Raw genomic sequence first — 52049 nt, forward strand, 5'->3', positions numbered from 1 at the left:
GTCCCAAATTACCCTAGCAACATGCATTGATTAAGAGACTGGAATATGAATAGGTGAGAGTCTGAATAGAAGGATCAGTAATAAAAAGTAGCAATAACAATACATTTGTAGCCTTACAGAGCATTTGTTTTTTTAGAAGGGGACAGCGACGCCCATTTGAAAGCTGCAAAGAATCAGAGGAAAAAGACAAATAACTATAAAAAATAAATAATGAAAATTCAATTGAAAAGTTCTATAACATAATAAAAGTTACTTAATAGGTGAATCATCCCTTTGAGTTACCAGAGCTGAAATAGTGTGTAAATTGTGAACGTTTTGAATGTGGTGTATCCTGGGCACTGATTAACCAACTATAAACTCTCTTATCCCTGTAATCTTCAACTACTTGTTTAAAGAAAAACTAAAGAAGTAGCTAGAAATGTTGTACATTATGTTTTGAGCTTCTGTACCAGCCCAAGGCAACCACATCCCTTTAGCAGTAAAGATCGGTGTCTCCAAAGATGCCCCAGTAGCTTCCCATCTTCTTTTCTGCTGATTCACTGCACATGCTCTGTGCTGCTGTCACTGAGCTTAGGGACCCACTCACAATATACAGTACACATAGAATAGAAATGTCACAATATAAGGCTGATTAGTAATTAATACAGATAATTACTACATGGCAGTACAGAAACCAGTGCAACTAGCAACAGAATTTAATAGTCAGCCCTGTAGCATCAGCTTATATTACAGACCAACCTCATTTTCTGCTGGATAATTAGTGACGACCCCTATGTTTAGCTTCTCAACAGCTGCTCAGAGCCTACTACAGACCAAACTCATTTTCTGCTTGATAACCGAACCAAACCGAATCCTAATTTGCATATGCAAATTAGGGGTGGGGAGGGAAATTGCGTGACTTTTTGTCAGAAAACAAGGAAGTAAAAAAAAATTCCCCTTCCCAACCCTAATTTGCATATGCAAATTAGGGTTCAGATTCGGTTTGGTATTCGGCCGAATCTTTTGCAAAGGATTCGGGGGTTCGGCCGAATCCAAAATAGTGGATTTGGTGCATCCCTATTGATAATTAGTGACGACCCCTAAGCTTAGCTTCTCAACAGCTGCTCAGAGCCCACTGAGCATTTGAGTGTCGCAGACACTTTCCAAGATGGTGACTCCCTGTGACAAGTTTGAAGTCCTGGATCATTGCTGCTATTGACAAGCTGAAACTTTAGTCTGGTGCAGTAAGTTCAGTATGTAAAATATGGCATGTTTAACCAAATAAATTTTTAGGGTTTAGTTCTCCTTTAAAAGAGACAAAATCATGTTTATAAGATTTTAATTGGTATAATAATTTGTTAAGCCAATTGTTCTCCTTGTCAAAATGCAGCTCAGCCAAATTTAGTTGTTCTTTCAACCAATGTTGCCACTTATCCGTTGATCTGGTTGTGTTGCACATTTTATCCGGGCTGTCACTGATGAAGGGAAGGTCTTCGTTTATTCTGTTATTGCCACGTCCTGCTTTGCATCAGATAATGTATTTTTATGATTACATGCAGTTTGATCACTTTAAATGTTTTTTGTTAAATTTGAGTTGTTCCACTTGCTACATGGATTAACCCCACAGTTGAGTTTCCTACCAGTCATATACACATTACCGAAAATTCATAAGTTTTTATGAACTTTTTTATTAAAAGAAATTCAATTTAAAACCATTACATATAATCATTACTGGACTGGTTACATCAGACCCTCAGTCCCAGCTGGGCCCTCGCATTTATGTGTGTCAGAAAGGAGACGTGTTGTAAAACTATACTTCTCAGCTACTCAAAACACATTTTTTTGATGCAAAGAGTCCTTAACCAAAATAACAATTTATTAACAGTCACAGGGTACTCACACAGTATACATTTCTCTGAGGTAAGCAGTCAAGGCACATTCAATAACAGAGTAACACAATGAAACCCCTTTGGAGTTAGAGTTGGCAAGAATCCCACTTCACCTCTTGGAACACCTCCAGTGGATCACTCTGGCACAGTTCAGAATATTTTTTAACTACAGTGCAAATGTTTCCAGCTTGTTTAATAAAAGTTGTGATAAATACAACATGCTCCTTATTCATCAAAATAAATACAATCTGAAGCACACAATTGATATAGTAAGCATTAAAAAAATGGCATTTTGCAGGTGCATATTTGAATTTATTTATTTTTTTACAGCACTGTGTCTGCCTATTGGTTATGACCACTTTTGAAACGTATTTTGTTGGAAATTTGATGTTTAATATCTTTGCTTCGTAAGGTGTATATAAAAGGGTTTATTAGTGGTACCAGGGCAGTGTATAAAAAGGAGAATGGTTTTGACAAAGTGGATGAATACTGAGATGTAGGCTGCATATAAGTAATGAGTATGGTGCCATAGAAGACAATGACCACAGTGAGGTGGGAGGTACAAGTAGTGAAAGCTTTCTTCCTTCCTGTAGCAGAATGGATCTTTAGTATAGCTGAAATGATGTAGGTATAAGAGGCTATTATAAGCGCAAAGGCAGGAAGTCCTACCAAGGAGCCCAAAATATATGTCAACAACTCAATAGAAGCAGTGTTTGCACAAGACAGGTTTAATAATATGGAAAGATCACAAAAGAAATGGTCTATGATCCGGGATTTGCAGAAAGGTAAATGTGATATGAGCAAAGTGTGTGACATTGGTTCTACAAAGCTAAATATCCAGCACATAATGAGCAATATAACACAAACCCTTTTGTTCATCACAACCAAATAGCTCAAAGGATTACAAATAGCAACATAGCGGTCATACGCCATGACAGTCAATGAGACAAATTCAGCACAAGTCAAAGTTGTAAAGCAGTACATCTGGATCATGCAGCTACCAAAAGTAATTACACTGTCCCCTCTTAAGAGAATAGAAAGAAGTTTAGGCTGAGAAACAGAAGCGGCACAGAGATCTATAAATGCAAGATTGCATAGGAAGAAGTACATAGGAATGTGCAATGAGGAGGTTTGGTAAATCACTATTAGAATAAGTACATTTCCCTGTAAAGTAAGGAGATAGATCAGGAGAAACAGGCAGAACAATGGAATCTGCATGTCTGGATAATCTGAGAAACCCTGGAGAATGAATCCACTGCTGTTTTGGTTCTCTTGCATAGTTATTGTGGCTCTTGGCCTACATAAGAGAATACATGAGAGATGAAGCAGAAACTAAATTTAGCAAGGCTGCAAGTAAAAAAAAAAATGCAAACTAAGAAACAGAGTAACATTAGTTGTAGTAGAAAGATGAATACAATTATAAATTGCTGTGAAACTTATTGAACTAGCTTGTTGAAACATCCTTTCTGCTGGTGTTGTATAGATAACTGCAATAGAAGATTTAATGCTGATAAAACATCTGCCTATTAACATGTATAAATTAAAAATGTATAATAATAATAAACTAAATGGTCTATGTTGTTAGATGGCAACATTTTGCCTTTGGCCAAATATAGCCGTAGTAATTGTGTTATGATTTTACTAATTTATTTGGATCCACACTTAAACTCTTGATTGGAAACATAACATAACAACATTATTATCTTCGTTAGCCAATGAAAATATCATCCTTACACCACTTGTTTTAGGTTTCATATCAAACATTTAGCCCTATAAACTGTAGGATATCCTATAGGTCTTCTGTTTTTTGAGAAGAAGGACAGTAAAACAGTCACAACTAACATGAGATCCAAAGATATACAATATGTTTTCTAAAATGTTAGATGTCCTTCTCCAGATAATTACTTTTACAGAGCCCTTCTCCAGATAATTTCCACTACTCATGTTTCGAACTGGGCATTTTCTGGATAAGTGATCTTTCTTTAACTACCAAGTTTGCTAAAAATCATCTAAACATTAAATAAATGGATTAATGTATCTTGGTTGCCATCAAGTACATCATACTGTTTTACTACTTCAGAGAGACAGGAAACTTACTTTAAAATAGAATTGTTTATTTAAAAAGGAATCTATGTGAGATGCCCTTCACGTAATTCAGAATTTGCTAGATAAGAGATTATAGATAAGGGACCTCATATCTGTATTTGAAATTCAGGGGCAGAGTTATCGGAGATTAAATTGGGAATAAGCCATGATCTTTGCAGAAAAAAATATAAGCAGACATTTTCCAAATGTATCAGTAGAATCAAACAAAGGAATGTCTGTAGAATATGCTGTTCTTTTTTTATATAAATTAATACCATGATAAATTTTCTTTTCCAAACCAGTTGCAATATATGGAAAGTCCTGTATGCTTATGGGGTCTTGTTTTTGGATCCAGTGCAAGCTTTGCTCTTCCTTAACTGTGTCTGCCAAACAAAAACCCAATAGTAAAGTTAGTGCCCATTCTGTAGCATAATTATTCTGTCTGTAAAAATCTCTTTAAATTCCTTCTATAGCTCAAGATCTGGCTTGATATTACTTATAAGCCTTCACCAATTCTGATATTAATACTAACACACCTTTTAAGAAATGATATACAAAATTATATCAGACACCCCACAAAAAAAACCATTGCAGACAAAAGAGTAAATAATAAACTTACAGTAGTAAAATACAATCAAATAATTCTTAAATTACATGTAATGAAACACAGAGTATCTGTTTTGTTTGATTGGTAGTATTTCAGAAGCCATACAATTTATAGAGGTATGATAGAAAAAAAAAGTAATCTAAAGCAGGTCCCTAATGGTTGAGGAACCTCAAGAGATCCACACAACTGCCATTTTGAGAGCTCCAATCTTACTAAAATGTGAAAATTACAAAAACATTACGTTGGTACAGTCTGGCATTTTAATTAATATATAAATATAATATATAATACATGTAAGATCACTTATGAAAACTTGAATGCACTTTAGTAACACTTATATGTGTATAGATTTGGCATGTATTTATAAAAAGTGTACATAATATAGATATTTGCATAATACTAATTCACCCAGAATTCATCTCTTTTTATTGCTGTACAAAATGCTGACCAGACATCTTTTCCTCCAGCCATTTTGGCGTGGTGATGTATTAGATCTGTTGAAAATGGTTGAACAGCTAAACGCTTTGAATTCTCCAGTTAAATTTACGGTTACACATAACATGCAGAGTATTCAATTTTTGGATGTCGAAATCTTCAAACAGAGTAACGGATTGGGATATAAACTATACCGTAAGCCAACGGATAGAAATACACTTTTGTACTCTACGAGTTTCCATCCACCTAATTCTAAAAAATCAGTTCCTTTCTCGCAATTTTTGCGCACTATGCGCAATAATTCTAACGAAGGCATCCGTGAAAGTCAAATAGTGGACACAGCAAATAGATTCAAACAAAGGGGTTATCGCCAGCATGTTATTGCTAGATCCATTACAAAAGCCCGGGAACATTTAGCACAAACACGGGACGCTCAGCACAATATAGGTCCTAAGAAACAGGATCGCTTTATCCTAACATCTAGCTTTACAACGGGGTCCACTGCGGTTAGAAACATAGTAGAAAATAGTTGGCCAATCCTGAAATGTGACAAAAAATTATCCCAATCACTTACCCAAAAACCAATGTGGGGGTATAAACGGGGACCAAATTTGAGAGACCTACTTATGCAGACAGATCCCACTAAATGCTATGAGACCGGTGGCAACATTTTAAGGAAATTGAATAAAGGTTGCTATAAGTGTGCAGGTTGTATTACATGTCGATACATGCTAGCAGGTAAATCTTTCAAACATCCACATACTGGAAAAGAGATTATGATCAGACACCGTATTTCTTGCACATCCACACATGTCATTTATATCATAACATGCCCGTGTGGTTTGTCATATGTTGGGAAAACGCAAAATACCCTTCGAGAGAGGATGGGCAACCATAGGTCTTCCATCAAAAAAGCCTTTGAAACTGGAAAAACGGATCTACCGCTACCACAACATTTCCTAAAAATGGGGCACAATCTCCCAACATTTAAATTTATGGGCATTGATGTTGTACCTGAACCCGCCAGGGGAGGTGACTGGGGTCGCATGCTACTGCAAAAGGAGGTTTATTGGATTAGAACGCTAAACACTATTGCTCCCAGGGGTCTTAATGAATATTGCTCGTTTTCTTGCTTTTTATAAATAATGAAATATTCCATACTTTCTTGATAGTCAGTTATTAATATATTTATATGCCAACAGCTTATGTCTTATGGTTACATTTGATAATGTTTTTAGAGTTTTTTAGAATTTTTTATGGCACTTTTTACACTATATCTATTGCAATGTCACTTTATTAAGATTAATATTTTCATTATTTCTAACATCATTTTTAAACTGTTGTACAATATGATTAGACATTTCATGTGATATATTGTAATGTTATATACACTTTGTTTTTCAGACCAATTTATATTCATCCATGTTCGCTGGACCTGTGGGTCTTCTAGGGTTAAAACATTCACTTGATATGTGGGCGTGTTTTGGTGATTGTTCACTGGTGGGTGAGTCTATATAATTATGTACACTTGCACTTTATTCTTATCTTGATAAAGGTCCATGTGAGGACCGAAACGTCGATCCAATAAAATATGATTTATTTTTGAGAAATCCCAGTGTGCGTCAGCTTTCTACATACATATGCAAAACAAATTTCTGACTAGCACCTGGGTCTCGACTCCAGTAAGTATGTGCCGCAGCCCTTTCACATCTATATATATATATATATATATATATATACATATATATATATAATCTTCAAAATGAAGTTTACATATTTCTCTGACCGCAGCACCCACAGATAAAACAATGGAAAGAGTGCAGATACTGTCTAGACATTTTATATATATATATATATATATATATATATATATATATATATATATATATATATATATATATATATATATATATGTATGTATATGTGTTTTTTAACCATTTGAAAATCATGCCACATTTGTTTTAGGGTGGGCTCATGTCTAGGATGATAGAGGATCTCTTTTGTCTTTATTTTGCTTCCTTGAACATTTTTAATAATAAGTGGCCACTTCAAGAAATTTCCCCAACGTCTCTAATAAAGACGTATATACGACCTACAGTATGGGGCACATTTACTTTGCTCGAGTGAAGGAATAGAAGAAAAAATACTTTGGATTTCAAACATTTTTTTTTTTTACTTCGACCATCGACTACGACTTTGAATCGACCGATTCGAACTAAAAATCGTTTGACTATTCGACTATTCGATAGTCGAACTACTGTCTCTTTAAAAAAAAACTTAGACCCCCTACTTCGCCAAGTAAAACCTACCAACCTCAATGTTAGCCTATGGGGAAGGTCCCCATTGGCTTTCTTGTTAAATCTCTTTTTATTAAGTTTCCAATATCAAAAAGTATCAGGGGTACAGAAGATGAAGAAGGGGGGGATACAAAGAAAAAGACAAAAAGAAAGAAAAAGTTTTCCACACCTACAAGAAAATGTTTTCAGGGGCGGACTGGGGGGCCCGGGGCCCACCGGGACTCCTGTGCAGGGCCCCTGCTACCTACTTGAAGTGAAGCGCCACTCGGCACGCATGCGCAAACGGCGCTAGGCGCGCATGCCCAGACGGTGCTGCGATGCGCCGAAAAAAAAAAAAAATTGTTATTTTTTTATTAACAAAAAAATGTTTGGGGGAGGGGGTCTGGCCCGGCCAGTCCGACACTGAATGTTTTTCAACAATATTTAACAGGATATTACATAAGCCGTTGTGTTACATGACAGATATGTAAACTGTAAGTTACTCATATAGTTGAACAAGATGTTTTTAATATTATCCAAGAAATAAATAACAATATTGATATACATTCATTTATTTCTTTCCATATAAGAAATCCAGGTGTTCCAATTTTTCAGGTGTTTTTGCAAAACATTATTTTTATATGCTATAGCCTCTTCAGCATGTCTACCCATTGGCTTTCTAAGCTTTTTTTGATCGAAGGAATTTAGTTTGATCGATGGATTAAAATCCTTTGAAACGTTCGAACGAATAACGCTAAATCCTTTGACTTCGATATTCGAAGTCGAAGTATTTAACTTCGACAGACGAATTTATATACTTAGGGTCAATATTCGACCTTAAGTAAATCTGCCCCTATATGTACCCACCCGATTCAAATTGTCCTAAGTGTATTAACAAAGTTTTGTTAGGCAGAAATGAATGTTAGTGAAAGTTCATTATGAAATGCTCGTGAATTTACACTACCAAAACTTCACTAGCGTTCGGCTGCCGAGGCGCAACTTCTCATTTTTAGTGAATTTGCATAGAGCTAGAGAATTTGTGCCTGGTGAAGTGCCTTGAAGTGTAGCAAATTTGCCCCTATGTCTTTCCATTGCCAGTGCCTGGTTTTGTCTGTCTCTACCTTTGTCTGTCTCTTCTATCTGTGGCTTGATGTCCTGCTTATCATTCAGGCATGTCTTTGGTTTCCTTCTCAGCTGTCAGAATTTAACCAAAGCTGTACAATAACCAAAGTACAAAGTTACATGCAAATTACTGTACCATTACACATGTGTTAGAAGACTAGGCCTAAAAGAATTATGCAAATATCATTGAGAGGTAGGTTGTGTATCCTTCCTATTACTTTATGGTTTCCGTCTAAACTTCAAAAGTTACATACAAGAAGGTTAATTTAAACAATAAAACTGACAATATTATGTGTGTAACTGTGATATACTAGATTGTAAACTTGACTAGGACACTGTTTCATATAAATACAGCCTTTTTTATTAAAATTATAATTTCTAATAGTATATGCCATTGAATAATGCCATACTGTTACATTGCCATTTGAGTACTGAGTTCTGTTCATACACAAACCAGGGGCATGCATACATGCAACATTACATCAACCAATAAATTGACAGTGTTGTGCTGTCACAAACTTCTTTCTGTTACAATAACAACCGCTGTTATTTCATGTCAGGTGCCAGTTCCACACAAAACTGTAATACAGTGCTACGCAATACGTTGGCGCTATATAAATATGTTAATAATAATAATAATATGCCCTGCTAGGTTACTAATTAGATAATAAGCTATTTGTTGGTTTCATTCTTTGAGTAGTATTATTTATTACTGTAGCTTGAAGCACCATTACCATGACCAGTATCAAGCTAGGGTAGTTGGACATGGGATCCTTAGAATTCCCCAGAGCTAATAGCACAAAGCACACAAACATTTAAATATTATGATTTTTGTTATCCTAAGAGTTCTAAAATGCTATTTTGTATCGTTCTATCCAGGTTCTTTCTATGAAAGCACCTTGTACTTGATGTAAGCTAATCCTTATTAAAGGCTGAAAGCAATATAAAAAGTAGGGACGGATTTATGATTGCTCTCTCCTTTCAGTCAAAGCAATTGTCTAACAAAGTTTTTTTCCCAAAAACCTTGCATGAAGGAACAATAACACCAAAAAATTATTATTATTTATTAAGCTCCAAATACCCAAAATCCAAAACATTTGGATTTTTTGGACCTTAAAAAAAATTGCAGATGGGATGAAAACTCAGAATCCAAAAACCCGGCATCTCAAAGCTCTCGGGGTCCTGTATTAGTCAATGGGAACTAATTAGTCCCAGTGTCTGCGCTGCTGTCAGTAAAGGCACAGGATAGTAGTAGTAGTAGTCTGTAGTATAAATATAGGATTCTTCTGCACTTATCTGTTATTTACTGTGTATCCTGTGCTTGAATGGCTGCCCCCATGGCTACACAGCAGCTTGTTTAAATAAACTATAGTTGTGTTTCTGAAGCAAACGCACCAGTTTTACCAGTGTAGAGCAACAATACATTCCCTTATAACACTTTCATTTTTTAGTGTCACCATTCCTTTAGCTCACATTGGGTTGCTTTAACTTGGAAAGGAACACATCCCCCCCTTCCATCTCTAAATTACACCAGCATGGACTTACAACCAGTAGGGGATTTCCAAAACATAGTTAACCCTATGGACCCCCTACAAATAGAATCTGCCTTCATAACATCACCTTAATGTCCTTACCATGAAAAACCACCTATGCTGCTTCAAATGAAAGTCATATTCCTCTAGTGTAAAGGATGGCCTCTGGTGTGATCCTTTTTATGGGAAAAAAACATCCCCCATTATCTGTCTATAATGTTCTCTAATGTATTGTAAAGAGTGTTGCCTTGCAGGTGCTTTTTCTCTAGAGGAAACAACTGCAACCTTTCCTCATAGTTTAATTCTTCCATTCCTTTTACCAGTTTAGTTGCACAACTTTGCACTCTCTCATGCTTATTAATATCCTTCTTAAGCACTAGACTTTTTGTTTAAGACATTATTTGATTAAATAACACTTTATGGCTCTGCCTAGAGTTACAAAGTTTGTTATCCACAAAAATATCCCAAACCTTCTCACTGAATTAAGCCCCCAATACACTACCCGTTAGTGTTTACCTTTCAACCCTTGCTTTTTATTAAACATAATCCTTATTTGCCAATATGCTGCCTAGCTCTTCAATTTAGTCAATTATCTCTCCAAGTAGCTGCATTCTGCATGAAACTTTTCGTTTAGTTTAGTATTTTTTAGCGAAAACAGAGACAGTATCTACAGTGGCCATGGTCATTAATAAACAAGTTACAAAGGAAAGGGCCATGGACAGATCCCTGTGGTGCTTCACTTACAATAATTAGAAAAATGTTCCATTTACCACCACTATTTGTAATATAGCCTTCAGCCAGTTCAGCACTGCTGTGAATGCCATTTTACAGGCACATTTGCATCCATTCTTTTCTCCAGCACTGCACCTACCAATTATAATTATGCCTATTAATTTCATAATTTTTCTTGCAATATGTTGTTTAAAATCTTTGTTTCGTAAAGTGTATATAAAAGGGTTGATTAAGGGTATCAGGGCTGTGTAGAGAGGAACATTGCTTTATTATAGTGGATGAATACTGAGATATAGGCATCATATAAGTAATAAGTGTTGTGTCATAAAAGAGAATGACCACAGTAATATGGGAGGTACAAGTAGAGAAAGCTTTTTACCCACAGTGGAACAGATCTTCCCAATAGTGGATATAATGTAAGTATAAGAGGCTACTGTTGTGCAAAAGCAGGAAGTCCAATAACTGAGTCCAGAACTTATGTCAACATCTCAATGAAAAAAGTGCTTGCACAAGACAGGTTTGATAATATGGAAGGATCACAAAAGAAATGGTCTATTGTCCATTATCTGCAGAAAGGTAAATGGGATATGAGCAAAGTGTGTGTCAATGTTGTGGAAAAACTAAATGTCCAGGAAGCGATGACCGATAAAAAACAGACGCTTCTGTTCATCACAATACAATACCTCAAAGGGTAACAAATAGCGACATAGTGGTCAAACGCCATGACAGTCAATGAGACAAATTCAGCGCAAGCCAAAGAGAGAAAGAAGTGTAGCTGGGTCATGCAGGCAACAAAATTAATTGTATTGTCTCCTCTTGAGAGCATAGAAAGAAGTTATGCAAAACAGGAGCTGCAAGGCAACTAAAATCTCCTATTAGTGAAACAAATGTGCTTTTATGAAAAATGTGTATATGTTGTGTCTAGCATTTATAGAGAGGTGTTTGCATCACTTCTGCAGAGAGTTTTCAAAATACCATTCGCTGATTTACTGGGCTTAAGTCTGGTGCTCCAGTTGATGCAACCCGAGTTGGAAACCCTACAGTCCAGGGTGGCAGTAGCTTCAGAATTCCCAATTATCAATAATTCTAGTTGTGCAAAATGCTTTAGAAGAAGCAGATGCATTGGTAACCATGGAAGTGCAGGAGAGTGTTTGGACAAAAGTAACTTGGGTATGTTATCCCTATGGTTTTTATCATTCATCTGCCTTGTACAGCTGCAAACTCAAGAAATAATTTATAGAAAGGCACATACTGTGCACAATATTGGCACAGTTCACCATGTGTTTTATTCATAATGCAAATGTTTCCAGTGTGTGCCACAAAAGTTATGATCAATAGAACTTGCTCTTGATTCATGAATTAGGATAATAAAACAAGAATTCTAGTGAATGACATTTTGCAGGGGCATATTTTATTTAACTTTTATTCACAGCATTGTGGCTGGTGATCCTAATAACTCATTTTGATTTCTATGTAAACTTTATCTGGCTTGTTGTATGGCTACAGAAAGACACATACAGATATTCACTATGCTGATAAAAGTCACCTCTAAGTGCAGAATATTGACATAGTTCAGAATATTTTTTTATCTACAATGCAAATGTTTCCAGCTTGTTTAATAAAAGTTGTGATAAATACAACTTGCTCCTTTTTCATCAATATGAATACAAGCTGAAGCATACAATTGATATAGTAAGTACATTAAAAAAATGGCATTTTGCAGGTGCATATTTGCATTTATTTATTTTTTTACAGCACTGTGTCTGCCTATTGGTAATGGCAACTTTTGAAATGTATTTTGTTGGAAATTTGTTGTTTAATATCTTTGTTTCGTAAGGTGTATATAAAAGGGTTTATTAGTGGTACCAGGGCAGTGTATACCAAGGAGAATGGTTTTGACAAAGTGTATGAATATTGAGATGTAGGTCGCATATAAGTAATGAGTATGGTGCCATAGAAGAGAATGACCACAGTGAGGTGGGAGGTACAAGTAGTGAAAGCTTTCTTCCTTCCTGTAGCAGAATGGATCTTTAGTATAGTTGAAATGATGTAGGTATAAGAGACTACCATAAGCACAAAGGCAGGAAGTCCTACCAAGGAGCCCAAAATATATGTCAACAACTCAATAGAAGCAGTGTTTGCACAAGACAGGTGTAATAATATGGAAAAATCACAAAAGAAATGGTCTATGGTCCGTGATTTGCAGAAAGGTAAATGTGATATGAGCAAAGTGTGTGAAATTGGTTCTGCAAAGCTAAATATCCAGCACATAATGACCAATATAACACAAACCCTTTTGTTCATCACAACCAAATACCTCAAAGGATTACAAATAGCAACATAGCGGTCATACGCCATGATAGTCAGTGAGACAAATTCAGCACATGTAAAAGTTATAAAGCAGTACATCTGGATCATGCAGCTACCAAAATAAATCACACTGTCCCCTCTTAAGAGAATAGAAAGAAGTTTAGGCTGAGAAACAGAAGAGGCACAGAGATCTATAAATGCAAGATTGCATAGGAAGAAGTACATAGGAATGTGCAATGAGGAGGTTTGGTAAATCACTATTAGAATAAGTAAATTTCCCTGTAAAGTAAGGAGATAGATCAGGAGAAACAGGCAGAACAATGGAATCTGCATGTCTGGATAATCTGAGAAACCCTGGAGAATGAATCCACTGCTGTTTTGGTTCTCTTGCATAGTTATTGTGGCTCTTGGCCTACATAAGAGAATACATGAGAGATGAAGCAGAAACTAAATTTAGCAAGGCTGCAGGTAAAATGAATTATGCAAATGAAGAAACAGAGTAACATTGGTTGTAGTATAAAGATTAATACAATTAGAAATTGCTTTGAAACTTATTGAACTAGCTTGTTGCAACACCCTTTCTGCTGGTGTAAAGATAACTACAATAGATGATTTAATGCTGATATAACATCTGCCTAATAACATGTATACAGTACATTAAAAATGTATAATAATAATAAACTAAATGGTCTATGTTGTTAGATGGCAACATTTTGCCTTTGGCCAAATATAGCCGTAGTCAATTTGTTATGATTTTACTAATTTATTTGGATCCACACTAAGGGGCCGATTCACTAAGGGTCGAATTTCGAAGTTAAAAATACTTCGAAATTCGACCCTCGGATTGAAATCCTTCGACTTCGAATATCGAAGTCGAAGGATTTAGCGCTAATCCTGCGATCGATCGATCGAAGGATTTTTCGTTCGATCGAACGATTAAATCCTTCGAATCGAACGATTCGAAGGATTTTAATCCAACGATCGAAGGAAAATCCTTCGATCAAAAAATCACAGGCAAGCCTATGGGGACCTTCCCCATAGGCTAACATTGACTTCGGTAGCTTTTAGCTGCCGAAGTAGGGGGTCGAAGTTTTTTTTAAAGGGGAAGTACTTCGACTATCGAATGGTCGAATAGTCGAACGATTTTTACTTCGAATCGTTCGATTTCGTTCGAATTCGAACGAATTTAACCAATTCGATGGTCGAAGTACCCAAAAAATACTTCGAAATTCGAAGTTTTTTCATTCGAATCCTTCACTCGAGCTTAGTGAATCGGCCCCTTAAACTCTTGATTGGAAACATAACAACATTATTATCTTAGTTAGCCAATGAAGATAACATCCTTACACCACTTGTTTTAGGTTTCATATCAAACTATAAACTCTAGGATATCCTATAGGCCTTCTGTTTTTTGAGTTTATCAGACAATAAAACAGTCACATCTAACATGAGATCCAAAGATATGCAATATATTTTCTAAAATGGAAGATGTCCTTTTCCAGATAATTTCTGGGATCCACTACTCAGAATGTTTGGAACTGGGTATTTTCTGGAAAAGTGATCTTTCTTTTACTACCAAGTTTGCTAAAAATCATCTAAACATTAAATAAATGGATTAATGTAGCTTGGTTACCATCAGTACAACAATACTGTTTTATTACTTCAGAGACACAGGAAACTTTTTTTAAAAATAGAATTGTTTATTTAAAATGGAATCTATGGGAGATGGCCTTCCCATAATTCAGAGCTTGCTGGAAAACAGATTATGGATGTGATCCCATATCCGTATTTGAAATTGAGGGCCAGATTTATCAGGGATTAAATTGTGAATAAGACAAAAGAAGAAACACAAATAAACAATAGACGTTTAACAGACTGATGCACAGCCAACAAGCTGTCTCTCAATGTAGACAAAACAAAGGAGATGGTTGTTGACTTTAGGAAGACTAGGAGTGACCACCTGCCACTGTACATCGACAGCTCTAATATGGAGATCATCAAAAGCACCAAATTTCTTGGTGTCCACCTGGCGGAGAATCTCAGCTGGTCCCACAACACAAGCTACTTAGCCAAGAAAGTCCAACAGCGCCTCTACTTCCTGCGCAAGCTGAGGAAATCCCATCTCCCACCATCCATACTCAAAACCTTCTACAGAGGGACTATTGAGAGTGACTATGTGGCTGATCCAACACACCCCTCACACTCACTGTTCACACTCCTGCCATCTGGAAAAAGGTACCGAAGCATTAGGGCCCTCACTACCAGACTGTGTAACAGTTTCTTCCCCCAAGCCATAAGGCTCCTGAATACCCCATCCCTCTTTTATCAACTCCCAGCATCAGTACAGTATTTGTGAAGTTTAATGTGATAACTTGGGTAGAGACTAGAAGTAGACTTCTGTATAAATGCATATTGATGGAATAATGAACCACTGTGCTGTATGCAATGTTTTAATTTTTTATTTTCTTTGATACCCTTTGCATTTTGTCTCCCCCTCTTCTTTATTCTGTACCCCATATAAAAAATAAAGACTTACAAAAAAAAAAAAAATTGGGAATAAGCCATGTTCTTTGCAGAAATATCAGACACTTTCCAAATGTATCAGTAGAATCAAACAAAGGAATATCTTTAGAATATGCTGTTCTTTTAAATACATTTTTATCATGATAGATTTTCTTTTCCAAACCAGTTGCAATATATGGAAAGTCCTTAATGCCTGTATGCTTAAGTCATCCTATGTACTGTATGCCATCTTATTTTTGGATCCATTGCAAAGTTTGCTCTTCCTTAACTGTGCCAAACAAAAACCCAATGGTAAAGTTACTGCCCATTCTGTAGCATAATTATTCTGTCTGTAAAAATCACGGTCAAGTTCTGGCTTGATATCACTTAGAAGTCTTCACCAATTCTGATATTAAAACTAACACACCTCTTAACAAATGATATCCAGAAATTATATGTATATCAGATACCCCACAAACAAAAAAAACCTTTGCAGACAAAAGAGTTTATAATAAACTTACAGTTTGAAAATTCTTAAATTACATGTTAGGAAACACAGAGTATCTGTTTGAGTATGATTGGTAGTATTTCAGAAGTCTCACAATTTATAGAGGTATGATTAAAAAAAAGGAATCTAAAGCAAGTCCCTAATGGTTGAGGAACCTCAAGAGATCCACATAACTGCCATTTTGAAAACTCCAATCTTACTAAAATGTAAACATTTCAAAATCATTACATTGGTACAGTCTGGCATTTTAACTATATACAGTATATACTATATATTGTATATATACTATATATATAAATAATATATGTAAGTACGCTTGTGTATAGATTTGGCATGTATTTATAAAACATGTACATAATATAGATATTTGCATAATACAAATTTATCCATAATTCATCTCTATTTCTTGCTGTACAAAATGCTGACCAGAAATCTTTTCCTCCAGCCACCATATTTGCTTTTGGTTGTGTTTGCCACAATCTGAAAACAGCCAACCATATTGTAAGGTGCTGATTATTTGCCCCATGTACCCCAGAAGTGGTTTGAGAAGGACATTGAATTTTGTATCCCCCATGTTTGTAGATTTCTGTTTTTTCTCCTCTCTAAAATCTCTTCTCTGGCTATATCAGCAATAATATAAATAAGAGTTGCACAACGCATATGGGTGTTTTCTCACCAAGGTCCATTTGTCACCTTTCTGTGTCTTTTCAATAAGGAAATTGTTATTCACTAATATTTGGAGTAATGACATGAGTGGGCAAAAAATCTCAGTGTGCCAGGGACCTAAGTCTCCATTATTGGCTATGTTAACAGGTGTAGAATACAATTTGGTAGTAAAAGAGACTGTCGCTAGCGCAGTTTTGTGCCCTTTCACCAGGTGCATTTTCGCTCAGGTGAACGATCGTTACTCTGCAAATTTAATAAAGTGCAAATTTTCCATTACGATACCCCTAGTATCTGGTGTTTTTTTTTTTTTTCATATTTTAAAGTGGGATTATTTTTTAAACTGTTAAATATGTTTTTTAGTTTTTAATTTTTTTCAACCATTTGAAGTTCATGCCACATTTGTTTTAGGGTGGGCTCATGTCTAGGATGATAGAGGATCTCTTTTGTCTTTATTTTGCTTCCTTGAACATTTTTAATAATAAGTGGCCACTCCAAGAAATGTCCCCAACGTCTCTAATAAGGAAGTATATATGACCTACAGTATATGTACCCACCCTATTCAAATTGGCCTAAGTGTAATAACAAAGTTTTGCTAGGCAGAAATGAACGTTAGTGAAAGTTCATTATGAAATGCTCGTGAATTTATGCTACCAAAACTCCACTAGCGTTCGGTTGCCGAGGCGCATTTCTAGTCTCATTTTTAGTGAATTTGCATAGAGCTAGAGAATTTGCGCTTGGCCAAGTGGCTTGAAGTATGGTGAATTTGCCCCTATGTCTTTCCATTGCCAGTTCTTGGTCTTTGTCTGTCTCTACCTTTCAATGTTTTTTTTCTCTGCATCTTGAAAAGTCTGCCTTTGTCTCGTCTATCTGTGGCTTGATGTCCTCCTTATCATTCAGGCATGTCTCTGGTTTCCTTCTCAGTTGTCAGAATTTAACCAAAGCTGTACAATAACCAAATTAGAAAGTTACATGCAAATTACTGTACCATTACACATGAGTTAGGAGACTTTAGGGATGGGCGAATTTTTTCGCCTCGTTTCGCCGAAAAAATGACGCCCATAGACTTGTATGGAGATGTGCGTAAAAAAAAAAGACGCGCGACAAAATAATTTCGCCGCGCGACAATTTTTGACGCCCATATACTTTAATGGGCGTCTGCGACATTTCGCCGGCGGCGAATTTTTGGCGAAACGAAACGGGTCAAATTCGCCCATCCCTGGACTTGACTAGGCCTAAAAGAATTCTGCAAATATCATTGAGAGGTAGGTTGTGTATCCTTCCCATTACTTTGTGGTTTCTGTCTAAACTTCAAAAGTTACATAGAGGAAGGTTAATTAAAACATTAAAAGTGTTAATATTGTGTGTGACAGTGATATGGACCTTAGATTGTAAACTTGACAAGGACACTGTTTGATATAATTACAACCTTTTTTTAATTAAAATTATATTTTCTAATACTATATGCCATTGAATAATGCCATACTGTTACATTGCCATTTGAGTACTGAGTTCTGTTCATACACAAACCAGGGGCATACATACATGCAAGGTTACATCACCCAATAAATTGACAGTGTTGTGCCCTCACAAACCTCTTTCTGTTACAATTACAACCGCTGTTATTTTATGTCAGGTGTCAGATCACCACAAAACTGTAATATGCCTTGCTAGGTTACTAATGAGATAATAAGCTATTTGTTGGTTGTTTTCATTCTTTGAGTAGTATTATTTATTACTGTAGCTTGAAGCACCATTACATGACCAGTATCAAGCTAGGGCAGTTGGACATGGGATCCTTAGGGATGTTGGGTTGCAGCTAGAATTCCCCAGAGCTAATTGCACAAAGCACACAAACATTATGATTTTTGTTATCTTGAGAGTTCTAAAATGCTATTTTGTATTGTTCTATCCAGGTTCTTTCTATGAAAGCACCTTGTACTTGATGTAAGCTAATCCTTATAAAAGGCTGAAAGCAATATAAAAAGTAGGGACCGATTTATGATTGCTCTCTACTTTCAGTTTTTTTCCCAAAAACCTTGCATGAGTTCCTTAAAGTAACAGTAACACCAAAAAATTCAAGTAATGATAAGCTAATCCTTATTAAAGGCTGAAAGCAATATAAAAAGTAGGGACTGATTACTCAAGTAACACCAAAAAATTAAAGTGTTTTAAAGTAATGAACATATAGGGGTTTATTTATTAAGCTCCAAATACCCAAAATCAGAATTTGGATTTTTCGGACTTTAAAAAAAATCTGGATTTTTTGGATTTATTAAAGTCCAATGGTATGAAAACACAGAATCCGAAAAACCCGGCATCTCAAAGCTCTCGGGTTCCTGTATTAGTCATTGGGGACTAATTAGTCCCAGTGTCTGCACTGCTGTCAGTATCGATATCCGATGATTTCGGGGATTTTGGGCCAAACTCCCGAACTCCGAAAAAAAATTGTGTTTTTTGAGGAAAAGTCCGAAAACTTTGGACTTTTCGGGCAAAGGTCCGAAGTTTGCCCAAACCTATTTTTTTGAATGATAAATAAGGTCCATTCAGGAATTCGGAGTTTTATCTTAGATATACTGAGATAAATTAGGAGCTTGATTATTTATCACCTTAATGTACTGTTGACCTGCACTGGTACTTCTGTGTTTGCTTCAGAAACATTATTATAGTTTATATAAACAAGCTGTTGTGTAGCCATCGGGGGATCTATTCAAAGTTGAAAAAAAGAGAAAAGGCACAGGATACACAAGAGGTCACAGATAAGCTCTGTAGTATACAATGGGATTCTTCTGCACTTATCTGTTATCTACTGTGTATCCTGTGCTTGAATGGCTGCCCCCATGGCTACAAAGCAGCTTGTTTATATAAACTATAATTGTGTTTCTGAAGCAAACACACCAGTTTTACCAGCATAGAACAACAGTACATTGTATTGTCATTCCTGTAAAACACTTTCATTTTTTAGTGTTACTGTTCCTTTAACTCACATTGGGTTTCCTTCAAGATTGCTCAAGTCAAAATGCTTGAAAACATAAACTGGGGGCTCTACTGTAATTCTTCTCTATAAATGCACATTTTTGATAAAAAGTAGTAAATGATTCATCATTTGAAATAAATATGCAAAAACTAGGTAGTGATATTTTATGCAGATTTGGTTTTGATATTTTTTATTAAAAGCAATTCAATTTAAAACCATTGCATATAATCATCAATGGACTGTCTATATACAATCAAGTAGTATAGAGCACTGGTTACATCAGACCCTCAGTCTTAGCTGGGCCCTCGCATTTATGTGTGGCAGAAAGGAGATGTTTTGTAAAACTATACTTCTCAGCTGCTCAAAACACGTTTTTTTATGCCAAGAGTCCTTAACTAAAATAACAATTTATTAACAGTCACAGGGTACTCACACAGTACAGGTTTCTCTGAGGTAAGCAGTCAATGCACATTCAGTAATAGAGTATATCACACACTGACACCCCTTGCGATCACCTCCAGTGGAACCTCCAGGAAAATCCTGTAAACTAATGTTTACAGGATTCTGGCAATTGTGTTAGACATCCAGTCACTCCAGCCTTTATAGATTACATTTTTGGCTAACTGACTATATTAGAAACATTTTTTTATTTTGCATAGCCTACCTATTTACACAGTTTTTATTTTTACACTGAACAATTCCTTTAACTTGGAAAGGAAAACATTCCCTCTACCATCTCTAAATTACAACCAGCACGGATTTCCAACCAGTTTGGGCTTTCCAAAACATAGGGGAAGTTATCCCTATGGACCCCTACAAATAGAATCTGCCATCATATCAACGCGTTTCACAACCTTACCATGAAAAACAACCTATGCTGCTTCAAATAAAAGTCATATTCTTGTAGTGTAAAGGGTGGCCTCTGGTGTGTTGATACTTTTTATTGGAAAAAAGATCCCCCATGTTCTGGTAATAAAATCTACTTGCCCTGGTGGTCCAGTGGTGGGGCGGAGACGCCCGCTGCGTCGCTCCTCTTCAGCCGCCATTGCAGCTCCTTAGGGCACACGCACCCGTGTCTCGTTCTAGATATGGCGTGCAAAGGCGCGCAATGGTGCGAAAATGAAACGCTATAAAAGGTTCATTTGGGCTTCTAGTCATTGCCCGTTATAGGTTTAATCTTGTGGTGCTTGAGCTTTGAGCTATCTATATTCTGATCCTGTTTGATTCCTATTGTGACCCCTGCCTGGCTATTCGACTATCCTGATTTCTGAAACCTGATCCTTGCCTGTTATCTGACTCCGATTCTGCTAAATCCCTTCCAATTGATCGCCCGGTTTTGATCCTTGCCTGCCTGACTTCGTTTGTACTCTGCCTGCCTCGACCCGGCCTGATCTGACTACGATTCTGTCTAACGCATTGTACCGTGACCTTCTGCCCAAAGACTTTTGCTTTACAGTTGTGCCCCTTCACCTTGCACCTCTCGTTATAAGACCTGGTGGCATCTGAGTAGCTGAGGGCTCCTCCCGAGGCCAAAGGCGGCTGCTACAGGCAGAACCACAAGCCGAGACCAGGGTGCTTGCCATCGGTTCTGGGTTTTGGATGCCAACCGTTACAGTTCTTTAATGTATCGTAAAGAGGGTTGCCTTGCAGGTGCTTTTTCTCCAGAGGAAACAACCACAACCTTTTTCTCATAGTTTAATTCTTCCATTCCTTTTACCAGTTTAGTTGCATAACTCTGCACTCTCATGCTTATTAATATACTTTTTAAGCACTAGATCTCAAAACTAACTGCATACTCAAGTGAAGCCATACCAATGATCTATGAGGTTTCATACCTTGAGCTAATGCCTTTTTTGTGTAAGACATTATTTGATTTAATTACACTATATGACGCTGCCTTGAGTTACAAAGTTTATCCACAAAAATATTCCAAACCTTCTCAATAAATTAGGCCCCCAATACACTGCCCATTAGTGTATATCTTTCACACCCTTGGTTTTATCAAACTTAATCCTTACAGTATTTGCCAATTTGCTGCCTAGCTCTCCAATTTAGTCAAACATCTCTCCAAGTAGCTGCATTCTGCATGAGACTTTTAGTTTAGTATAGTATTTTCAGAGAAAAGAGACAGTATCTACAGTAGCCATGGTCATTAATAAACAAGTTACAAAGGAAAGGGCCATGGACAGATCCCTGTGGTGCTTCACTTACAATAATTAGAAAAATGTTCCATTTACCACCACTATTTGTAATATAGCCTTCAGCCAGTTCAGCAGTGCTGTGAATGGTGTTTTACAGGCACACATTTGCATCCATTTTTGCTCCAGCACTGCACCTACCAATTGTATTATTCCTATTAATTTCTATTTTGCTTGCAATATGTTGTTTAATATCTTTGTTTCGTAAAGTGTATATAAAAGGGTTAATTAAGGGCATCAGGGCAGTGTAGAGAAAAGAAAATGGCTTTGATATAGTGGATGAATACTGTGATATAGGCATCATATAAGTAATCAGTGTTGTGCCATAGAAGAGAATGACCACAGTAATGCGGGAGGTAAAAGTAGAGAAAGCTTTCTTCCTTCCTACAGTGGAACGGAGCTTCCCAATAGTGGATATAATGTAGGTATAAGAGGCTACTGTTAGTGCAAAGGCAGGAAGTCCAATAACTGAGTCCAGAACATATGTCAACTTCTCAATGAAGAAAGTGTTTGCACAAGACAGGTCTAATAATAAGGAAGGATCACAAAAGAAATGGTCTATTGCCCAAGATCTGCAGAAAGGTAAATGGGATATGAGCAAAGTGTGTATCAATGTTACTGAAAAACTAAATATCCAGGAAGTGATAGCCAATAAAACACAGACGCTTCTGTTTATCACAATCAAATACCTCAAAGGGTAACAAATAGCGACATAGCGGTCAAATGCCATGACAGTCAATGAGACAAATTCAGCGCAAGCCAAAGAGAGAAAGAAGTGTAGCTGGGTCATACAAGCAACAAAAGAAATTGTATTGTCTCCTCTTGAGAGCATAGAAAGAAGTTTAGGCTGAGAAACAGAAGAAGTGCAAATATCTATAAATGCAAGATTGCACAAAAAAAAATACATAGGAATATGCAATAAGGAAGCCTGGTAAATCACTATTAGGATAAGTACATTCACCAGTAAAGTAAGCAGATAGATCAGAAGAAACAGGCAGAACAATGGAATCTGTATGTCTGGATAATCTGAAAAACCCTGGAGAATGAATCCACTGCTGCTGCTTTGGTTCTGTCTTGGCCTACATAAGAGCAAACAAGGGACATATAGCAGAAACTAAATTTAGCAAGGCAACAGATAAAAAAAACAATCATATTGATAACAAAAAGGATAAAAAATGAAACTGGTATTAGGAAAACTCTATTGATCAGTTTCTTATGATATAAATTCATATGGTTTTTATATGGATCCATACTTATCTTTCATGCTGCATAATGTATTTTGATTACCGTATATACTCGAGTATAAGCCGAGTTTTTCAGCCCCCAAAATATGCTGAAAAACGGTCAACGGCGTCTAAGAATAGTCGGCATCCAAAACGAGACGCTGGCACTCAATGGGAGCAGAAACCCTCAATTTTTTGATTGAAACTTACCAGAAGCTAGGCTTATACTCGAGTCAATAAGCTTTCCCAGTTTTTGGAGGTAAAATTAGGTACCTCGGCTTATACTCGGGACGGTTTATACTCCAGTATATAAGGTATACTGTTAGTTTAGATTATCTCAAATTTGATTAAAAAGGTCACCTAATATTAGATACAAAGATATGTATTTAAAGACGTGTAACCTTCTCTGGATAATTTCTTATATACTATTGGAAACATGGAAAACTCGTGCGTGTAGAGGTTTTTTTAGGTATGATATAATGTTTTTTTTTTTTTAGGGAATAGTATTTTATTTGAAGTTAAATAACCTGCCAGTGTTGAGAGGTGAGGATTCTATAGTTGTGAAGTTTCATTTGCTTCTTGTATTTGAAACCCAAACAGATCTAGTCATGACAAAGATGAATTAGAAATTGGGGATATGATTTTCTTTTCATCCCTCTACTTAAAAATGTTGTTACCTAAATGTTAGGTTATCAATCTGAAAATTTGTAGTGAAACATTTTAAGAGGATCTGGTTTCATTACCTTACAATATAAGAAACATCTTGGTCGCCTACATGCCTAAAACCTACTGTATGTATTGTTTGATATTATGATATGGACTTATGTGTCTATTTATTTCTAAAAAAAAAAAATGCCCTTGCTTAATTGTGCTTTAATTCCCTTAAATCTTGAGACTGCAGCAAGAAAACCTAAAAATAAGTCTAATAAATATTCTGTCTCTGAAACCCATCTCTCTCTCTCTAAATGTGTTCTATCAATTAATTTATTATGAGATTTTTATATTATGGCTTATCTTTATATCCCCCTTGCAATTAACCCTCCTGTTTTAAATAGCGTATAATAAACTTACTGTCTGAAGTACATCATTCTTAAAACAAATAAAACATAATGCAAGGTATGTGATCGACTGTGATTGTGGTATTGTTTAAAGTACTTCAGAAGCCATTCAATTTATAGAGGGTTGCTGTAAAAAAAGCAGTAGCTTCAATCCTTCCCCTAATGGTTGTGGGTCCTCAAGAGATACACATAACCTCCATCTTGAGAGTTAAGATAGTACTGAGATGATAACATCTCAAAAGCATTACAGTGGTATGTTTTACATTCTGTAAAAAAAAAAATTTATCAGACTCTGATCATTGACTATATACACATATATGTATATTTATATGTAAAGCATATACTATTGATGAATAGAATTTATGCTTTGCATTACTGGGGTCATAGGTTTGATTCTGGCCTAGATACTGTGTGCAAGGACTTTTCATATTCTTCCCATGTCTGTGTTGGTTTCATCTGAGTACTCTGGTTTCTTTCCATATTCCAAAAATTTACTAGCAGGTTAAATGGCTCCTAATTACTAGGGATGTAGCGAACGTCGGAAAAAAAGTTCGCGAACATATTCGCGAACTTGCGCAAAAATGCGAGCGGTTCGCGAACGGTTCGCGAACCCCATAGACTTCAATGGGAAGGCGAACTTTAACATCTAAAAAAGACATTTCTGGCCAGAAAAATGATTTTAAAGTTGTTTAAAGGGTGCAACGACCTGGACAGTGGCATGCCAGAGGGGGATCAAGGGCAAAAATGTATCTGAAAAATCTGCCTGTGTGTGCTTGGAAGAGATAGTGTAGGGGGAGAGCTGTTAGTGATTTCAGGGACAGATGATAGTAAGTTTGCTGGCTAGTAATCTGCTTGATACTGCTCTGTATTGGAGGGACAGAAGTCTGCAGGGATTTGAGGGACATTTTAGCTTAGGTAGCTTTGCTGGCTAGTAATCTACTGTTCTCTTTAAACAACTGCCATACTTGACCTTGTAGGCATTGTTTGCCCAGTTTTTTTGGACGCAGCCACTGAAGCACAGTTGCCAGAAAAAATATGCCATATAAATGCTGAAAATAGTAATTTTTCGCCATACGTTGACCTTGTAGACATTGTTTGCCCAGTTTTTTTGGTTGCAGCCACTGAAGCACAGTTGCCAGAAAAAATATGCCATATAAATGCTGAAAATAGTCATTTTTTGCCATACGTTGACCTTGTAGGCATTGTTTGCCCAGTTTTTTTGGTCGCAGCCACTGAAGCACAGTTGCCAGAAAAAATATGCCATATAAATGCTGAAAATAGTAATTTCTTGCCATATACGTTGAGTCAACGTATGGCAAAAAATGACTATTTTCAGCATTTATATGGCATATTTTTTCTGGCCTCTGTGCTTCAGTGGCTGCGGCCAAAAAAACTGGGCAAACAATGCCTACAAGGTCAACGTATACACTACTACAGCGGTGGATACGGATTACGTAAAATATATGAATGCTGCTTGAAAAAAAGTAACTCAAGTGGTTTTTCTAGAGACGATAATATTATCAATATTTAGACAAAATGTGAACAAGCTCACACAGCTAGATGGCGGTTTGAAGAAAACACTGTGCAAATAATGCCTACAAGGTCAACGTATACACTACTACAGCGGTGGATACGGATTACGTAAAATATATGAATGCTGCTTGAAAAAAAGTAACTCAAGTGGTTTTTCTAGAGACGATAATATTATCAATATTTAGACAAAATGTGAACAAGCTCACACAGCTAGATGGCGGTTTGAAGAAAACACTGTGCAAATACTGCCCACAAGATCAACGTATACACTACTACAGCGGTGGATACGGATTACGTAAAATATATGAATGCTGCTTGAAAAAAGTCACTCCGGTGTTTTTTCTGGAGACGGTAATATTATGGATATTTAGACAGAATGTGAACAAGGTCACACAGCTAGATGGCAGTTGGTTGAATAACACACTGGGCAAAAAATGCCTACAGGGCAAATAATGCCTAAAAGGTCAACTTATACACTACTACAGCGGTAGTAAAATAAAAAAAAGTAAAATAAAAAAAAAATGAATATTAAAAAAAAAAAATTAAAGTTGGTGCTGCTGAACTACTAGGAGCAGCAGATTAGCACACCAGTCCCACTCCCCAACACTGCTAGACTAATAGCACTGGGCTCTTATAGTAGTAGTAGTAGTAGTAGTAAAACAACAAAAAAATAAATAAAAGCAGTCCTTACAAGGACTACTGTTATTGCAGCAGTCAGCAGATGAGATCAGAAGCAGGACAGCTGCCCACTGCAGCTACATACAGAGCACTGCAGTAGAAGGTAGATTACTAGCCAGCAAAGCTACCTAAGCTTAAATGTCCCTCAAACCCCTGCAGACTTCTGTCCCTCCAATAACAGAGCAGTATCAAAACGATTACTAGCCAGCAAACTTTCAACTGTCCCTGAAATCACTAACAGGCAGCAGCTCTCTCCCTACACTATCTCTTCAGCACACACAGGCAGAGTGAAAAAACGCTGCAGGGCTTCGGTTTTTATAGGGAAGGGGAGTGGTCCAGGGGAGAGCTTCCTGATTGGCTGCCATGTACCTGCTGGTCTGGGGTGAGAGGGCAAAAAAAAGCGCCAACAATGGCGAACCCAAAATGGCGAACGTCGCGCGACGTTCGCGAACTTCCGGCGAGCGCGAACACCCGATGTTCGCGCGAACAAGTTCGCCGGCGAACAGTTCGCGCCATCTCTACTAATTACATTGAATGTGTAAAAGAAACGGATCCGCACACACACCGATTAGTGCAGTCGGGGATTATCCCCTTTTATTCAGCCACCAAATGCAGTCACCCATTTAAACCCAATCTTCCCACGCCTTCTTTTCCCATCATGCAATTTGCCATAAAAATTAATTTTAATTAATTTTAATTAATTTTAATTTTTATGGCAAATTGCATGATGGGAAAAGAAGGCGTGGGAAGATTGGGTTTAAATGGGTGACTGCACAAATAATTGTATCCTGATGAAGGGTGGGTGTTCCCCCCCGAAACGATGTTTGGTGGCTGAATAAAAGGGGATAATCCCCGACTGCACTAATCGGTCTGTGTGCGGCTCCGTTTCTTTTACACATTGGTTGCTAAGGGACGAGGCCGGGTCAACGGAAGGAACGCACCACCAGCTTGCAGGATTGGTGAACTACAGGTGTGTGGTAGGAGAATTACATTGTAATCCTAATTACATTGACCATAGTATGTGTGAATGTTGTAGGAACCTTAGGGGTATATTTATCAAAAAGTTAGCGATCACCAGAGTCCACTAGTGTGAAATTCTGCCACTCTCCATTCATTTCTATGGGATTTTTAAAGGCATATTTATCAAAGGGTGAACTTTCACTTTCGCCCATTGATAAATACTCTTTTAAAAATCCCATAGAAATGAATGGAGAGTGGCCGAATATCACACTAGTGAACTGTGGTGATCTCTTACTTCACTCTTTGATAAATATACCCCTAAGACCAGGGGTGCCCAGGACATCGATTCTGGTCTAGCAGTAGATCGCAGGTAATGTTCCCGGTAGACCGCGATCTGGGCCCGACATCGGCAGTAAGCGAGGGAGTACAGGCATTCTGGCTTGGCTGGGCTGAAGAGCAGAACAGCATGAAGGGAAGGGATGAAGGGACAGGGAGACAAGAGCGGCACAGCACGGAGGGAGGGGGCAGGGAGACAAGAACAGCTCGAAGGACAGGGAGAGAAGGCGGGGAGTCTAGCAGCACGGAGTGAAGGTGGGGAGATAAGCAGCAAAGCATGGAGGGAAGGCACAGCATGGAAGGAAGACAGGGAGACACAGCATGGAGGGAAGATACAGAGAGAAGGAAGGAACAACACAGAGGTAAGGCATAGCACGGAGGGCATGGAGGGAAGGCACAGCATGGAGGGAAGGCACAGCATGGAAGGAAGGCACAGCATGGAAGGAAGGCATGGAGGGAAGGCAAAGCACAGAGGGAAGGCACAGAGGGAAGGAAGACCCAGCATGGTAAGGCACAGCATGGAGGGAAGTCAGGGAGACAAGAGCATCACGAAGGAAGGGAGAGAGGGTGGGACACAGGAGGGAGGGAGGGCTGCAGACACGGAGTGGAAGGGAGGACAGGCTGCAGGCACAGACATGGAAGGGAGTGAGGGCTGAGAGCAGCAAGCATGGAGGGGAAGGGGAAGTGTTCAAACGTTCATAGCAATGTGTTATGATGAAGGGAGGTTAAACCCCCTGAAACATTGATCTTGTTGATGGTATAATAATAAAAAGAGGGGCCATGTCCCCAACTGCAGCGAACAGTGTATGTGCGGATCTGTGAATTTAGTACTGTTTCAAGCTTTCATAACCTGGCAAATTTTGTAAAATGAACATGGTAATTAGGAGGTGTGGCCACAAAAAATGGGTATGGCCAAAAAAATGTGCTACGCGTTATCAAAGTAGATCTCTTGATGGGGGCCAGGCGTTGAGAGTAAATCCCAGTGTAACAAAGTCTGGGCACCCCTGCCTTAGACTATAAATTCCACTGCACGGACTGATGTGAATTATGTTTAATCTCTATAAAGCACTGCAGAAATTATTTAGTTCCACTTAAATACCAGGAAATAAATATATTCAAGCTTGAGATCCATTATGTGTATCTTTGTTATCCTGGGGGATCTAAAATGTTTTTTTTTTACACCATGAAGCACATTTACTAAAGAGAGAGTTGTGTCTTTCTGATGAATTTGAACTTTCATTACTTTTCGCCAGGTGAGTTTTCGCTCAGGCAAACGATCTGAAATCTGCTAATTTATTAAAGTGTGAAAATTTCAATTTGTTACCCTTTTCCCCAAAATTTTTTTCCCCAGGTTCTGACTGGCAAATTAATAAAATTTGGCTACATACTCAATATTATTATTATATCAGTGAAATCATATCCCGTATCCCAAAAAAGTCCTAAGCAAGAGTCAACATGCTGGTGTTTTTTCATATTTAAAGTGGGATTATGTTTACAAGTTGAAAATATCTTATTTACACTTTTTTAACATTGAAGCTCATGCCACATATTGTTTTATGGTGGGCTCATGGCCTAAGACATTAGAGGATTTATGTCTTCATTTTGCTTCTTTAGATATTTTTAATAAAAAGTGTCCATCACTAATAAACACATACATACTGTATGACTTTATATACTGCCCATGGTCTGCAGAAAGGTAAATGTGAAATGAGCAAAGTGTGTGCCAATGTTGCTGAAAAACTAAATTTCCGGGAAGTGATAGCCAATAAAACACAGACACGTCTGTTCATCACAGTGAGATAACTCAAAGGATTACGAATATCGACATAGCGGTCATATGCCATGACAGTCAATGAAACAAATTCAGAACAAGCTAAAGACAGAAAGAAGTATAGCTGGGTCATACAAGCACTAAAAGAAATTGTATTGTCCCTGCTGGAGAGCATAGAAAGAAGTTTAGGCTGAGAAACAGAAGAAGTACAAATATCTATAAATGCAAGATTGCAGAGGAAAAAGTACATAGGAATATGCAATAAGGAAGCCTGGTAAATCACTATAAGGATAAGTACATTTGCCAGTAAAGTAAGGAGATAGATCAGGAGAAACAGGCAGAACAATGGAATCTGCAATTCGGGATAATCTGAGAAACCCTGGAGATTGAATCCACTGTTACTGCTTTGGTTCTTGTCTGGTATAGTCATTGTGGCTTTTGGCCTACATAAGAGCAATCATGGGACATACTGTATAGCAGAAAGTAAATTTAGCAAGGCAACAGATAAAATACATTCAGCATGATTATAACAAAGAGAATGAGATTGAAGAGAAATCAGATAATAAATAAGAAAATGCTGTAAAACTTTATTGAACCATCAGGTCTGAACAGACTTTCTGCTCATGTTGTCAAAATAGCTACAAGAAGGGGTATAATTTTGTATATAACACCCGATTGTTAAGAATGTAATAACTTCTAAAAAACAAAATTCATGGTCTTCTCCCCTGGTTTCAAAACCTCTAATGAATGTCACTTTATTTGTTACAAGTCAATATATAAATATATTACTAAGCTTCTTAGTGGCCTTCTTATTTCTTAATGGCCTCCAATAATTAATAGAAATTCCATACTGGTTGGTTTGAGAACCCTTTTGAAGAGTTTCTTATGTGGCTCACTGCTCTTTCTTATATTTAAAGATTAATCCACTCTTTCTGGCCTCTACATTTTTTTTCTTCAACTAATCTAGTTCATCCTAGTCAGTCAATAACACAACAGAGTATACTTATTATAGGCATTATAAACACCTCAGAGCCTAGATATTGGCTACAAATTGATTGTACTTTTGCTCATCTGATTTCTTTCTTTTTCTTTGAGAAGAAAAAGAGAAAGACAATAATGAAAATTTGAAATGAACTCTAAATTACTTTAACTGTGCTGAGGGAAAACACAGAAACAGTCAAGATTCCAAACATCGGCTGTAGCAGTTTTTAATTTCAAACAATCCAGAGCAGGCCCCACAAGGAAACAAAATGGTGCAGAGACGCACATAGAGCCCTGCAGGAGAATCAGACAAGAATCAGTAAGTTCTGAAACTGACACCCCTACTCTTCTTAAGACTTAAACAACTAAAACAGACTTTGTGGACATTTAAAACAACAAGGTGGAAGTTGCTAATATAAAAACAGAAATTACCGTGATGGACTAGAGTCACATAATGAACAGATCAACGCTTCAATAGAGGACCATATCTCTGCAGACACATACTACTCAAAGACCATATGTACATTACAGAAAAGACTGGGTGATCTGGATAATAGGGGATGGTGGTGTAACATCTGCATAAGGGGCCTACCAGAACAAGCTGAGTGGAACAGTCTGCATGACACAGTGCTGCAAGTTCTTGGAAAGTCCCCTGCACATATTGTAGAAATAGAGAGCGTACACAGGGCCTTGTGCATGTGGTAAAAGAAAAGATCTAAAAATAAAGGGATCCCCTGATTTCACTAACAATGCTTGCCTAGCAGCATTCCCTATATGTTTCAGATATAAAAGTTTCACTTTATATTCCAGAGTTTCCACAGTGATTGTTTGACATCTTTATTTCTGAGAGTGTAGATAAGAGGATTGCATAAAGGTATAAGGACAGTGTAAAGAAGGGATAGAGACTTTGCATTAGCTAATGAATAATAGGTTATAGGGCTCATGTGGACAATTAAAATGGTTCCATAGAAGATAATAACCACAGTAAGGTGAGACACACAAGTAGAGAAAGTTTTCCAGCGTCCCTGAGCAGAACGGATCTTCATGATGGTAGATACGATACACACATAGGAAGAGAGGGTAAGGACAAAAGCAGGTAATCCAAGCACAGACCCAATAATATAGCTCATAAAATCAATATAATATGTGTTATCACAAGAAAGGTTCAGTAAAACCGAGACATCACAATAGAAGTGATTTATGATGTTAGACCTACAAAAGTTCAGCTGAGAAATACAGACAGTGTGTGCCATTGGATCAAGGAAGCCAACCAACCAACACATTATTGTCAATAGGACACACATTTTCTTGCTCATTAACATAAAATAATGAAGAGGGTTGCAAATGGCTACATAGCGATCATAAGCCATGGTTGTCAGAGACAGAATCTCTGTAGATGCCAAGGACAAGAAAACATAGAGTTGCAATATACACTGATTGAAAGAGATACCAGTATCATTTGTTAAGAGCATGGAAAGAAACTTTGGCTGAGTGACAGATGAGTAAGAAATATCCAGTAATGCCAAATTGCAAAGAAAGAAGTACATGGGAGTTTGAAGCACAGGATCCAGACATATGATAGTTATAATGAGGACATTTCCTGTAAGAGTAAGGGCATAGAGAGACAAAAATGCCAAAAAGCATGGAATCTGGAAATGAGGAAGACATGAAAATCCCTCAAGTAGAAACATCATGGTTTTGCTCTGATTTTGAATATTCATGTCACACCCTGCAATTGAAAGAAATGAGTACAATTCTTCAACGGAACTTGGTTTTAAAAAAATGTAAATGTTTCAAGTTACTTATTTTTTTGTTATCTTGAAGGAAGCTTATACAGTAAATGGGTAAACATTTCTTTGACACATGGATTTACAAAGCACACCATGACACAGCATTCGATTCAATGGAAAAAATAAGTGACAATTTTAAGAAATGAGTACAAATCTTTAATGGAACTTGATTTAAAAAAATCAATATGTTTAATGTTTTAACATTGTTTAAAGTAACAGGGAGGGACATGGTGAATTGCCTGGGTCATCTGGGACATAAAGTTTTAAAGGAATAAGTTATCCCTTTTAAAACATTAGGGGGCAGATTTACTAAGCTCGAGTGAATAATTTGAATGAAAAAATATTCGAATTTCGAAGTAATTTTTGTTGGGTACTTCGACCATCGAATTGGTCAAATTCAATCGAATTCAATCAAATCGAATGATTCGAACAATTCAAAGTAAAAATTGTTCGACTATTCGATAATCGAAGTACTGTCTCTTTAAAAAAAACTTTGACTTCATACTTCGCCACTTACCTACCGAAGTCCAATGTTAGCCTATGGGGACCTTCCCCAGCACTTTTCTATGTTCTTTTTGGTCGAATAAAATTCCTTCGATCGATCGCTAAAAATCGTTCGATTCGAAGGATTTTATCGTTCAATTGAATGATTTTTATTCGCTAAAATCCTTCGAATTTGATATTCAAATTTGAAGGATTTTACTTTGAGGGTCGAATTTGAGGGTTTTTTAACCCTCGAAATTCGACCCTTGAGAAATCTGCCCCTAGATGAAGAGTATTATCTTAAGGAAGTTTTTTTGGTGTTACTTGTCCTTTGACAAATGTATACTAGCGTACAACAGCCAGCTAAACCAGGAATGTGGAAGAGACATTCTTTAGGGCAAATGGTAGGGGTAGATCCCAGTGCTGTTATACTAGCCATAGTTGTTAGAATGCTGGTTTCTAAACTTGTGCTCATCTCCAGTGTATGTACTGTATAATAACTGTAATGAAATGGGAGCAGAACTGCGGGATGACCTTATGGGGAAAATGTAATAAAAAAATATTTTTGTCTCAAAAAATGGTTTGCGATTGTGAAATTTTACTATATACACTGCAAATGTTTACAAAAGCAATTTGGTCCCAAACTTTGCGCGGAAGCTGTTGAGGTCTTTAATCAGTCAAAAATGTCACAAACATGGTAGCTAATGTTCGCAAGCTTCTTTGCAAATGTTTGTTTTGCGCTAATGAAGCATATTACATTTCCCCTTTTGAATTCATAATAACTGTAAGCTAATAAACCATTATTACATTCTTGCAACTTAAGAAACATAACAAAGTATTGGTTGGTGTAAGGATGTGTGCTGCTTTTAAGTTGAATTCAGTTCTCTTGCCTGCTACATTAAGGGGCTTATTTACTAAAACTTGAATTAAAGGAGAAGGAAAGCTACGGAGGCATTTTATTGCCAATAGATTAGCTGCAATAGTGCAAGCTAGAATGCTATATTTATTCTGTAGAATGTTTTACCATACCTGAGTAAAAAGCTCTAGAAACTCTCTGTTTGTTTAGGATAGGAGCTGCAGTATTAATGTGCTGTGACATCACTTCCTGCCTGAGTCTCCCCCTGCTCTGGGCTCAGATTACAGTAGAGAAGGGAGGGGAGGGGGAAGAGGAACAAACTGAGCATGCTCTTGCCCAGGGCAATGAGGTTTAAGCTGAAGGCAGGAAGTCTGATACAGAAGCCCATGTGTACACGATAGAAGGAAAGAAATGCAGTGTTTCTTTTGAAAGGGTACTCAAAGCAGCACTACTTTGGGGGTTTACTGGTATATTTAGATAGACCTTTCTGATAAGGCTTACTTAGTTTTAACCTTTCCTTCTCCTTTAATCAGTTTTTTTGTTAAAACAAAGTCGACCAAACTCCTTCCCACTTTTTTCGAAAAAATAGTAGCTACAATATATCACAACAAACTCGAGAGCCAATACATAGGGGCAGATTTATCAAATGTTGAGGTGAATTTTTGAATTAAAAAAATATTTTTTGTATACTTTTACTAGGAAACGATTCGAATTTGAAAAAAATTCAAAAATTTGAATATCAAAATTTATCATGTACTGTGTACACTAAGGGGCAGATTTATCAAAGGTCGAAGTGAAAATTTGAATTTAAAAATTCAAATTTTGAGCTAATGTTTGTGTACTTCGACTAGGGAATAGTCCAAATTTGATTTGGAAAAAATTTGAAAATTCGAATTTCGAAATTTATCATGTACTGTCTCTTTGAAAATTAGAATTCAACCATTTGCCATTAAAAACCTGCCGAATTGCTGTTTTAGCCTATGGGGGGACCTCCTATAACCCACTTGGAGTCAATTGGTGGACTTTGAAAAAACAATGTTTTTTTTGAGAAAAACGTTTGATTCGAATTTGATCGAATACGATATTACTTCGATTCGCATGATTCGAAGTACAGACCTATTCGATCAAAAACTGACCTATTCGGCCAAAAAAAACTTAGACTTAATTTTCGGTTGGTCATTTTAAATTTGAATTTCGAGGTTTTTTAAATTCGAAATTCGACCCTTGATAAATATACTCCATAATGTACTATTGACACTAAGAAAACTCAACTTTATAATTTTCACAGTGAAAACTGGACTTATCAGGCAAAAACCTTGACTTTTTCGGATTACCCAGCTCAGTTTACAAGGTCAATAAATTGACCATTGACCATTGACTTCTACATGACCTCAACAGGTCGGTGACGTATTTTCAGATTCAGAGTTTCTCCCCCTAAAAACCATGACCATAAAAAAATGAAGGTTTAATAAATGGGGCCCTAAATATATGTATTTACTGATGGTCAACAAAAGCTTGTACAAGTCTAAGATACATCATTTTGATGAGTTTGTTCTCATTTATAAGCACCAGCTTTTAAACTACCCCATGTTTTCTGAGAAGGACTACATCTACATAGCTGTAACATACATAAAAAACATAACATAAAATATGAGCTCTATATTACTTGTAGTCTAGTCCTAAATATGACTGATGTTGGTGATGTAAAATTAAGCTCATAGTATTAACCAGGTGTTCACATACAGTTTCGTTTTTAAAAGGTCTTGCACTGCAAAGGGATATTCTACTGAACTGAACTTAACAGCTTTGGCTTGGAGTGGAGTCTATGTTTAACTTCAAAAAGTGTAGATGAATCCCATTATATCTTAAAATCTGACATTCCTATTCCTTCATTTACTGTTTGGTTTCCATAAGAATGAAATATATCCTTTACAAAAAAATAATGTGTTCAATATACTGTATACCTTGTAAGAAATGCAGATTCAGATTCATATACAGTACTGTGATTTAAAGAAGGATGTGTTTTTTTATTATTGTGTTTGTCAAGGTTAAGCTCAATGATTTCTTATTTCCCGTATATGTTAAAAATTTCCCTTTGCCTTTGAATTTTAGGGGCAGATTTATCAAGGGTCATATTTCGAATTTGAAAAACTTCGAAATAGGAATTCAAAAAGACCAACCGAAATTAAACGGTTTTTTTGGCCGGATAGGTTAATTTTCGGTCGAATAAGTCAGTTTTCAACCGAATTCGAAACGTACAAATCAAAGTAATAGCGCATTCGATCAAATTCGATTCAAAAATTTTTCCAAAAAAACCCGTCAACTTTTCAAAGTCCACCAATTGACTCTAAAAAGTTTCTAGTAGGTCCCCCATAGGCTAAAACAGCAATTCGGCAGGTTTTAAATGGCGAATGGTTGAATTCTAATTTTCAAAGAGACAGTACATGATAAATTTCAAAATTTCAAATTTTTTTCAAATCAAATTTGGACTATTCCCTAGTCGAAGTACACAAAAATTAGCTCAAAATTTGAATTTTTTAAATTCAAATTTTCACTTCAACCTTTGATAAATCTGCCCCTTAGTGTTTCTATTTTTTTTATCAGGGATAGTATAACATTTTACTGTGGTCCAAAGTAGACAGAATACAAATATGAAACATTGTTATTATTATTATTAATAATAATAATAATAATAACAAAAATAACATTCATGCAGCTGAAAAAGGTTTTTAAATTAACCCTTATAATTTTAGAAACAGAATAAGTCACCAGTGCCTGTCTGATGATGCCCTTATCTCATTACCTGTTCACAGGCATGCATCTTTCCACTACTGGGCATATTTATCAAAAATTTTATTTTTTTTGTGATTTTAGAGGTTTTTTTCTACTAAAAAACTCAAATGTTTGCTTATTTATTAAAAAATTGGAATATAAAAAATTCAATTTATTACAAAAATCTAAAGAAAAACTTGAATACCCTGAGTTTAAAAGCTAAAGAAACTTGAATTTATGAGTTTACAAGGTAAAATACTTTTTAATTTTGCCCAGGACAACTCCAATTGACTTTTATATCATCTCAAAGCTTTAAGATGCCAAAGTTTTACATTTGAGTTTTTTTGATTTTTTTGTGTTAAATAAATACCAAACATTCAACTTTATGAAAATATAATTTGAATTTGTGAGTTTTTTGCAGAAAAAAATCGAACGTTGAAAACTCAACCCCTATGTTATGACATCTCTAGAAGTCAGAACCACCATCTCAATTTGAGACTAGAACATTTCTGATGGAAACTGAGAGTCACATTAACCACCATAGGTCCACATTTTACTGTATAAAAAGCATTAACCAATCAACAATTAGATCCAATCCATCTAGAGCTAATAATGAACCAATTTTTTGATTAGTTTCCTCAGATTATTGCACTGGCATAAATGGGCTCCTTTCTAAGTAAGGATTATTTAATTTTTAATGTATGCAATATACTAGTTACAATAAAAATGTTTTGTGTTTAGTGCATGGGAAAATGCAACATCCTGTACCACAGGTCAATGCCCTTGCGTCAATATTCTAAAGTAAACCTACTAATCTGTATTTATTAAAAGGAATCCCTTCATATATTGCAAACATCATTAAGAAGCAAATATTTTATATATTATATTTATGTAATATTTTATGTAAGCCACAATATTGTATTAGCAAGACTTCTATTCATATACTCAATATTACCTGAAAAATAATATTTGTAGCTACAATATATCATTTGGCGTGGTAAAATCTCTGCATACATTGGTGTCCTTCTACTGCTTTTCAGCACTACAAAATAGCAAGTATTTATTTGTCTGTAAGTGCTCTGGGGACATTTCCCTAGTGACAATGGGAATCCCAATTTGATCTGCCCTTCCTGTCCTTCAGTTTAGTTAACCTTCTCTGTACTTTCCCTTTTTCATTAATATTCCTTTTAAGCAATTGAATCTTAAAGTCATGCTAATTACTACTTATTGTAAGGGCCCGAAGGCACAGTTGGAGTGCGGACCAAGGAGGAGGCAGGTAGTTAGACCAAAGTTCGCGTTATCAGAAGGGTTGGGCAAGAGAGTCGTCAAAAGTCCAGGCAATAGTTCAATCCAGGCAGAGAAGGGTCAATACGAAATAACAGGCAAGGTTGGTACACAGGAATCAATAAGTAATAACACACCCAGGAATACACGAAGTTAAACCTATACTTGGGCAATGTCTGCAATGTCCAGAAGGCTTTATATAGGCCAGGTTTGGCGCCAAAAGTTTGGGCGCAATGGCGTCATGACGCTGACGCTGGTGTCCCGACGCTGGCGTATAGATACCGACGCGCGTTCTGATGCTGGCGACCATTCCGCTGGCGTCATAGCGCTGCAACCAGCAGGATCCACATGGAGAGACAGGGAGTCGCCATTTTGGATGCCGTCGACATCTTGGCACCATCGCCATCTTGCATGTGAGTAGCGACTTCCATTTCCATTACACTTATGCCATTCTCCAGTATATAATAACTTTCCCACCTCAAACTAAATTTAAAGGTCTGTATTTATCAAGAATCCTAGTCCATTTTAAATACTAAAAATACGCAAACGTTACTCCAACTCAATCTATCTGATCAAGGTTACATTCCATCAGGCTCTGAGGCCTAGTTCAAAAGGCAAAGAAAGCACCATATCCTGTGTCAGCCACAGACAATTTGTTTAAACTGATGGGTAGATGTATATACTCTGTTCTGTAACTCTGATTCCTTTTGTATACACTGAGGAAAAGAACTGAATATGTGTTGGAGTACCTTGCAAATAAAATATCTAAATTTTTAATAGAGCAACACCCTGAACCACCATCTTTTTTATATTGCTATACTTTCAAATAATTGTGTGATTAGTCTTTGAAAGCCAAGCAGTATGTTCCTCATTTTCCAATTTTACCTTCCTGATACTACTTTATAGCACTAGCTGTAGTATTTATAGGCACTAGGTAGAATCTGTCCCCTTTGACTTCTAATTTTTTAAATGCTTTACTATTTATTCCTCATTGCTTCTCTACATCTACACTTAATGGGGCCGATTCACTAAGGGTCGAATTTCGAAGTTAAAAATACTTCGAAATTCGACCCTCGGATTGAAATCCTTCGACTTCGAATATCGAAGTCGAAGGATTTAGCGCTAATCCTGCGATCGATCGATCGAAGGATTTTTCGTTCGATCGAACGATTAAATCCTTCGAATCGAACGATTCGAAGGATTTTAATCCAACGATCGAAGGAAAATCCTTCGATCAAAAAATCACAGGCAAGCCTATGGGGACCTTCCCCATAGGCTAACATTGACTTCGGTAGCTTTTAGCTGCCGAAGTAGGGGGTCGAAGTTTTTTTTAAAGGGGAAGTACTTCGACTATCGAATGGTCGAATAGTCGAACGATTTTTCGTTCGATTCGTTCGATTTCGTTCGAATTCGAACGAATTTAACCAATTCGATGGTCGAAGTACCCAAAAAATACTTCGAAATTCGAAGTATTTTTCATTCGAATCCTTCACTCGAGCTTAGTGAATCAGCCCCTTAATATGTATGCGCTATAGTACAACTGTGAAGATTCTGTATTTTAAGCTGAAAACCTCATGTTCAAATCTCCCAGCTGAAGTTATGATCTTAGGGTACTAAGTTTGCTTTCCTGGAACTGCAAGTCTTTGTTGAATAAATGTATGTTTTTTCTTGCAACAATTATTAAGGGCTGCACTTTAAAACCCACTGGGTTAGCTTTATCCTATTGGAAATTCCGTAGGAATGGAAATGGGCAGTTTAGAAGGAACGCACGGTTTCCTTCATTCATAACATTCATAACATGGTTGGTTGGATAAATTTTGAATTCTAATTAGAAATTGCAACCCCAAAAATATGGGCAATGAAAGTTTTATAGTAATTATCATTACAATAAATATATTTCATAAATAGTTTGTCTAACAGTTTTTTTTTTTGCTGAACTAAGATGAATTCGGGACATTCGTCGCATGCGCAGTAGATCCGTACCGGTAACTGTTCCTACTGCGCATGTGCCAGAAGATGCCGGTCAAAGCAGGAAGAAGACGCGCATGGGAGAAGATGGCGACTGTGAACTCCGTGGACAGGACCTGCGCAGAGGGGTGAGTAAGAAGTTAGGGGCATTTGCCCAGGGGGACAGGTAGGCCAGGGGGGGCAACACGGGGGATGGGGTTTGCGCCCAGGGGGTTTCCTTCTCCTTTAATGTGCAAAGCTAATTGCAAATGTTTATAAACAGTTTTTGCAAAACACACTGTTATATTTGCAAATTTACAGTTAACCAGCACTTTAAGATGTGCCCAAATGTACCAGATAAACTGTTCCCTTTCTCCTCAGACAACTTTAGCCAGACACAGTGCCTGAAATTGACCCAAAAACAGAGATAAGTGGACAAACGGGTTTCTAAAAAAGAGTGAAGTTAAAATCATGTCTCGGATCACAAATATCTTTGTAAAAGAGAGATAAGTAAAGGTGTTATCTATTTAGTACAATTATTTCTTTCTGACTTTAGAAAAAAACAGAGTGTGAATTCAGTGGCAGAAATTTGTAACAATATAATTGTATCTGAAAACATGTTTTGTTGTTTTTCATTTTAGAATGATCTGCTATACAGAGTGTACAAAAATACACAAACAGGGGAAGTTTTGATATAAATGTTGGTTAATAATGGCCATGTGTAACTTTGCCCACATGTCCAGGGAACTATATGAGCTGTGATAAAACCTTAGACCACATACTTGGTTTTTCTGCCAAGTAGTGATGGGCAAATCTGTGCAGTTTCGCTTTGCCGAAAAACTTGTGGATTTTCGCCCCAAATTTGCGAAACAGCGAAAAATTTGAGAAATGCTTTGAAGTCAATGGGTGTCCAAATAATTTTGAAGCTTGGTAATTTTGACGTGAGCGACAATTCTGACGATTTTTTTTGACGCGCCGGATTTTTCACCGGCGATTTGTCGCCACAGTTTCGCAAGTTAATTCGGTGGTGACGAAACATGGAAATTTGCTGCGAATTTGTGTCTGCTGAATTTATTCGCCCATCACTACTGCCAAAGTGTTTACAAGGATATTGATGATTTTTGTGTGTCAGTTAACCAGACAAATAAGTCTAAAACCTGCTCATTTGATACCGTTATAGATGTTCCCTTTAAGACAGTGATGTGGATCATGTTGGACCTTTAGAACCTTCTGCAAAAGGTTACATGTTAATTTTAGTAATCCTTAACTGTCACTTGGTACCTAGAAACATTCACTTTAAAGGGCCTATTTACTAAAACTCGAATTCATCAAATTTTTTTCCTTCCACAAATCGAATTTCTTTATTAATAATTTTCCTTGAAACAGACAGAACATAAACCCTATAGTTCAATGCATTCAGTAGTTTGTGGAACAAATCCAGGGCAGCAACTTGTCTGCAAAGTTCTTTATTGGGAAACTGAGTTACACAACATGTTTCGGGCCTACGCCCTTTATCAAGGCACTTGATAAAGGGCGTAGGCCCGAAACATGTTGTGTAACTCAGTTTCCCAATAAAGAACTTTGCCGACAAGTTGCTGCCCTGGATTTGTTCCACAAACTACTGAATGCATTGAACTATTGGGTATTATACACAGAATACCTGTGGAAGAAGCCAACAACGAAATTTGGTGAGCTTGCTCTGAATATTATATTTAGAACATAAACCCTGCAACAAAATCAAGCGTCAATTCATATCACACAGTTGACGACCCGAAAACCCTATTTTACCGAATTATAGCTGCGAAAACTCATATTTATAATATTATTTTACGAAAACCCAGACTTTATCGGATTATCCAGCACAGATCACAATGTCAAGAAAAAACTACAGGGACATCTGCCATTGACTTCTACATGACCTGTACAGGTTTGAGATGGAGTATTTCCAAATTCACATTTTCAACATATTTGCGGTATAATAAATCTCTAAAAATTTTAGTTTTTTTTTTTTTACGAAAAATACAAGTTTTCTCCTTAAAAACTTCAAACAGAAAAAATTGAGGTTTAACAAATCGGCTCCTAAGAGTAGCTGCTGCTAAACTAGTTGCTGCTAAACATGTAAAGAAATTTGTAGGGGGTGAATTGCTTCCTTTCTGCTCTTTGCTGTTCAACAAGGCGTCTTGCCATTTGGGATATTGTATGGGAGACTGTTAAAGAAGTCTAGAGACAAACAGGCTTGCCCTGCTAAAATGCTTTCCATGCCACGTGATAGGGATCATTGCATCAACTGGATCACTTTGCCTGAAAATATTTGAGGAAGGTACAACAGTCAGGAATAATACTTTAGTTAGTTAGTAGTAACTAGATACTAGTTTTGGTAGCCTCCTGCAATTTGCAAGGTAGAATATGGAGTGTTATAATATTTACTATATTTTCTTAAACACACACACCCCACACATACGCATAAAACATATCCCTACAATTAAAAAGTCATAGTTCCATGATATTCAAGACAGCAGAAAAAAAATTGACCTGATTTGACACTTTTCAATTAAAGATCCACTAACAATGCTTGTCTAACAGTCTACCCTGTATAGTAGATTCATTTTACATTCCAAAATTTCCACAGTGACACTGTTACATCTTTATTTCTGAGAGTGTAGATAAGAGGATTGCATAAAGGTATTAGGACAGTGTAAAGAAGGGAAAGTGACTTTGCTTTAGCTGAAGAATAATAGGTTATAGGGCTCATGTAGACAATTAAAAGGGTTCCATAAAAGATAATGACCACAGTAAGGTGAGACACACAGGTAGAGAAGGTTTTCCAGCGTCTCTGAGAAGAAGGGATCTTCATGATGGTAGACACTATACACACATAGGAGGAGAGGGTAAGTATGAAAGCAGGTAATCCAAACACAGACCCAACAATAATGCTCATAAATTCAATAAAATATGTGTTATCACAAGAAAGATTCAGTAAAACCGAGACGTCACAATAGAAGTGGTTTATAATGTTAGACCTACAAAAGTTCAGCCGAGAAATGAAAACAGTGTGTGCCATTGGATCAAGGAAGCCAACCAACCAACACATTATCGTCAATAGGGCACACATTTTTTTGCTCATTAATATAAAGTAATGAAGAGGGTTGCAAATGGCTACATAGCGATCATAAGCCATAGCTGTCAGAGACAGAAACTCTGTAGAAGCCAGAGACAAGAAAACATAGAGCTGCAATATACACTGATTGAAAGAGATACCAGTATCATTTGTTAAGAGCATGGAAAGAAACTTTGGCTGAGTGACAGATGAGTAAGAAATATCCAGTAATGACAAATTGCATAGAAAGAAGTACATGGGAGTTTGAAGCACAGGATCCAGACATATGATAGTTATAATGAGGACATTTCCTGTAAGAGTAAGGGCATAAAGAGACAAAAATGCCAAAAAGCATGGAATCTGGAACGGACATGATATTCCCTCAAGTACAAACTCCATGGATTTGCTCTGGTTTTGAATATTCATGTCACACTCTGTAAATGTAAGAAATGAATACAAAGCGTTAAATGGAAATTGGTTTAAAAAAAGAAAATGTTTTATGTTACTTCTATTTGTCATCTGCAAGGAGGTTTATAAAAAAACAATTGGCAAACCTTTGTTTGAGACATGACTCAGAAAGCACACCGCTACACAAGAACTTAATTCAGTGGAAAAGAAGTGTTTCATTTCAGGGCAGGAATAAGTTACAGTAACAAACAGGATAAAATCTAGCCTCTAGTTTCTGCTAATTCTGCACACTAGTATACAATAGCCAGCTAAACCAGGAATGTGGAAGAGATCTTTTCGGAAGATTTCCCTTCGCCTTTCTGGCCTGCCCATCCTAAAGATTATAGATAAGACTTGTCCCTCGAGGTTCAACTTGTTGTGTTAACAGGGTATCTACAAACAGTGAAGTTTATGAAAGGTTTTGCACTACAAAGGGATACTCTACTGAACTCAACAGCATTCTGTGTATGCACTCCTAGAACTTTATGGGGGGACTGTAATATATTTCATTAGCTGAACGTTAGCGACCACGTTTGCATCCTTTATGACCGAAAAAAGACCTCAATTGCTTTTGCGAGCATATGTAATTACATTTCTCAAGCGCAAAGTGTTTTTTTTGCGATAAAATATTTAACGAAGCTCCAGAGCAGGTATTAACACTAAGGGGCAGATTTATCAAAGGTCAAAGTGAAAATTTGAACGTCGAGCTAATTTTTGTGTTTTTGTGCAACTAGGGAATAGTCCAAATTTGATTTGAATTTGAAAAAAATTTGAAAATTCGAATTTTGAAATGTATCATGTACTGTCTCTTTAAAAATTCGACTTCGAGCATTCACCATCTAAAACCTGCCGAATTGCTGTTTTAGCCTATGGGGGACCTCCTAGAACCTATTTGGAGTCAATTGGTGGACTTTGGAAAAACTTTGAATCTAATTTGATCGAATGCGCTATTACTTCGATTCTTATGATTTGAATTCGATCAAAAACGGACCTATTCGTTCGAAAACTGACCTATTCGGCCAAAAAAAAGTTTTTTTTATAAATTTCAGTTGGTCTTTTTGAATTTTGAAGTTTTTCAAATTCGAAATTCGACCCTTGATAAATCTGCCCCTAAACCTTTGCTTAGCAATAATGCACAATGTAATATTCGCCAGTGAATGATTTTACATTGTGAGTGCTAAACATTCGCAAAAACACCATTTTGAATAACGCTTGTGAATTTTAATCACATTCCCCCTTATGTTTCTGTAAGAATGAAATGCCACCTGAAAAATAATGTGTTCAATATGCTGTATACGGTAGCAAGACTTGGCTTACAGAATTTACTCACCTGCCTTCAGATTCGTATTGCGAGATTTAAAGGTGGAGATGTTTTCGATTATTGTAGTTATCAAAGTTAAGCTCAATGGTTTTTAAATTGATTATATGGTCAGAATCATTTTTCCATTGGATACTACTGTTGCTATTATTATTTTTTTTATTATTATTATTTTATATTATAATTAGCAGCAGGGCTGGTATAAAACTGTTTCTCTTTAAATGTGGAATACATATTTCATAGGTTTATAGGGCCAGTAGATGTAATATATACTTATCACTACAGCTAGACCTACCTAGATACAGCATAATGATAAAATATATTAACCATTTAACATGCTGTGCATACACGTCAGTCTAATTGTTACTGATATAATGGTTCATTTTTTTAAACCACCCTTAAGAAACAAATGTAAATGGCTTATTTTATTGGTATTTGGCTATTTATTTTATCATGATACTTTACATGCAAGCTAAAATACTGTATTGGTAATATGCTGTATGTTATATATACTCACTATTAGCTGGGAAAAGAAATATTGTTTGTTGCTATAATACATAAATTGATGGTGGTGTCATCTCTAAATACATTGTCCATCCACAGCTTTTTAGCACTCCAAAGTATTGAGTATTTATTGTTTGTAGGTGCCTCTGGGAGCATTTCCCCAGTGATGTGGGAATGATGTTAACCTTAAGAGAAACTAAACACAAATGAATAACTTAATACTGAGCAATTATGTAACATCTGCATTAAAAATGATGTATATATGTAGAATATGAATGCACAACAGTAGGATCAAGGTGTATTGTGAGCTCTGTGTTCATGGGCATCCATGGGGGGGTTAGGGGTCATGGATGCGCCTGATTACATGCTCCTAGATAGTACATTTACTTACTTGAACTTCACTGTGGCTGCCCTGCTTACTCTGACCGTGCAGCTGCCTTGCCTCCGTAATTATGACGTAACACATTGCTCAAGTCGCACGTTGGGGCAAATTCACTAAAGGGCGATTTTCGTCTGCGAAGGTTCCGCCACACTTCGCGCCACTTCGTCAGGCACAAATTTGCTACCACTATGCTAATCCACTAAAATGCGAAGTTGCGTCTCTGCAGTCAAACACTGGCGAAGTTTCGAAATTCGTCAGCGCAAACATTTCATAGTGAACTTTCGCCTACCGAAACTTCATTAGTACACTTGCCCTTAGGTCAATTTGAATAAGGCGGGTATATATAGGTCATATATATGTCTTTATTAGAGAAGTTGGTGCAAATGCTGGAAGTGGCCACTTGTTAAAAATGTTCAAGGAAGCAAAATAAAGACAAAAGGGATCCTCTATTGCCCTAGACATGAGTCCACCCCAAAACAAATGTGGCATGTCCCTGAAATTAGGTAAAATAAATGTTAAAACAAATTTTTTTAATAGTTACAACTTTTAAAGAGAATCCTATGTTAAAATATGTTTGCCAGGTCTCAGCTGGTGAAGGAAACTGGAAAAAGGGATAACGTTATGGAAATTTCGCACTTTAGGGAATTTTGTGGAGTAACAATCATTCACCGTCACAAACATTTGCCTACTGGAAGGATGCAAAACTTTGTTAGCGCTGAGCTCTTTCACTAGCGAATTGTCCTCTATGCCTGTTAGTAAATTGGCGATCTCCATGTGGATTGGATTTCTGGCAAATTTTTCCTAGCAACGGCCACTTCGCCCATTGTCTCCTATCTGGTCATGACAGCAGTTACGTACACGGAGTAGGCAACTCTTTATGGACACTAGCTAAAATAGATACTTCCGCATTCATCAGCGATGTCCGCAACTCCAAAGGAGGACACCATTGGTTATCAAAAATCGGCTTTATTTCAACACACTGTGTGGAACAATTATTGTGCAGTGGGTGCGCTCAGACTGACGTGTTTCTTGCCAGAACACTCAGCACTTCCTCAGAGTCAACTCTTCATGGACAGAATAGGAGGCCAGAGCAGCTTCTACATGCATGGAGTAGGGGGAACTTTAGTTTACATACATGGATGGATGGAATAAGAGGAGCCAAATAAGTAAGAATAAGCAACTAAGTGTACATGCATCTAGCTACGTGCACCAAAGAGAGCGCATGTTAACTTACTTAGGAGTCTGTGGGGAAAAAAATCCTTCCGAACTCCGAGGCAAATCAGACTAGAGCCTGGATCGACTATGTCAATTTCAGTAACTTTGCATTTTCTCACTTTCTAAACGTTTTAATCTAAAATATCTGCCAGTACAACCACTTCATAGAATTCCACAATTCTCAAATTCCACTGTAATAAACTCTTTTCACACCTACTTTTTTCTAATCTTAATAGATGCCCTTGTGTCTGCTGGAAGAGGACAATATCTTTGCTGGCCGTGGCTGCTGCTGACGGACATTGCTTACTACAACTATGTTTATTATCCACAATTTCCCCTCGGGCCTAATCTGAGAATTGTCAGCCACTGACAATTGGTTTGATCTGATGTGTAATTTTATAGAGTCTGTCCTGTAACTTTGACTCGACTATTGTATACATTGCAATAGCAAATGCACTTCAGTTCTTTTGATCAGAGTACCTTGTAATAAAAATATTTAATTTTTTTTTATTGATATACTTTATAATTATTTTGTGATTAGTCTTTGCAAGCCAAGCAATCTGTTCCTCATTTTTCTATATTTGCTTTCCTCATTGCTGCTTTACAACACGGGGAGGCACATTTTATCAAGAGCTGAATTTCAAATTCATGTGAGTTTATTAAAACTCCCATAAACTCCCATGAAATCAAAATTCGACCAGTCGAAGTTTATTATAAAAATAGAACTTTTTAAACTCGGGTGAATATGACTGACCCGAAAACTCGAATCAGAATTCTATTTGTCAGGAAGGCTGCAAACAACCCAAATTGATCACTGGACGTCTCCCTTTGACTTAAACAGCAATTCAGCAGGATTTAGGTGGCGAATAGTTGAATTTGAGTTCTTAAAGGGTCAGTGTATGATACATTTTGAAAAATCGAATTCTAATTTTTTGAAAAACTCAAATCTAATTTGAATAACTCCCTAGTTGAATTTGACAGTTTTGACCATAAAAAACTAAAAAAAAAAAATTGAATTTTGAATTCTCAGTTCGACTCTTGATAAATCTGCCCCTTGTTGTAGTATTAATACAAATACTCATAAAACCTCATATCCCAATGTACCTGCAGAAGTAATGATCTAAGTGGTACTAAAATTTGTGTATCTGAAATTGGAAGTCTTTTTTGACCCAAAGTATGTTTGTTTTTGCAACAAATATCAAGGAATGTCACTATGAGAAACACTGGGTCAAAGCCTATAGGGTATTTGATGGAAATAGTTAGTTTCAAAGGGATGCAGGATTCCTTAATTTATACCATAACATGGTTATGGAAAATCACAGCAGAAAAAAATATGGCCAGACATATTTATATTAATTATCATTACAATAAATATTTCCCATAAATAGATTGCTAAATGCTTTCTTTGCTAAACTCGCCATTCTGTCAATCTCTGCACTGGCTTCCGTTACCTTTCAGAATCAAATTCAAATTAATGACACTGACTTTCAAAGCACTTCACAACTCTGCTCCACCCTACATCTCTGAACTCATCTCTATATACTCACCCACTCGCTTACTACGCTCCTCTACTGACCTGCTACTCAACTCTTCTCTCATTACCTCCTCACATGCTTGCATTCAAGACTTTGGAAGGGCTGCACCCCTCCTCTGGAACTCTCTCCCACGGTCTGTCCAACTTTCTCCCAACCTTTCTGCTTTCAAAAAATCTCTGAAAACGCACTTCTTTCGAGAAGCCTACCCTCACTCTGCTTAACTACCAAACGCAACACCACACAGAACACCACATTTCTCACCCACTAACTTCGATCTTGCCCACTCCCACCCCTTGTGTATTACTCCCTTCCCTTTAGACTGTATGCCTATGCATAGGGCTTTCCTCACCTCTTTGTACCTTTATTGATTGTGATGTTTGTTACTCCATATATTCTATATACGTAATTCATGTGATGTAGTTGTATAATCACATTTACTTTACAGTGCTACGCAATATGTTGGCGCTATATAAATACATATTAATAATAATAATAAACTCATTTGTTCTTCGTTTATTTTTTCTGCACCAAGAATGTATTTACTCAATGTTACGTTAAATAGTAAAAAATCAAAGTCTGGCATCTTGTGGTCTCTTTAGAGTATTGCACTAACCTATAATTCCATATCGTCAATGAACTGCAGTGTTTAAATGTTATGTATGGAGCTATTCGATGTTTTGACACTGGCCTTAGAGACTGCATTTATACTTTTTACTTAAAGGGATCCTGTCATCGGAAAACATGTTTTTTTCAAAACGCATCAGTTAATAGTGCTACCCCAGCAGACTTCTGCACTGAAATACATTTCTCAAAAGAGCAAACAGATTTTTTTATATTCAATTTTGAAATCTGACATGGGGCTAGACATTTTGTCAATTTCCCAGCTGCCCCTGGTCATGTGACTTGTGCCTTCACTTTAGGAGAGAAATGCTTTCTGGCAGGCTGCTGTTTTTCCTTCTCAATGTAACTGAATGTGTCTCAGTGGGACATGGGTTTTTACTATTGAGTGTTGTTCTTAGATCTACCAGGCAGCTGTTATCTTGTGTTAGGGAGCTGCTATCTGGTTACCCTCCCATTGTTCTTTTGTTTGGCTGCTGGGGGGGACATGGAGGGGTGATATCACTCCAACTTGCAGTACAGCAGTAAAGAGTGATTGAAGTTTATCAGAGCACAAATCACATGACTTGGGGCAGCTGGGAAATTGACAATATGTCTAGCCCCATGTCAGATTTCAAAATAGAATATAAAAAAATCTGTTTGCTCTTTTGAGAAATGGATTTCAGTGCAGAATTTTGCTGGAGCAGCACTATTAACTGATTCATTTTGAAAAAAATGTTTTTTCCCATGACAGTATCCCTTTAAGACTATATAATTTGTATTTCAAAATATTGTATGAATGCTTGATATCAATATTGCCCAATTTAAACACAACACAGAGGAATATTAAGATGGCTATACACACAATTATAAAAACTGAAGACTCTGCCTCTTCCAGACTGTGTTGGAAGGTTATTGATCCATGTACCTTACTGAGGACTCACTTCACTTATATCTGACCAAAATTGTCCAGACGTCTACCAACTTAGAAAATCCCTCTAGACAAGGATCACCATGGTGGATTTGTGGCCCTCTCCCAAAGGTTCTGCATTGGCTTGCAATTTTGTGTGATTGTTGATTGGCAGGCAGGCCAAGTGATTGGATCATCCTGATTGGGCTCAGAACTTTGGTGGCTGAATTGTGTGGTTGGCAAACTATTGGAACTTTGTCCATTCTGCAAAATACATCCTCCATTAGCTGAAATATGTCAGCATACTTTGAACTACACGTTAATCAAAACTGTGTGCATACAAAATATTCCAGTGAAGGATTCTGCTTTGTATCAGTGGAACACAAACATTCTGGAAGGAGAATCAGTAATGGCGCTGAAATGCTGCTTTAGTTGAAGAATAAATGGCTGTATATATTTGGCTGTGTCTGCTAGTTATGTGCATGTGTATTGAGAGGTGCATGCATGCATGTATAACATAGAATTTGCCAATATTCTTAGGTGAAAAAAATTTGGGGGAAAACTGGTCGTTCCTTTGATTCATCCAGACTGTTCGATATACCCAATGCATAGGCACATCTGTCATTAACTCCATATAGTATCCAGGAGGTTTAATTCAATATCTATTTGAAACAGGACCAGCTCTTAAAGGGGACCCGTCACCCCAAAAAAATTATTCAAAATCCTATTTTATCACATTATTTAAGAAAAACTAACTTTAAAGGGGTTATTCACCTTTGCGATAACTATTTGTGGTTTATGAGTTATTTTGCTTTTTATTGAACACTGCTCCTGTTTGCAATTTCAGCAATCTGTTTGCTAGGGTCCAAATTAACCTAGCAACCAGGCAATGGTTTAAATAATAGACTGGAATTTGAATAAGAGAGAGCTTGAATAGAAGGATCAGTAATAAAAAATAAACAAGTGCCCTAAAGAGCATTTGTTTTTTTTAGGAGGGAGTGAGCGACACCCATTTGAAAGCTGCAAAGAGTCAGAAGCAAAAGGCAAATTACCATAAAAACTGTAAAAATAAATAATGAAAACCAATTGAAAAGTTGCTTAGAATCTGCCGTTCTATAACATAATAAAAGTTACCCTAAAGGTGAACCACCCCTTAAATTACACAATATAAACTATTTGAATCTTTTTTCCTTCAGTCTGGGAATTCATAATTATAGCAAGCAGGCAGGAGCCATTTTGGGGACCAGAATGGGGGACCTGATGTCCATCCCCATGCTGTGGCTACACAATTAAATGGTTAAGAGAACAGGGGGAATGTGGTGAGAGCAGTGACATGTAGGAAGTGCTGAATGGAAAGTGAAATTAATTGCCTGCCCCGCCTCTATGCCTAAGGCATAAAGGAGGGGCAGACAATATTTGATTGATAGGTGAGATTTTTGAATGAGCTTACAACAGCTATGAATGCTTTAAAGGGGACCTGTCACCCTAAAAAAATAATTCCAAACTATTTTCTATCATGTTAGTTGAGTAAAAAAAAACTTTACTTACTTACAAAATGTATTATTTTATTATTTACATTTTGTTTTGTTCAGTCTTGGAATTACACAATCACAGCAAGCAGGCAGGAGCCATGTTGTGGACACTGTTATTAAGATGAAGTATATATCACCCCAAAATCTTGTGTATACACCAGAATGGGGAACCTAATGCCAGTGTACAGTGCCCTAGATAATTATAGAGCCTCAGGAGGGAAGGGGAAATGTGAGAAGTGCAGTGATATGTAGGAAGTGTTGAATGGAAAGTGAAAGTAATTGAATGCCCCATCTCTATGCAGGGCAGATAATACTTGATTGACAGCTCAGATATTTAAACACCATTATAACAGGTATATGCTATGGACTTTATGCCGCTTTTTATGTGTAGGTGACAGGTCCACTTTAATAAAAATAGAAATTTTTATTAAACATTTTATTTTATTAAACATTTTTATTTTATTTTATTAAACATTTTTCATGTTAATTTGAAAAGGACTTCTTTTATACAGATTTTATGTCTGGGTAACAGGACCACTTTAACTGTCCCAGTCCTACATAACTGTACAGGCCCCTCCGAGTTAGGAGGGAGAGCTGTTTCTAATTCCAGGATGAAATATTTCCGTTATTTCTGTAGCTGTCTACAGATGTCAGGGGATCCCTAGTCTATAAAAAGAGAATTCATCATGAGCTCTGCCTCTTTCAGTGGTGCCCCTATTCTAGAGGGGGTGGTTGGTGCAAGAAGAGCTTGAGGCAGAGGTAGGCCTCAATATGAGAAATCGATTTTAGGAAACATCTATACTAGCTTACACTAGGACTGAGAGGTTGGATTAGTTGAGCTGTCTGATACTCCGATGAAGACACAAGAAGGGTGAGTACCTTGAGTATCATCTGCCAGTACAGGGTCCCAAGTGGTTAAAGGAAAAGTATACCCCCAAAATAAACACTTAAGCAACAGATAGTTTACATAATATTAAGTGGCATATTAAGGAATCTTATCAAACTGGTATATATATATATATATA

General features: G+C 36.8%; 4 protein-coding genes across 4 annotated transcripts; all 4 read right to left on the reverse strand.

Moving 5' to 3' along the window:
* Nucleotides 1-2210: 2210 nt before the first annotated feature.
* On the reverse strand, nt 2211-3209 carry LOC108699009 (olfactory receptor 8U1). The gene has a single exon (XM_018230865.2). It carries the CDS (start codon nt 3144-3146, stop codon nt 2211-2213), a length of 936 nt encoding a protein of 311 aa, XP_018086354.1. The 5' UTR covers nt 3147-3209.
* Nucleotides 3210-12424: 9215 nt separating this feature from the next.
* Nucleotides 12425-13423, reverse strand: LOC108699010 (olfactory receptor 8U1). The gene has a single exon (XM_018230866.2). The coding sequence runs from the start codon at nt 13358-13360 to the stop codon at nt 12425-12427; it is 936 nt and encodes a 311-aa protein (XP_018086355.1). The 5' UTR covers nt 13361-13423.
* Nucleotides 13424-31149: 17726 nt separating this feature from the next.
* LOC108699011 (olfactory receptor 1Q1) lies at nt 31150-32076 on the reverse strand. The gene has a single exon (XM_018230867.1). It carries the CDS (start codon nt 32074-32076, stop codon nt 31150-31152), a length of 927 nt encoding a protein of 308 aa, XP_018086356.1.
* A 10013-nt stretch (nt 32077-42089) lies between these two features.
* On the reverse strand, nt 42090-43010 carry LOC108699012 (olfactory receptor 5V1). Its single transcript, XM_018230869.1, has one exon. It carries the CDS (start codon nt 43008-43010, stop codon nt 42090-42092), a length of 921 nt encoding a protein of 306 aa, XP_018086358.1.
* Between the last annotated feature and the right edge of the window lie 9039 nt (nt 43011-52049).

The sequence above is a fragment of the Xenopus laevis genome, chromosome 8L (genome assembly GCF_017654675.1).
Source record: "Xenopus laevis strain J_2021 chromosome 8L, Xenopus_laevis_v10.1, whole genome shotgun sequence".
Lineage (NCBI taxonomy): Eukaryota > Metazoa > Chordata > Amphibia > Anura > Pipidae > Xenopus > Xenopus laevis.

Coding starts and splice junctions, on each gene's coding strand:
- LOC108699009 (XM_018230865.2), bottom strand. CDS start 3,146: ATGCAAGAGAACCAAAACAGCAGTGGATTCATTCTCCAGGGTTTCTCA.
- LOC108699012 (XM_018230869.1), bottom strand. CDS start 43,010: ATGAATATTCAAAACCAGAGCAAATCCATGGAGTTTGTACTTGAGGGA.
- LOC108699010 (XM_018230866.2), bottom strand. CDS start 13,360: ATGCAAGAGAACCAAAACAGCAGTGGATTCATTCTCCAGGGTTTCTCA.
- LOC108699011 (XM_018230867.1), bottom strand. CDS start 32,076: ATGAATATTCAAAATCAGAGCAAAACCATGATGTTTCTACTTGAGGGA.